At 47.9% G+C, this 71,636-nt stretch overlaps 1 protein-coding gene across 4 annotated transcripts; it reads right to left on the minus strand.

Annotated features, from left to right (window-relative positions):
• Window positions 1-8,773: 8,773 nt before the first annotated feature.
• Window positions 8,774-56,406, minus strand: ST6GAL1 (ST6 beta-galactoside alpha-2,6-sialyltransferase 1). Of its 4 annotated transcripts, none has more exons than XM_058031498.1 (8): window positions 56,303-56,406; window positions 41,170-41,315; window positions 24,844-24,969; window positions 23,128-23,793; window positions 19,224-19,321; window positions 14,360-14,461; window positions 13,014-13,188; window positions 8,774-10,210 (listed from the first exon to the last, which is right to left on the minus strand). In XM_058031498.1, the coding sequence occupies exons 4-8, from the start codon at window positions 23,750-23,752 to the stop codon at window positions 9,969-9,971; spliced, it is 1,242 nt and encodes a 413-aa protein (XP_057887481.1). In that variant the 5' UTR covers window positions 23,753-23,793; window positions 24,844-24,969; window positions 41,170-41,315; window positions 56,303-56,406; the 3' UTR covers window positions 8,774-9,968. The 4 variants fall into 4 exon arrangements, with proteins under 4 accessions (XP_057887481.1, XP_057887482.1, XP_057887485.1 ...); XM_058031499.1 differs by having other exon boundaries at window positions 56,254-56,406; XM_058031502.1 differs by lacking the exon at window positions 56,303-56,406 and adding an exon at window positions 55,984-56,037.
• Window positions 56,407-71,636: the final 15,230 nt, after the last annotated feature.

A 71,636-nucleotide genomic window follows, 5' to 3' on the forward strand; every position in this document is an offset into this window, starting at 1 on the left:
TTCAACATCCCATGGAAAGGCAGCAGGGTCCCAGGAGTGCACAAGGAGCTCAAATCCCATGGAATTTTGCAGAGCTCTGGCAAAGGGGGAAGGATTCCAGCACTGCAGCACCAAGGCTCCTCAAAAACCCAAAAACCCCAGGGAGATGCTCCAGTTCTGCACCAGGCCAGGACCTGGTCCCATCTGCAGATGCAAAGTTGGACCTGGTCACATCTGCAGGTGCAAAGTTGGACCTGGTCACATCTGCATGTGCAAAGTTGCTGGGGCTCTGCAGGATTTCTTACAGCCTATGAGTCGGTTCAGTAAAGGAGCTTAAAATATTTATAATGCAGCAAAATCCCACTGACTCAGGCCACTCGTGACTGCCAAGTGGGAAGGTGCCTGTCAAGTGCTTTGCCATATTTACCATATGCTGCTGGTAAGGTCACTCTGGGGCTTTTGTTTCGTTTATTAAATAGAATTTCCTGAAACTGATTGCACAACTTTTCCCATTCTCACCCAACATGCCATTTCCTAGTTACTTTCCCTGATGATTAGTAAGTTTTGTTATTGTTTGGCCATGAACAAATGTCAAGTGCTGCTCTTGGTAGAATAATCACCTTCTGACTTGAAAGGAAGAGCTGTTTTTAAGAGCTGTGTTCCTGGAAATACTGCACTCAGATCACTATCTTTATGAATCAAAGCAAAAGGTACATTAGCAAACAAACAGAGAGGAAATTTTTAACTTGACCAGGTCAGACAGATGTCACCAACTCTGAGTGTTTTCACAAGCACTGCAATTCTCAGGCTTGCACTGAGCAGTCACTGGAGGCTCATTCCTGCTTGAAAGGAAAATGGAAAGTGTTTCTGGCATTTGCTGATCCATGGAAGAGCTTTGAAGTGCAATTTCATCACAACCAAAAACCTCAAGCAAGATACCCAGGTGTTCCCAAGGGCATTGGGGAGTTGGGAGGGATTAAGCTAAGCTTTGCAGTCCAGGGATTTTGTAACAAAACACTTGGCACAAACCCAGCTGTATCTACCTCCATTTGTACCAGAGATGCAGAAACTCTGCCCTTGGGCTGTCCTTGTGCTGAAAGCAGCTCCCACACACACTTGGTACAATGCTGGTGTCTCCTGCTCAGCACTGTAAAATTCCTTCATGGCTGCATCCCCCTCCTCACCCTCCATGAGCTTCTTGCTGCATTGCACCCTCAGCTGCAGCAAAGCACAGGGCTGAACTTTGCTGTGTTTGTTGTTTTTTCTCCAAGCAGCTCCCCTGTAAGAATCTCCCCCTCACACACAGTGACAGCTGGGCACAGAGGGAATTTAAGCCTGCTGACAAATCTCACTTTGCAGAAAAACAAAGCATGACTTCAGGTGGTGGGATAGCTCAGCTGCTTTTAATCTGTGTATCAGCTTTTCCAAAGATGCCTTACTGCTTACACTGGCAGATTAATGAATAAAAGCACCCCTGTCATGCTGAGGCTATGGAAATATCAAGCACAGTCTACAGAAACCATCTGCTCCCAGGAAAGGATGGATAGAGAAGAGGGATGGGATCAGACCACAGGTACACAAGGCTTGCAGAAAGAAGCACAGAGGTTTCATAAAGGAGAAATCCACAGCCATCACTGTCCCTTTCCAGCCCTTGGAGACTTTCTGGGGCAGGGGAAGGGGCAGTGGGGGGACACAGCTGCTCCATGGAGCAGGAATCTGGGTGCCAGCATGGCCATTGCAACACAAGCTTTGTTTTAACATTAATAGTTATTCAGGAGAACTGAAAATTAACCAAGCTTAAAACTGTTTCCTGCACTGTTCATTTTATGGCAAACAGTGGTAAAAATAGCTGATTTCTTGACACACCACTTCCTTGTTCACACATACCACCAGGGCTACTCACTTGCTATTTTTTCCATTCTCTGCCATGTATGACAGTGCTGCATTATAGCACCATCATTATATTTCTTTATTAACTAAAAGTGTAACGTTTAGCTGGGGTAAATCAGAATTCCTTCAGGGCACAGGTTTGGGTGTCTAGAGGCAGGCAGGAAGGCATCAGACCAGGGACAGGGATGAAATTCCCACCATGTCTGGAGCAGCACAGCCTCACCAAGGCCCAGCTTCCAGCCAGGTGTCCCCCCAGAGCCACCTAAGACACTCACTTATTCTGCCTTGGTTTGCTTTACACATGTCAAGAGCTGAGATGTGCAGAGACCTCCCTCCTTCCTTGGAGGTCACAGGCAGGAGGAGATGGTTCCATTGCTCCGTCACCCAGGGCAAGTTTCTGAGTTCCATGCCAGTGACAAACACAGAGGCTGGCATTGCTGCAGGGCAGGTCTGCCCAGAGCTCCCCACCTCACCCCAGGGTCCCAGCAGTGACAAATCCATCCAGCAATGACTGTGTGGGCTCAGTTTATAGAAATGTACCCATTTTATGGCTCTTCTTTTGCATCCCTCAGCAGCAGGGCAGTCAGATGGCGGAGTGCAAAGCACCACTGCCAGCTACAGCTGTGTCACCTCCATCTGGGGGCAGAATGAGCAGGAGGCCCTGTGCCCACCCTGGGACACCTCAGACCTCCACACCTCCATCTGGGGGTGGAATAACCCAGAGCAGGAGGCCCCGTGCCCACCCTGGCACACCTCAGAGCTCCATCTGGGGATAGAATGACCCAGAGCAGGAGGCCCCGTGCCCACCCTGGGACACCTCAGAGCTGCACACCTCCATCTGGGGGTGGAATAACCCAGAGCAGGAGGCCCCGTGCCCACCCTGGGACACCTCAGAGCTGCACACCTCCATCTGGGGGTGGAATAACCCAGAGCAGGAGGCCCTGTGCCCACTCTGGCACACCTCAGAGATCCACACCTCCATCTGGGGGTGGAATGACCCAGAGCAGGAGGCCCTGTGCCCACCCTGGGACACCTCAGAGCTCCATGTGGGGATAGAATAACCCAGAGCAGGAGGCCCTGTGCCCACCCTGGCACACCTCAGAGCTCCATGTGGGGATAGAATGACCCAGAGCAGGAGGCCCTGTGACCATCCTGGCACACCTCAGAGCTCCACACCTCCATCTGGGGATAGAATGACCCAGAGCAGGAGGCCCTGTGCCCACCCTGGGACACCTCAGAGATCCACACCTCCATCTGGGGGTGGAAAAACCCAGAGCAGGAGGCCCTGTGCCCACCCTGGGACACCTCAGACCTCCACACCTCCATGTGGGGATAGAATGACCCAGAGCAGGACGCCCTGTGCCCACCCTGGGACACCTCACACCTCCATGTGGGAGTGGAATGACCCAGAGCAGGAGGCCCTGTGCCCACCCTGGCACACCTCAGAGCTCCACACCTCCATCTGGGGATAGAATGACCCAGAGCAGGAGGCCCTGTGCCCACCCTGGCACACCTCAGACCTCCACACCTCCATGTGGGGGTGGAATGACCCAGAGCAGGAGGCCCTGTGCCCACCCTGGCACACCTCAGAGCTCCACACGAGATCAGCAGAGAAGCTCAGAGGCAGCTCAGCTGTGAGGTGAGCTCAAAGACAGCTCAGGCTCTCTCAGAGAGCTCAGCCCTCAAAGCCAACTGAGCAAGGCTGGTTTTGACATGATGGGGCATTCACAGCACCTCCAGAACCCAGCTGGACACAGGAGCTCAGGCTGCTGCCAGGAAACATAACTTACCCACACAATTACCTCGTACCAAAGCCAAATCTGCATCTCCTTGTCCCAGTCACTCGCCAATCTCCCTACACAAACAAGGTCTAGAACTGGAAGCAGGAAAGAAAAACAAATAAGAGACTGCATATCTTATTTATGCAAATTATGACTCTTATTAAAAATAAGAAAAGAGTTTATCTAACCTATGGGTCACAACTAGCCTGGTCAGACTCAAGTTATCTGCCATGACAGTTCAACAAGATTAAGTTGCTCCTTGTCAAAACTGCTTTGAGCATCTCAGTTCTAACAAAACAATTTTTTTTTGTCGTTTCTCTTAAATTCTTTGGCTTCAGTCCTGGTTCACACATCCCATACAAACAGCCCTAAATTGGCACCTGGGACAAGACAGCATCTTCCAAATTCCCTATAAAACCCTGTTCCCTTAGCAAGAAACTGCTCTGCACTTTGTCCCAGGCACTGGAGGTGCAGCCTTAACATTTGCTCAGCCTTTTTGCTAAATTCCAGTGCAAATGCCCCCTCCCACATACTTACTTAAGGAATGTGTGCCTTTAATGTATCTTTGGTAAACCCAGAAAGAATCAAGTAGGATAATGTCTGTGAAGATACCCATGGATAAAACAGGCAGCTGGGAGGGGAGACAGATTCTCAGTGAATGAAAATTATTTATAGCTTCCTTGATGGGAGGACACTTCAGTGCCTTATGGCAGTTAAAGATCCGTTTCCATTTTTTGGGAGTATTTAATGTGGTAGTGCAGCCATTTGGCTTTTCTGAATGGGTGTGGAACACTCAGCTGAGCAGGAGAAAACTAAGGAAGTTCCCCCTCTGTATACTTGTTAAAATTAGTGTTTATATAATACTTCAGGCACCATAAATAACAGTGATTTTGTAATATACAAACTACACACTGAGCCTGCAATTCTGTTTTCCTATTTTTATGCTGCTGGATATACCTGAAACTGGCTTTTAATGAAATACAGCCTACTTTCACACATATTGGTCATTTTTATTTTCTTTTGGGAAATGAAATGAGTGCTACAAATGCTGGTACCACTTCCACCAAAATTCCACTTGCATTTCATTTGTCTTTAACTCCCAGAGAAAGACTCAGCTATTCCCCATTTTGACAAGTCACATTTATAGACCTGAGACAACCCAGGGCAATTCAGTGTGGCATTCACATTCTCTGATAAAATTTCTTCATCCAGGATTTCTCCTGGGAAGCCGAGAAGCCTCAGAGAAAAGGAAAACAATTCTGATCTCATTTGCTTCTCCTGTGTTGTGCTCATGTGGAATGTGTTTGGAGATTGTTCACCCACAGGTGATTGTTCCATTGCATTCTGCTGGGAGTTGTTTTCACTCTTTGGCCAATCAGGGCCAAGCTGTGTCAGGGCTCTGGAAAGAGTCAGGAGTTTTCATTATTATCTTTTTAGCCTTCTGTAAGTATCCTTTCTGTACTCTTTAGTATAGTTTAGTAATCTTTAATATAATAAAGTATAATAAAGTAATAAATTAGCCTTCTGAGCACATGGAGTCAGCTGCATCATTCCTGCCTTCACTGGACATTCCCTGCAAATACAATATTTCAGCAACACCAGAGTGGTACAAGGTAAGCACCCATGGAGGGCTCTGTGTGAACTGCTGGGGGTTGGAACAGGAGATAACACCCAGCAGAGCTGTCCTGGAGCAGGATTAGCAAAGTTTGGCTGCTTTAATCCCCTTGTTACAAGGACCCTTTGGTTTGTCACAGGTTAGAGCCAGTGCTGGCCATGGAAGCACCTCGCTGTTGTTTTTGTAAAGGATGCCAGGGTCAGGCAGGAAAAACACTGCAAGGTGATTTGCAGGAATGGAAATAAAGACATTCCAAGTTGGTTTTGTTCCCACAGGCACAGCTTTCCGTGCACACTGACATCCAAAACCAGCAGCACTCTCAGACATGGATGGAAACAGCAAGCCAAGCTCACTGGGGTTTGGGAAGTGTCTGTTTCTGCTCCAAGAGATCTAGCTTCTGCCAGAAGTCACTCACTCCAAACTACTTTCTGTCCACTCCCTCTGCTCCTGCCCTTCTCTGGCTTTAAGAGACTTATTTGGGACAAATTGCACTAAACAAACACTTTTTCAAGCTATCTCTCATGCCTGATTTTCCCTGCTCATCTTCCATTCTGCTTTTGCAAACACCCATGTACCTTCCTAAAACATATCTTGAACTGAGGAGTTTTTATTTTTTCAAATACTCATTGCTTAATTTTTCTCCCTAAATTAATCTTCTTCCTTGTATACTGAACACGAGTTAGGGGTAGAGAATTTCACATCCACCTGGCTGTCAAAAGATGAAATTCAAATGAACTGCTGCCTTTATCACACATGAAGCTACAAGCTAACTGTAACCAAATGAACACAGGGATGCAAACCCTTGCAAGACTAGGAGACACAGAACCCTGCAGAGGTGACATCCTGGAGGATGAGGAGCAGGAGGAGCCACCTACCTACAGAGGGAAGGATTTCCCTACAGAGGGAAGTGTTTCACAGGACTTTAGTGGAAGATGAGAGGTGCCAAGGCTGGCCCCTGGAAGGGCTCCTTCCCCTCTCAGTGCAGGCACTGCTATGTTTGCAACCCTCTAGAACAATCCCAGCACCTTCATCTGCACTTCCAAAACCAAGCTAGAAATAAGCACATCCTCTTCCTTTCAAGTTCTGTCGTCAAAAAGGATCTGTAGCTCCTTCTGGAGTGGGGCACAGTAATAGGAGCCTCCTCAAGCTAGGGCTCATAAGCTCTTGGAGGTCTATTAACTCACCCAAGATAGCTCAGCTACCTTTGGAGATATAAAATCAGCAGGATGGCTTCTGTTTCAGTGTTGGAAACAAAAAAGTTTTATAAAAGGAAAAATAACAAATTCTTTGCAGGGAAAAACCAATCCAGGTGCAGGAGGTTCTTGCTCCTAGTAATACACTTCATAAATGCCATTAGTTTCTTGATTCTCTTCTTTTTCCAGTAAATTGCTTAAGCAGGACTTTTTGGCTCCTGTCCAATTGGCTATCCTTAAGTTTGAGATGACGTCCCCCAGGTCCTATGAGGTGGCTTTTTACCATTGAGGAGAGAAACTTCTGGGCTTTTTTCTTTTTTAAGAGGACAAAGGATAGTTTTGTCACTCCCTCAACAGGGGGGCACATTCCTACAGGGCACAAACTCAGCTTGCTCCCAGCATTTCCCAGGAGCTCAGGAGCTGTAAGGGATGCCCTGCTGAACCAGGTAACCCCACAAACTCCAACTTCCACCTCTCCTATCAGTGGACATGGAGAGGAACTAAGGTGTGGATAGCCATGCACACCAATTATCTGCTCCAAAGTGAAGCCTGATGCTTCCATACCGTGCCTTGTGTCATCACCTGCTGCGAGTGCTGCAGTTTCCCTGCCAGGCTGGTACAATTCACAAGTGAAATCAGACACCCACAGCTCTGGGCAAGAGCGTCAGACTTCACAGAGAGGAGGAGGATGAGCCATCGTGCCTGTGCCCACACCTTCAGCTGCCTGCAGGCACAGAAACAAAGGCTGTTGCAGCTCCTGTTTCTTTTCAGGGAGTGCCACCGTGTATCTCTTTAACCATCACTGCTGATTTACTGTGGGTTGTCAGATCGAATTGTCACTCAGCCACTCCATTCTTCTCAGCGCACCCAGGATGGGTGTGTTGACTCAGGTGCATACACTTTGAATTTCTGGGACTTTTCTCCTCTTCAGTGAAAGCAAACCACAAAAAGCCACAGGCAGCTTTGTCAGACCAGCCAATGAAAAATCTTTAATGACAACAAAGTCCAGTGTTCCCCTGCCAGTAACATCCTGTCATTCCTTCCACATCACCCAAACACTTCCTTGTCCAGCCATGAACTGCTGACAGTGGCACTCACCTCCTCTGGCCAGATAATCTCTTCCCACCCATGTCCCTGGCTCTCTAAAAAAGCAAAGCCAAAGAGGAGTAAAAGCAGGTTCCAGCTGGAAATTTTCCATCTTTTCCATGTAATTACAGAGCATCCTTCCCAGTCCTTAGTCCTTCAGTGGCTCACTAGAAAGGGCAGTGTTGCCCTTTCCCCCTTTCTACATGGACAGAAAGCTGTTCACTCTGGAATGGTGAAGACTGCAGGAGAACAAGACTTTTGTTGCAATCTAGCTGTTACTGCCCACTAACCTACAACTGGCTCTTCTAAATACCAGATTTGTCATCACTTGAACTTTATACTAGATTTCACTCTAGACAAACAAAAAAAAGAAAAAAAAAGAGGGTTATCACTGGCTTATTTTAAGCTCTGTCATTATTCCTGTAAAACTCTGTTTAGACTGTAAATGAATCACATGTTGGATGGAGCTAAAACTGTTAGCATAACAGTTGAAATTCCATGCTCAGTGCAAGACTATTGCTCCTATGCACCCGAGGGTTCTGAGAGATGTGGGGAACGTGTTGGGCATTTTGTGTCCTTGTAGGAGCCCTGAGGGGAGCAGGGGGGTTTGGGAGCCCAGGTGAGCAGCAGGCAGACTGTGCTTCCATCCATCCATTACACAGCCCGAGCCAGGGAGGGTGCCTGGCTGGCTGCACAGTGGGGGAGCTGGGGGAAAATATTGTGAGAATTAACAGATTAAACAGCCCAGGAAAAAAGTCAGCAGCTATTTGAATCTCAACTAAACACACAGTAAGAAGGCAAATTGCTGTGGCAGATACCTCCTTGATCCAAGGAACAGAGGGCAGGGCTGTCAAAACCCAAGAGTGGAGATGGGAGAGGATTACTGTGGCTCTCTAAAGCAACCCATCATGGCTTTTCCTCTGTAAGCTCCCTCCTCTCCTGGTAGTGAGAAGGAATGGTTTCCAAGCTGCCTTCCTTGCACTCCATAGTGGAATGTGGTGCTCCTGAGCAGTGCTGCAAGGACCTGGCCCTTTCTATCTGTATGAAGCTTGTGAACACTGACAGATCCAATCCATGCCAAGAGATGGCTGTGCAGAAAGGCAGCCCTGAGCTGGAGGAGCAGCAGGGCTGAATGGGCAGGGAGCAGCTGTGCCTGCAGTGACACAAGGCTGCTACAAATCCCCAGGGCCATGGGACAAGACATTTAACACTCACCAAAAGCAGGCCAATGACTTCACAGGATTTATTCAAAACAGGAGAAAGCTTTCTTTACAGACCTGATGAAACACATGAGTACAGAAGACAGGGAAGGTGTTCTCACCAACACCTGAGATTGCAGAGCTGCCCCTTCCACCCTGCTCCACAGGAGTTCCTGGAGCAGAAGCAGCTGCCCTTCTCAGCTCTGCCTGTGTCTGAGCATGAGAAGCAGAGCATGCTCTCCCTCCCCACCACTCCTGAAGCATGGAAGTGGCAAACCTGCTCCCCACCTATGCAGAAAAGCACACAGCAGTCAAGAGATCCCCTCTGCTGGCCTGCAGAGGGCTGGAACTCATCTAGCAGCAGCTCTGTGGTGTTTGTGGTAATGGGTACAGCAAGTAATTCAACAATTGCAAAGGTAGAGCAGCAGAGAGCTGGAAAAAGGCAACAACTTCCAGTGCATTCTTGGAGCATCTTCCCAAAACCTTTCTGATCATAAGGGTTCTTCTGTACCAAGCCCAGCACTGTACTGGAAAAGTAAATGATTACTAAAATTTATTTTAAATTATTAAAAAAAAAAAAGTAAGAAGATTAAAAAGTCTTGCAAGATTCACTAATTATGAATTACTTTCCCCTTCCTTTGCCAAAAATGTCACCTGAGTGGTTTCAGAAGTCTTACAGTTTGGAAGGAAGTTCACAGATTGTTTATAAAATCAAATATTTTGGATTAGAAGTGTCACTTATCATTACACAGCTTGACAGCATTTCCATAAATCATCCCTAATCTGAAGAGCCCCTGACTATGGGAACAAATATGAAACAATTTTTCATGTTTCCCAATGGCCCAGGATTTTGGCTGTCACAGCCCCTTTGAAGCAAATCGACCCATGTTCATTGCATGATCCTGACTTGTGCAATCTCTGCTTAGAAAGCCTCTCCTGTGCCTCCCCTACCCTGTCATCAGCTGAGATGAAGCCAGAGGTGTCCACGTGCTGCAAGAGCCTGGCTCCACTGGGAGTCCATTTATTGCAGTGACTCCTGCAGCTCAGTGGCTGTACCACAGAGAGCCTTACAGCTCAGAGTCGCCCAACAAAGTCCTAAGAGCAAGCCTTGCTACGTGGAAGAGCTGTCAAAACACACCAGTGCTTAGACCTAACAAATCTGACAACCCTGATTTAAAAAGTGCTTCGAAAGTCAAGGAAAACTAAACCCAGTAAAACCAATCTGTCAGCACTGCACTTTGCGTAAGCCAGGCAGGGTGACTTTGCCATGAGTGTAGATGTCCTCATCTGTGCCCTGGTTCATGTGCTTCACCAGGTTCTTCTCAAACAGGAGGGGGTGGTAGGCTCCCATGGTGCAGGCGTGGTCGTGGAACTTCTGGTAGTAGTGGCAGATGTCTGTCTGCCTCTTGGAAGGGAGGAACTCGTACACATCCACCTGGTCACACAGTGTCATCATGAGCACAATGCCTGGGGGGACAGAGAGCAGCACCCAGTCACACCTGAGACAGCATGAAACACCCTACATGGACAGGCAGCTCGAGGGGAAGGGTTTCTGGTATTAACCCCAGTCACACCTGAGACAGCATGAAACACCCCACAGGGACAGGCAGCTCGAGGGGAAGGGTTTCTGTTATTAACCCCAGTCACACCACAGACAGCATTAAACACCCCACAGGGACAGGCAGCTCCAAGGGGAAAGGTTTCTGTTATTAACCCGAGTCACACCACAGACAGCATTAAACACCCCACAGGGACAGGCAGCTCCAAGGGGAAAGGTTTCTGGTATTAACCCCAGTCACACCACAGACAGCATGAAACACCCCACAGGGACAGGCAGCTCGAAGGGAAGGGTTTCTGGTATTAACCCCAGTCACACCAGAGACTGTGTTCAACACTCCAGGCAGCCAACAGGGAGCAGGCAGATCCCAGAGTGTCCTGGGTTGCCTAAATGATGCTTTTATCCCCAATTCTCTGTTCTGTTTATGCTGAACAGTAAGTTTTGCACCTTTAGGACTTGTACCAGAGAGTGAAGGGGGCAGAGAAGAAGCTCAGTTTGTTTTCAGACACTGCACTCACTCCTCCACACTCCTGCTTCTGCACTGTGCTGTCTGCGGATGGACAGACAGCGGGACAGAGCTCTCCTTTGCTTTTAGTTAGTTTTAGCTAGCTGAGGCAGAGAAGTTCCCTGACTGTGGGGTTTTTTCCCTTTTCTTTGGCCCTGTTTACCCTGCTCTGGATGAACACCCAGGGCAGCACCGGCAGCTGCACCTGAGGCCACCGGGCCGGGCCTGGCCTGGACACTTCCAGCACTGAGGGACTGACCAGAGCCTGAGTGAGCTGAGCTGCAACCCAGGGAGGGACTGTCTCAGTTTGTCATCTCTTTTGGAGCAGCAAGGGGTTTTAATATTGTTTAGGTTTTATTGTTTAATAAACAGGGTTTATCCACTTTTCTCCAAGCAGGTATTTTCTCCTGGACCGATTGGTGGCAGGGGCTGATTCAATCTGCTTTCCTAGAGGAGCCCTTCGGGGGTTCTCTCCAAAATTTGCTCTGACCCAGGACACAGGGGAAGGGTTTCCATTATTAACATTCAGAACACAGGGGCAGAGAACAAGTCTGGCCAGACAAGGCTCTTTTCTGAAGCCCTCCCTTGCCAAGTGTACGATCAACGTGATTTCAGCTGATTGTTTACACTGACAGCCATGCCAAAAGGACAATTTTTAAGAGTGCTACCATTATCTGTGACCTTCATGGAAACTTGGGTGTCTGCCAAGCATGCACTGCAATTAGCTGATGTGAACAGCCCATCTCAAACCTGCCTGGATAAGCAGAGATGAGACCTTCACATTTGTCCCAGCTGCCTCTTGTGAGTGCAGGGAAATGGAAGGGCCTGTGCTGGGAGATGCTCAGGGACTGAGCAGCCTCTGCTCCTCAGGCTCCTGGAGCAGAGCAGTGCTGCCCTCCTGTGTCTTGTCACCCAAGGACATCACACCAGGCAGTGCTGGGCACAGCCAGATCAGATGGAAGCCACAGTTAGCAGCTACTTTTCTTCTAAGTGCAAGAATATAGCAGAGAAACTGAATCAGTGTGTAACATCACAGAAAATTCATGCAGTATCTGAGACAGCAAGGACCATGAAGAACTGTAAGACATTAAAAGAACCTAAAGTATATTTTAAACATGTCTTCATTCACCTTTTCAAATGAAAAATTTCCATCACACTCAGGACTTCCAGGGAACACAGAGGTGGAAACTGGAACTCATCTGTGCCCTTGAATTTGGCAAGGTCATTTGCTTTACAAAGCAAAAAGCAAGAGGATTTGGCCCAAAGTTAAGCCCTGGAGGAGCTGCTGTTTGACGTGTGTGTCTTCAAGCCCATAACTCCAGTTAACAATTCTGCTGCTGAAGTAATTGTGCTGTTGCACAGCTGCTCTACACATATCCAAGCAATGATGCAATGATTTAATAGGTGCTGGGCTTGGCAAAATCATGAAGCAGCTCCGTTTACACAGAGACAGAAAGTGCCTCTGCTCCAGCAGTGATGAACAGAGGTGGGAGCAGACAAAGAGAAGAAGCACAGCAGTTGGACAGCCCATGGGAAACAAGACTTTACATCTCTGCTGTGATTTCAAATACATGGCAGCTTCCCCAGAGGTTCACTCCTTTTCATTCAGCTGGTCATGAGAGCTGCTCTGCACTAGGCAGGAAAATGTTTGCAACAGCAGAATGTAAAAAGGAGTTGCTTTGCTGAGAAGAGCATATCACTGACCTTTTCAGGGCAACTATTCAGCCTGACCTTCCACAGACCCCCAGTAAGTCTTTATGCACATACACACATATATTTATATATAAATAATATATGGAAAAGAAACAGGCACACCCTTAGAATTCATTTACAGTAATCAGATTTATTTGCCTGACCAGATCTGAGCCTGCAGGAGACACATCCTTCCTTTTGCACCCTGTGGGAAGTGCTCTGGCACTAGAAGCTACAAATCCTAGAGGCCATCCTAGTGTTGCAGCCTGCTCTCCTGTTTCCACCTGGAACTGGGCCATGTTTGTGACTGCTGTTTCAGAGGGGTGCTGCAAACCACTTACTTTAATACAACTAAGCTGCTGCTCTGAAGACAGGAAGCTTAAATTTTGGCACAGGACAAATACTGTAAAAACACTCTGATAAGCCCCATAAATTTGTAGTTGTCTTTGAAAGAAGGCATCTTGGAGAGTTCCTGCCTGCAAACTGAACCAGAAGTTTAGAGGGCAATATCTTACCAAGCATTCCTGATGATGGTGGATTAGGCTGAATATGCTCCAGGGAATTCTCCTGCAGAATGTCCCAGAGCTGCCACTGCATTTTGGGATTCAGGATATAGAAGGGTTGCTCTGGGTGTGCTCTGCGATACGCCTTATAGCTTTCAAAAAAGTTGTAATCTGGTTTTCTGTACCACTGCAAGACAGAATCAGGAGGTCAGATTATTTCTGGCCCACTCTACTGTAACCAGCAGGAAACAAAGATGAGTCAACCTGCTGCTGCTGGGGAAGAAGATCCTGCTGCACACCCTCACTCACTGTCCCCTTGGGTCACTGTGGTGAGCTGACTCAGTACACAGAGCAGGGAAACCCCAAATCTCAATTTTGTAATTTCATTTTGCACTCCCCAACAGCAGACAATGTTGAGAACTCTGCCTTAAATGTTCCAGACCCAGATCCTTCTCCACAAGCAGCATATTCTGCAGGGAAGTCTTCCCAGCTCAGCCTCCTGAACCAGGCTGAGCTGATTTACACCCTTAAATTTCCCCTTTCAGTAAAAACTAGGAATGGTTTACATTTTCCTAAAGTCATTTTGAGATTTTTTTTCTCAATGTTAGAAATAGCTCATCCTGGTGTTACTGACTCTTAAACATGCTGTCTATAGCCCTTTATGCCTCCTGGAGCTGTGGGACAAGGCACAGAAATAAATAGCAGTGAGGAAATAGGAAATGCAGGCCAAAGAAAGAATGCAAAGACCTCTCAGTTACAGCCAGAATTTAAAATAAAAGTAAAGAATGGACTATTCACTCCTACCTGCTTTCACTGTGAGCCTCCAGAGCTCATCATCACATATCAAACAATGTTTTTTTGTACTCAAAATCAAAAGTGAATTGCCAAGGGGATTGCACATCCACAGGTGAAAGCTGACACAGACCTTCAGAGGGTTTCCCAATCCATTCATAATGCATCAAGTATATGCCATGGCTGACTGCTGCTTGAAATATCCAAGCATCAACCACCAGCAAATCTTAGATTAACCATCAGAGAGGGGGAATCATCCTACAATGAGACACCTGCTGCAGCCAGCAGTGACCTCCTCCCTGTGCCATCAGCCCATGGGAAAGTAAAGGTGGTGACCCATCATCCTTGGCCTGAGGCCCTTCACAGGGATCAGAAGCAGGCAAGAGTTTTCTTAGGAGCACTCATGCATGGAATACTCACAGAAGTACACACAGATATATCCATAAAACAAAAAGGCAAACAAGAAAGGCCTTGGAATGAGTGATTGCACATTAGGAGGAAGTGGTTTAACAGAAGCACTTCAAAGCATGTGAATTTGATTTTATTTACTAAAAACTCAGCCTTACCTCATGAATTTCTGCATGATATGGTGCTGGATCCCAGACAATTAAGATTCCAGTGTTATATAATGGTTCCTTCAGGAACTGCTGCTCTTCAACAGTTACAAGCTTGGAAAACAACAACAGATACATTGATATGCAGTATACTATCAGAATTAGCAGGCAGCCAAGCAATAAAACACCTGAAAATGGCCAGAGCCACCCTACTGCTGGTTAGTGAGCATGGCATGTGCACAGCAAGGACACAGCCCCAGCAATGCCCTTCCAACTCCCAAGCCAGTCCTGCCAGGCAGCAAAGGACTTGGTGGAGAGTCCCAAGAGAAGCTGCCATGATGCTTCCCAAGGTTTCCCATCCATCCATCCATCCATCCATCCATCCATCCATCCATCCATCCATCCATCCATCCATCCATCCATCCATCCATCCCCAGGAACACACCAAGGACAGGAGCTGCAGAGTGACCCAGCCTGTGTGAGGATGCCAGCACTACAACACCAGCTGCTGCCAGTCCAGGCAGAGCCTAGTGCAAATACACTGTTGGATCTACCAAGAGCCTTCATTTTACCCAAAGAAAGGCCTGCAGGTGGGTGGTTCCCCCCAGCAACAGGAACCCTGGCAGCCTGCTGAGACCATCAGTGCAAGAGATGAGAGACTACAGCATCTCCAGCCAATCCTGCCTCATGCCAAGCCCCTCATATCCTCTGTAGAGCAGGGAGGGGATGGCTCAGGCAGGGGAGGCTGGAATCTGAGAGCAGCAACGAGAAGAAAAGCTTCAAATAGAGTTCTCTTTTTACACAGAGAGAGATAACCACCACTGCTTGGGACACCCAAGGGCAACCCAGGTTTGCAGCAGAAAGAAAACAATTTTAATCAAACTATTCATTTCCTGTCCTCCCCACCCACCCACAGCCATAACCTGTACAGGCACAGCTCGTAAACACTGAAATCATAAATCATACAAATCAGCTTCCATTTGTCCTGATTATCTCCACAGATCTAATTACGAGCTAGCCAATTAGTCCTTGAGCATCCTGGCTGCCTGCATGGCTGTCCCCAAAACCAGAGTACAAGGATGCTGCAGCCAGCCCAGATGGGAATTATTCCAAAAGTTTCCTCACATCTGTTCTTAACTCTGTGGGATTAGGCCTTGGCCTTGACCATGCACTGCCTGGTTTCATTTCCTTACAGTAGCTAAACTATCTAGGTCACTGACAGCTGGAGTGTGCAGTGCTGCAGGTGTGGACACCAGGGGCAAAAGGGGCCCAGCAGCTGGCACCAGCCATCCCCTCAGCTGGCACAGGTGGCATGGAGCACTGCACAGGGGCAGGGATATGGAGAGGAGCACGTGCACTTTATTTCCATCTCACTGTTTCCATAGCCATGCGTGTTGGCAGAGGCACACGAACCCTGAGAGAGCTGTGACAGGCACAAAAGCAAAGGGACAAGAAGCCAGGTGGGAAGCACCTCCACAGCCACTGCTGCCTGTGTCCTCCCACACACTGGAGCTGGCTCTGGGCACTGCCTGCTGGCCATCAGTCACTGAACCTGGCTGCTGAAGCAATCTAGCTCCCCATTTACCCTCAGCGTCCATTTGTTGTTTAATAGCAACAAATTCATTTAAATTACTACATGAATGACTTGTCTTGCCCAGATTTTTGATCCTAATTAGTCAAGTGATCTATTGGTCTTCTGGTTTCTTCTTTAGCCAGTTCACTGTGTAACAGTATCTTGTTCATACAGTCCCTATCCTCTTAGTATATTTATTGGCCACATCACAATGATTTCCTTCCTTCCTGCTACCAGCAGTGTCCTGCAATCCAAACATGCTCTACTTTCCCACCACAGCCTTCCTCCATTCCACTGATGTGCTATCTCCTTTCTCTTCCTCCCTGCAGACTGTGAGTGCCAATAACAGCAAAGGCAGCCAAAGCAGAGTGTGCTCTCTGTGACAGCCCAGTAGAACTGGAAACAAAGGCTGGGAAGAACAAGGTGCTGTGGCCCTTGGTCAGCTCTGCAGAAAGGAGCTGTGTCCTCCAGCATGACACTGGCAACCCCTCACATGTACCTATGCCCTTGTTTTTGCAAGATGTGACTGTTTCCCAGGGCAAATCAATGCCTTGTGTCAGACTGCAGGAAAACATGCCACTCAAAAAGCAGCAGTACTGATGAACCAATCAAGGCCTGAGAAAATAAATGAGGCAACATTAAATAAATTCTTTATTTAGAACAACTATGAAGCTTGTGGGCTTACAAGCATATTCTCAGATCTGGAGCTCCCAAATTTCTTGCCTTCTTGTCAGTACCAATCCATTAATCTTTCCCTATGCACACAGATGTACAAGATACTCCACTCTACTCTTAAAAACTTCTGCCCCCATGTATGTCCTAGAGACTGGCCAGAAAATTACAGAAAATTATCTTAAAATAATTATTAAGAAACTCAGGGCCACTGGCCATGTGTGCCAAAGGGATATTACTCAATACTGACCAGCTTTGACAGATCAGATTTAGGAGATCCCATTTCCTTCACTTTGGCAGCAGACTGAGGTTGATCAGCAGTGAGAGCCAAAATAAAAGCAGCCAAGGCCCAAACCCATTCCTTTTCCCAGTTATAACACAAGAAAAGCCAGCCCAGAACAAGAACAAATTACAGCTTGTCCAGTACCTGATGTCTGTAAGAGCTCTGGGCAAGGCAAGATAAGGCACAGCTCCTGCAGAAAGCTAAAAGGATAATGTGATCAGGCCACCCCACTAACAAGAAGGTTTAAATGATGTCACCAAGACTGAAAACAGCACTGAACCATTCAAAGTGCAAATAAAAACATGTAAGAAAATCAGGCTTCCAATCCAATGGTCTCTGCAGTTAACAAACTGCAGTCAGAGCTGCTCAGTTTAGAAACCCCAGATGAGACTCCTGCACTACACACATGGAAAACATCTTTTCCCTGGTCAGCAGCCAGATCAATGCTGCCTTTTGAGTCAACTTCAGCCTCTACAAACTGCAGCAATATTGTTCTCCCTGCAAGTGAAGTTTCCTGAGGGTTCTCCATTCAGAGGGAACATCACCCATGACTGCAGGCTGATCTCATGGAGAACAGAAGCACTGGAATGACATGGCTGTAATTCCACTTGGTCCAAAGTAGGAGGATCCACATGGAGAGTCCTATCACAGCTGTACAAGCACACAGTTACCCTCCTCCCTGAGCAGATAACACTGACAGCACAGAGGTCATGCACCTATTTTCATATCACTGTAAGCTTGGCCATGAGCACATCCTCCAGAGAAAGTTTGCTTAAGTGATAACACCTATCTGACATTAGAAAAATACACAGAGATAGGAAAGATAAAAAAAAAAAAAAAAAGAAAAATGTCAAACAGGGCACAGAAATCAGCAGCCAGATCTGTCTGCTCAAACCAGACTGGTTCAGAAAGGACAAACTGTCACCCTTCTGACTGGAGGTTTACTGCAGAGGAAGCAAGCAACAGCAAAGAGCACAGCAGCAAGTGAAGAGTGGCCCAAGAGCTGAAAGAGGTAGCAAAAACAGTCACACAAGAAACAAGAATATTTTAAAAGACACACAAAATGAAGGAGGCAAGCTGGTTACACATTAGCTCTGTCTTGCCTTTGAAGAGGATGGTCAACCTCCTGCTGCTGTTTTGAGAAACTTCAAACCTTGTTACACAGCAGCATCCATGCTCTCCTCACACAGAGGCAGGTGAGAAAACTGCAATCCTAAAAATCTTAGCTTTGGGGTAAGGAAAAGAAACTGCCTTTTTGGTTCAGGCTTACAAAAGCTACACTTCAGCCACTCATCTCTCCCTCACTCAGCTCCCTCAGCCTTCATGTGCCTACAACCTCCTCCTCCTCCTCTTGTGGGGTGAGGAGATGCTTGTACTCAGTGCTGCACCAGGTCCTTTAACCAAATGTCTCCTGGCCTGTTCAGTCCTGCTCCATTCTCTCACCAGCACATCCTACTGTGATTTCCTCTTTTGTCTTGCATATCTACACTTGAAGATTCCTCCCTCCAGAAAGGACAACCATGAAGGGTAAGAGGTCTGTGGAGGAGAGGTGCAAGCACTCTGAGATGTGCCTACAAGAGCAAGGGTCTCACTCAGCTCCTGGACAAGGGGCAGACTGACTCTGCTAATGCACTGTGGCACAGGGTGCTAACCCTGGACAGTCTGGCCAAAGGCAATCAGCAAAGGGACACCTTGGTGCCAACATGGAGCTCCCAGAGGCAGGGAAGATGTAACTCTGTGAGCAAGGCCTTGCATTAAAGGCACTTTTTGCCATGCTCTGCAATGAGGCCCTGGACCCACCAGAGCCCATCTCTCTCCTGGCTGTGCACAGGCTACAGATTTACAGGTGGGTCTTGTGTCAAGAGTCTTCAGCCATGTGGCAGCCCTGGTTAATGTGTTACCTACAGAGTCTGCAGCCTTGTTGGCAGTAAAGAAACACTGTTCTTTTATTCAAACCACATAAATGTTCTTCATACCCATCTGTGGGCAGGTACAACTCATCCCTTGGCACACCTCTCCTTGCTGACCTGCACTGGCTGAGCTGTTCCTGCCTCTCACTCCAAGGACACAGCAGCAGCATGGAGCTGGCCTTCACAGAGCCTTTGAGCAAAGACAAACACAGATTACCTTGGGCCTGCTGTAAATCACAAGCAGGCCACTGCAAGTTTGCAAGTGCATGCCAGTGCCACTGCAGCCACCTCAGATTTACCAACTGTCCCCATTCCAAGGAGAACAGCCATGTGCTAGGGACTGGAGAAATCAGATGGACAGCCCTCCCAGCTCCCAGACAGTGCAGCCACACAGCTGTGCCATGCTTGGCCTGCTTGGTGCCCCCTGCTCAGACCTACCTGGGAATTGACAAGGCGAATTGTTGTCTTCTGGCCCACGTCATCCTGGAAGCCCCTGACAGGAGCCCCGTTGAAGCGCAGGACGGCGTCGTGGCTGTCTGAAAGCCAAGAGAGGGAGAAGCTGTGAGCCAGCAGCTGGATTTGAGTGACACCACCACCAAGTGACATTATTCACCTGCACTTCTAATGCAGTCTGCTAAATCCCTGGCTTTCAACCCAACATCTAGAAGTAGCAAGTCAGATTCTTTAGAGGAAGATGTGGCTCAAAGTTTATGACCAATACTCTTTTAAAAATCTACTCTCTAAAACTACAACCAGCTGCCAGGTTGAGAGCACAGCCCCAGCATTTGCTCTCCCTCTGCCTCCTTCCAAACACTTTACCATGAGATAGACCAACACACAATTAATTTACCACATGGCTGACTGCAAACCAAGAAACTAGGAAGTAGTGGCAAGCCAGCATCCTCCCTTCCAGCCTGGAGGCTGACCAGCTCCAGAAACATGCACACCAAGCACAGTGCAAAGCCAAGCTGTCCTCAGCCTGCCAGCATGCCTCCCACTGCTGTGCCTCCCACAGACCCAGCTTCTTACATGCCTTGGGGTTCACTGCATTTTCCTCTGCTGGCATCATCTCTTAAGATAGCACAGCACTCCTCCAGCCCCCTCCTCTGCCTTGGCACAGCCAGCCAGGCCACTGTAACACCTGGAGTCAGGCTGCTGCTGTGACTCCAAGGGAGGCTGTGCTTGTCAGCCTGGCTCCTCCCTGCCCTGTGGCTGCATTTGGGTAGGAAACACTCCCTGTGATCAGAGGGGCTGAGTTAGGGAAGCAGGGTGATCCTTCCTGCATTCACACTGAGCCCACATGACTGCAACACACAGCACCTGCAGCAGGGCCTGTGGGAACTGCCAAGCTCCAGGGCAGAAGGACCCACCTGGTCTAGAACTGGCTCTTTTTGAGATAATTTTCTTGAAAATGGGAGTGTTCTAACAGGCAGTGCTGGAGGATCAGTAATCCATGACAGCAAAGAACTGATTTCTCAATTCTATTCTCCTGGACAAGTGGGACTTCTTAAGAGCCCTTCCAAAGCACCATCCAAAACCAAGGAAGGTGATGTTTCTGGAAAAAAGTATCTCCATGCTGAGCAGTGGCTTGCAGTTTCCACTACAGACCCTTAGCTCCACATCCTGCCTTGCACTAACACAATCCAGGGTTATGATTTCCCCATCTGTAACTTCAGCCAGACACCAAGCATTCCTATGCCCCAGGTTTGTACATTAAAAGGGTGTTTAGTGGCTGCTCAGGCACAGTAGCTGGCTCTGTGTACATTAAAAGGGTGTTTAGTGACTGCTCAGGCACAGTAGCTGGCTCTGTGTACATTAAAAGGGTGTTTAGTGGCTGCTCAGGCACAGTAGCTGGCTCTTTGTCCCCAGGTGCTTGTGCTATCCTTGGTATCTCTCACATCAGATTTTTCAGTGGCAATTTATAACCTTCAGTAATACCAAGAGTCCAGTAAAAGGTGGTTGTTTACAACCCTGTGCTGCTCTGCCAGCCTCCCTTGCTTTACCTAATTGCTCATTTGGTATCTTAACATGATTAGACAGAACAAATATTTCATGGAGTTATTACTCAGCAATCCATTGTGCTCATTTACACAAATACTTCATTTTAAGCTTCATTTAGTACCTTTTAAATAACTTCCTCCAACACCACCACAACATTTCCTACATGGAAAAAGTGGGGAAAACTGTACAGAAATACACTGAATGCTCCTGAATTCTTAATAGTCCCCCTGCCTAGCTCAAGGCTGCAAGTGCTCAAACTCTGCAGAAGCACTGCTTGAACAGAAGGGTGAAAGTTTGTGACCCAGGCACAAGAAACACAGGGCAGGGACAGCAGCAGGGGTTAATGGCATTTGCCAGTGACCTCCCCAGCATCCATCCCTTGTGATCTGCAACAAACCAATGCTTCAGTGTGGGGAGGGCTCAGAGAGTGGCTGTGGGAACAAGGACAGGGCTTTGCCTGTCTGACATGTGTGCCAAAGCACAGCCTGTCCCACTTGGCTGCTCCCAGACCCCTGCAGAGGTGCAGGGACTGCATTCCATCAGCTCCCACTCCTGTCAGGGTCTCCTTGCAGAGGAACAAGCACTGGCAGCAGTGCTGGAGCCTAACACAGCCAGCCCTGGGCACAAGGCAGCTGAGCTGGGGAGGCTGCTCAACAGGAGGGCACTTCTGGGCAAACCTTCAGCTCTGAGCTCCAAGAGGCACCCAAACAACCTGAGACAGGTGCTTGAAGGAAAAGGAAGAACTGCTTTCCCAAGTCTTGACTCATCTCACTTCAAACACTCCTAAGAGGCAGAAACAATTACACCAACCAACTCTCACCTGCAATTTGTACCAGGAGGCAATGCTGGTCTTCACTGCATATTTCACACCAACTGCTCAACCTCACTCTAGCTCCTGCTCACCTGCCTGTGGACACAGAGGAGTCTGGGGGAGAACTTCTGAGCAAGTACTCAACACTGTCTCCCACGAGGGATGTGATTCTGAAGGCCTTGCCAAAGTTGTTCATGAATGATGCATTAAAATCTATCCATCTAGCTGTTTCAGAAGATGAAGGCTACTTAGAGCTTAGTGCAGGCCAAAGGGATCTGAGCCAACAGACAGCTTATGAATACACCAAAGCCTGCAAACAATTTCCACTTGAGAGAAAACTCCCAGACCTTAAGAGTTCTCCTTCAGTGAAGCTACAGTTCAGCAAAGCATGAAACTTAACTGAGCTCCAAACACCAAAAAATGAAGCAAGCTGAGGGAGCTGCAGGCTCTGGAGAATTTTCTGCCTGGTACAAAATCCTGAGTTAACTGAAGAGTTGGTTTCCCCAGCAGGCTGCTTTTGTAAAGACACAAAACACTTTGGCATGAAAACATGCTTCTTTATAATTCACAGTAAATGACCAAAGCTTTGGCAGTTATTAATTAATGCATTAACTTCAGGTACATATGGTCAGATGAGACTGCAAATGGTCTTCTGGGCCACTCAAATTCAGCCAGCTGCCTTACGGCTCAGAATGAAGCAGAAGCACTTTTGGAAAGCCCTGAGCAAGAATTACAGAATAACTGAGGCTGGAAGGGACTCTGAAGATTGTCTGTGCCCAGCCCTCAGCTCAACACACACAGCTCAAGGCTGTGTCCAAAGGGTTTTTCCCCTTTACCATTTTCTTCAATTTCTTCCCTGAAAATATCTTGCAGTATGAATTTCTTTTGACTGTGCCATAAGCATTACACAACCCACCCCAAGCCCTCTCAAGAAACAAACACCTGAGAAACCAAGACTGCTCTCTGGTATCCAATATTCATGTGACCTTCCAGTGATGCCTGTCACCCTGGTTTTTTAAGATTTTCTAAGGCTTCTGATGTTGACATTCTTGCAGTGAACTTTCTCACACACTTTCTGTAAATAACTCATTGTTTTGCATTCCTTTATGGAGGAGGAGAGAGTTGATGGACTGCTGGTTTGACCAGTGTCATTGGAGAGGTGTCACTGTCACCTTTCAATCCGCTGTCACTTTTGTAAAACTATAAATATTGGAGTCAGAGAATAAACTTCCCTTTTTTTCCTTCACCTTGAGAACGGTGGTGAGCTTGTGTTCTTTCGTGTCCTATAGAGACAGGTGCCAACAGGATCACAAAAAATCAAAAGGACCTGCTAAAATAGAGCTCCCCATTACTCCCATCTCCAGCTAGGCTGAAATATTTACTGACTTTAGAAGTTTAACATTTCCACTTGTTTTAAACACCTTTTGACCACAAGAGATTTATCAGTAAGAGCATGACAGCAGGTCACTTCTACCCAACCCAAGTTATAAACAACAATATTTGACTTCATGCAAACTGAAAGATACCAACCTATCTCTTGTCCCAGGCGAGATGATTTCAGAGAGCCTGCTGAGGACACGACAGCACAGTGACCCAGCTGTCCCACTGCCTCACTGAAGCTCTTCCCTGGCAGGTACTGCTGCCACTCAGGGGTTCCAAAAGGCCCATCTGACCTCTGGATCATGGTCACATTGACTCTGTCCCGCAGCTGGCACAGCAGCTTCTCCGGGCTGAGCTTAGCATTCATCTTCCCATTGTAAGTCACATTGTACTTGTTCATGGCCAGGTAGTTTTTCCTGACCTTCTGCAGCCTGGGTATGAGATTTCTGGATGAGCTGTCCTTATCCCATACCTTCCCAATGGCTGCTTTCTTGGACTTTTCAGCTGTTTCAGAGGCGCTGCCTTTTACTTTGTTTTGGGTACCAAGCCATATTTTGGATACCTGCCCCAGTTCACTGGCTGCTTCATGGAAAAGGCCTTGTGATTTAACAGTGTTCCATTTCTCCAAGCTCCTGTGCCCCTGCAAATCATCATTCCTGGTCTTCAAAGGATCATAGTAGCTTCTTCTGGTTTCTCTCCACAGGCAAACTGTCAGTGCCACCAGGACCACCAGAAGGACACACATGAACTTTTTCAACACATTGATGTGAACCATAGTGCACGGTGCATCCCCAGCTGGGACACTGGAAGCTGGGCCTGGGAAAAGGAAACAGCTCAGCTAAAATCATGGAGATCTGTATGCAGTGGGAGGGGAGAGACAACATCAAGGTAATGCTAAAATTTCAGGCTGTTCAAAGATCTCATTTCAAAGTCTACCACATAAAACAGCAAAACAAAGACCTGAGCTGGCTATCAGCCATCACGTGCTATGTAATGGTGACCTCAGGCCACTGCCACTCAAACCTTTTTTCTACTCCCTTCCACAAGTGACAGGCAAATTTAACACTGCCAGTATCATACCAGCAAGCAGGGTAAGTCTCCTCATTGCTTTGCTTCATCTCCCATCCCTGACAACATCCAAATGCCAACAAATGCACTTCCAGAAGTGAGTTTTTACTTGACCACAGGCTTTGAAGAACTAATGAAGAACATGATAAAGCATAGAACTGGAAAGAAAAAAAAAAGCTCTGAGTTCATGAGCAGCAGGAGCTTCACCAGCCTCATACTTTGGTGACTTTGCAGGGAACTGCTGCAAGTCTGCAGTGGGCTGAGTGCACTGTCAACATCAAACCTCACTGACCACCTGCTGGAAGCCAATTAAACCCCAGTATTTCTGGGACATGTTTGGGCTCATAAATGCACTGGGATGAACATTACTCCAGGTAAGTTACCTCTGGAGAAAGCAAAGCCAGATGCTGTTGTACAGCACTGCCTCACACTAGCAGATACCTCCAGCTCCCAACATGTCAGAAAAGTGGGAATCCAACAGGATGACTGCCCAAAAAGCACCTCAGATTAGACTGATTTATGGGGGTTGGTGCATAAAATATACACTGATGCATAAACCCCTCCCAAGCAGCACACAGGACCACAGAAGCCAGGACAGGAGCTGCTCACTTCCCTACATGGCTGCTCCAGATGTGTCCAAAAGCATGGAGCAGTATGGAGGCTCCAGGTGTCCTCAGGAGACAAACACATTCAGGTCACAGCTGCTCCCAGAGAGGCACAAGCAGCAACTTCCTCCCTGAGTAACCTGCTGAAAGCAAACCCTGCAATGCTGAGAGGTTACTGAGCTGCAAACACTACCTGGGGATAAAGCAGCAGCTCTCCAACTCAAGTCATTTTTGGCTGTTGGCAGATTTTCCTCCAAGGGCTTAAGCAGGATATCCCAAAACAGCAGTTCTGTGATGTGCTGAAGAGTTCAAGAAATACCTGCAAAAAAAGAAGAGGAAAAAAGAAAAACATATTAAGGAAAAGCTCAAAGTTCTAGAGATGAGCAAGTATTGCCTCAGATAAACCCTGTGGAGCTGTTACCAAGGGCTGGAAGGACAGCAGCAAACACATTAAACACCACATAAGCATTTTAAATGTCTAAATGCCCACTCAAAATGGCCATCTTTCTTCTTTGTCTGAAATCTGCTCCCAGCTAGGGCAGACTCCCAGGCTGCCTGCTCTCTGGTCCCACCAGAGCAACCAGATCCACCCTGAGCACTGGATACACCCAAAATACAGGGAGAGAAATAACCTGATGGTGGTGGTTCACACAGTGAACAGGGGAAAAGAAAAAGCTGCTTTACTGCCTATCCTTGAGTAATTCAGGCACTCCTGCAGAAAAGACTCCTTGCTCGTTTGGAGCATGGAAAGCTGATTTAAAAAACATATCTTAATCCATAAGTCTTCACAAAACAGATAAATGGGGTTTAGACTTTACAGTTTCACTCTGCCAAGGAAATGCAGCAAGAGAAAGGGAGATCTGACAGCATTGGCTGAGAAATCAAGAAAGTAGCTTGCTTTTACAGGAAGTCTGAGTCAATACGATGACATATGAGCTAAATTACAAATGCTATTCTTTACGAGACTAAATACTAAATTATTAAAGCATCCTAATGCTGAAAACTTGTATTTTAACTTTATTAAGGAGCAAAATTATTTTTCATAGAGCACTCCACAATGAAAAAGCAAATATTGCTACGTTCCAGTTCTTAAACAACAGCAACAAAAATACCTAAGAAACACAAGTAGTTCCAGCTTTTATTGAAGTCACTTACTCTGCCTTGACAGAGTGTATAAATTTTCATTATTTTCATTTCCTTAAGTACAAATGCACTAGAAGGGCACACTGAAGTGTGAACCAGGGGAGGCACAGCAGTCTGGAGAGGTGGGGCAGCAGGAGGGGATGCAGGGCACCCCATGCTCTGTTCTGTCAGGAGTGAGGTTCCCCACGCTGTTCGTGGCTCCTGTCCTGCTGTGGGCTCTCAGCCTCCCCCTCTGCAGCTGGGACCCACAGGGACAACGCACCCGGGGCCTGTCACAGACAGCAAAAGGCACCATGTGGAGGCAAGCTGCCAGCAGAGCCATGTGCTGTGGGGAAAGCAGGGCTGAGTGCCCCCACACTGCCAGGCTCTGCTGGCAAAGCACACACCACAGCAGCCTCGGCCGGGTTTGGGACAAGAGGACACAGTCTCAAGTTGCGTCAAGCGAGATGTAAGTTAGAATTAAGAAGGAAATCTTTCACAGAAAGAGTGGTCAGATACTGGAATCATTTACCCAGTGAGGTGGTGGAGTCATCATCCCTTGAAGAGTTCAAAAAAAGACTGGATGTGGCACTTGCTGCCATGATCTAGTTGAACAGTTAGAACATTGGCTGGACTTGATGATCTTATAGGTCTTTTCCAGTCTTGAAATTCTGTGATTCTGTGATTCTGTATCCCCGGCTGGCTGCCTTCAGCCCGGATAGCAGAGTCCTGCTCGGCACAGCCTGCCCGCCTCCCAGCCGCAGGCAACCTTAGCAAGCTCAGCTCTGAGAGATTTCAGCTCTTAGCGATTAGCAGCTCATTAGGTGATTTCAGCTCTTGGCTTGCTAAGTGCCTTTGGCAGACGCAGGGAGAGAGAGGAGAAGGCCGTGTGAGGTTCCACAGAGGTGTCCTTTATTGGTCTTCTGCAAAGGTCTCAGGGACAGCATCTTCTAAACTGGGCAAAAGTAGCTCTTTATATAGGGCACAGGGGTTTTAGGGATTGTCCTATAGTAAGGGTCAAAAGGAAAGTGATCTATAGTCTTACAGGGAGATAAGCAAGGGTCCAAAGGCAGGGAGAGGGGCTTCTAGGGTCCAGTCATCATGGCCTGGCATTTCCTATCTTAGGATACACACAGCAAAGCTGTCCAAACCCAGAGAACACCAAAGCAGAGCTCTCCAGTGTCAGCTTCGTGCCAAACTGAGTCACCTCCCTGTGAGCTTCACACAGCCCCAGGCTGACTTTATCCACGCTGGATCCCTTTCCAAGAGGCAAGGATTTGCCTTCCAGAACACCCAACTAAGAACTTCTGTGCAGGGGGGACAGAGCCCCAGCAGCCTTCCACCCTGCAGAGCAGAGCTCCTTGCTCCAGGCCCTGAAGGACTCTGCCTTCCAAAACGTTTCCTGAGGGGTTTCCAGGTGGAGGTGGCAGCAGGCACATCTCAGCAACCATCAGCTTTTGCTTCTCACACTTGAATCATCCAGAAGGGGGGCAACAGGCTCATTACAGTGAAACAACTTCACAGCTCTCTGCAAGTTCCTGCTGAGACACTCCTTGTGGTGGTGCACAGCTCAGGATGCCCAGCAAGTCACAACAACTCCTCTCCTTTCCAGGCCACTCAAGGGCACCTGGAGGACTCATCTTCTGCACAAATTATCCCCACCTCTGACTGTACACGCCACTGCAATGTGAACAGTTAGCTTGCTTTGATTTTACAGCTGGCAAAGTAGGCTCTGCAAACATGTTTTAGCAGAACCACAACATTTCAAGATACTTTCTGTTCCCCATGGATACTTTGCAATTCAGCTTAATTATTACTATAACTTCACATAATTTTATTTTATTTGCACAAGCAGTGCCCTAAGAAGGGGTCCCCCTCAAGCATTCTGATACCAAACCTCTGTTGTGGAGAACAGAAGAATCTGCTTTTCCTGGCAAAGTAGGATAGCCCACAAGTGGCTGCTTGCATGCACTTCTGTCTGGCAGTGGTCAGTACAAAGGTACTTTTCTGAAGGTGTTGGAAGCTTGCCACTTATACAAAACACAAGGTGTCAGCTATGAGTATGAGGAAAGAAAGGACAAAAAAAAAAATCTCCCAAACCCGGAAAAATACAAATAAAAAAATTGAACAAATAGCTGTGACCCTGAAACAGAGAACCTTACACAGCTGAGACTTAAACAAATAGCTGTGGCCCTGAAACACAGAACCTTACAGAGCTGAGACTTAAACAAATAGCTGTCACCCTGAAATCAAGAACCAGACACAGCTGTAGGGTACAGCACTGGCTGGCATGTTAAGCCCGCACAGCAAGTCCTCTGAGGATAAATTAATCCTGTGCAGAGAACAAGTGAGGGATGTGACATCTTCAAGGCAGTCACATTCTGTCCACACACTTATTGTCCAATTATCTCACTGGTCTCAGGTCTTAAACCAGCCAAGTACACAAGAGTGTGAAAATCCTGCTTCTCTGGTGTCCCAGGAGCTGCAGCCAGCAATGCCACAGCAGAGAACATCCAGCAATCCTCATTCCCACATCCCACGGCAGATTTACACTAAAAATGCTAACAAGTATCCTCACCTCAAACAGCCCGTGCCTGTTTCCTATTGCGCCCAACAGCCGGTACACAGAGAAACCACACGAGTATGGACAAAGGTACGAATACATTTCTTCCAGGAAATGCACACAGCTTCCCCAAAGTTGTGTCATCAGCTGTACCGATGCCCATCCTCTGCACATTTGTTAAATTGGCTCTTGGCACCGCTCACATTTGCCTAGCAGCCCGCGGCACTGAACTCGGCGTGCAGCTGCAACAGGCACACACAACCCCGCCTTGTCCAGCCTCTGCCCCAGCTCCCCCCTGCACAGCACCTTTCCCACCCTGCCGATGCCTTGCTCAGCCTCCCAGCACCCAGCTCCCCCTGCACAGCACCTCTCCCACCCTGCCCATCCCCGGCTCAGCCTCCCAGCACCCAGCTCCCCCTGCACAGCACCTTTCCCACCCTGCCGATGCCTTGTTCAGCCTCCCAGCACCCAGCTCCCCCTGCACAGCACCTTTCCCACCCTGCCGATCCTCCCTGGCTCAGCCTCCCAGCACCCAGCTCCCCCAGCACAGCACCTTTCCCACCCTGCCCATCCCCGGCTCAGCCTCCCAGCACCCAGCTCCCCCAGCACAGCACCTTTCCCACCCTGCCGATGCCTGGCTCAGCCTCCCAGCACCCAGCTCCCCCTGCACAGCGCCTTTCCCACCCTGCCGATCCTCCCCGGCTCAGCCTCCCAGCACCATCCGCAGGGCGTGACCGTCCCTGGGGGCAGCAGCCCCGCCGAACACGCTCCGGCCACATGGTGCGGCAGCAGCACAACAACGGGGCTGATCTGTTCTCCTTGTGAAACTTCCTTCCTTTATTTCCCCTCCTGACCACTTCTGAGCCCCGATCTCTACGCCATCTGCAATGACCTCAGGTTATTTTGCAAGCTGCCCCTGGTGCAGGACTAAACCCACCTGAGAGAGCATTCTCTTCCCCTGCTAGCAGAAGCTTCCCTTGCCCCTGTGCTGCCCCAGGATCACCCTGTGCTTCCAGCAGCCCCTCTGGTGACAGAGACAGCCAAGCTCGCAACTCAGCCCTTCCTCCTCTCCTCTGCAGATCCCTTATCTGTATTCACCAGTGGGGACCCCAGAAAATGCCTGAGGGCCTTCTGATGTTATGAAACCTGACCTCTTGCTTTCCTACCTGCTAGGCAGCCACTAATCCAGGACAGGAACCCTCTCGTCCCACCACAGCTTAGGGTGGCCTTTTCTGAGGTTTGGTGAGCATTCTCACCAAAACCTTGAAAATTCAAGGTTTCTCTCTCTCCATGTTCACAACCTTCTGAAAATGAGAGAAGAGTGTAACCATGTTCACAGGGGTCCGAGGATGAGGGAAGAGACGAGGATCTGACTCCATTTCTCAGAAGGCTTGATTTATTATTTTATGATATATATTACATTAAAACTATACTAAAAGAATAAAGAAAGGATTTCATCAGGCTAGCTAAGAATAGCAAAAGAAGGAATGATAAAGGCTTGTGTCTGGGACAGAGAGTCTGAGCCAGCTGACTGTGACTGGCCATTAATTAGAAACAACCACACCAGACCAATCCCAGATGCACCTGTTGCATTCCACAGCAGCAGATAACCATTGTTTACATTTTGTTCCTGAGGCCTCCCAGCTTCTCAGGAGGAAAAATCCTAAGGAAAGGATTTTCCATAAAAGATGTCTGTGACAGAAGAGGAAATACATAGATGGATTTGAAATGTGACCCTTCTGCAAACACATGATGAGACTTCTTCATTAGGTCTTACATATTCTACAGGTGTCATTTTAATTACATTTACTGGTCTGAAGCAATGGATCCTACCACAGCCCCTCAAACATAACCATGGCAAGTAACACCTTTAATTTAATTTAATTCCCTTGGGGATTACAGGATATGCAGGACTCACATCCACCTGGTCTACCACGCTTCTCCTTGATCCTGCCATTCAGACATCACCATAATTCAGCTGCAGTTTTCCTCTCTCTGATGGATGCACAAAAGCTTTTTACTTTGGCAAGTTGTTCCTCAACCTTTTTTTTTTTTTAGATAATGTGATAAGTATTTCAAATTTAAACCCAGAGCATTTACATTTCTTTCCACATTTCCTTCATTTATGCATATCCATCTGCACCTACAATTATGCTGTGCCTGCCCACAAAGTAGGAAATCTTTGTTACCAACTTTTGCTGATGTATTCTTGAATGTTTTTATGCTGCCCTATATGAAGATTTTATATTTAACTACACCTTCCTATTCTTTTTTTGATAGATTCTCAGTGTTAACCCTTTCCTCCACCCAACAGCCACTGTAAAGCATCTCTGAAAAGAGCAGGCTGGTACCAGAGGGTGAATGAGTTCCCATGTGTGTAGAAAAGAAGTAAGATATTGAAATGTATGGCTTGAATTCTTCTGCTCAAAATAGCATCCTCAAGGAAACCTAAGATGAGAAAAAACGTGGATTCAAAAAGTAACCTCAAAACTGCATCTGCTCTTAAAATCCCCTATTTCTGTCCTGAGGAAAATAATATTTATCAAGACCCTAAATAGTAATAAACAAACTGTGCTCATGTCATTTGGCAAATGAAGAAGCTGCAGTTTCCACATGCAGGATACAGCAGGTGAAAGGTGATAAAACACTTTCCAAGCTCAAGGTCTGTCCCTCTGGAGCCAAGTTTAGCCCAGCCTGCTAATTCAACTGTGTGTATCATGATTTTGTAAATACATAAGCAGGGAAGGTTTGCTTCTAGCAATTCTTGGTTTCTTTCCAAAATATCACTGTGCTGTGAAAATAAAACATCTGTTGAGCCACACATTTAGGCATTTCCAATGCCACCAAACAGAACAAAACAGAAAGGGGGAAATGAGGAAATTTTACAAAGAGATTTAAAGGGGAAAAAAAGCATTTACACGAGAAACATGGTTAAATTTCAGGTGACACACTGAGGAGCTATACAGGTCACTTGTAATGAAATAAATCATTCAGTTAGCCCTGCCTGCATTAAAAACCTCTGCATGTGCCACTGAAAATATGCTGCTGTCACAGCTGGAAAAAAATCTTCCCAAGAGAACAGGAGAGGCAGATTCTGGGGGGAGGCATGGGGGTAAGTTTAAGCATGTGTTTCATTTCAGTTCTACATGTCAACAAACACTGGGATTTAATAAAAGTCAGAAGCCTTCATTTCTGACTGTGTCAGCCCTTTATTCTTGCTCTTTTCTACATGCCATGTTGGTTTTGGAGGGAGGCTGTACCTAGAACTCTGCCTCCCCTTCAGCCCTCATTAAAAGGAAGCAGCTTTTTAATATAATTATATACCAAGTATTTTATATGGATCTAGTACCTTAACCATGGTATACATATATTTGAGTTTTACCATGAAAATAAATAATAATGATAATAATGATAACAACAAGTTAAAATTGCTTTCTGAGCCACAGGACACCACATAAATCCAGGATATCAGATTTATCAGCACTTCATCTAATTAAAGGTTTATGTTTTAGTCCTGCTACAGAGGGTGCTTTTAGTGGCTGATCATATGGATTCCAGTTATGAAATATACTGATCCAAATAAAGAGTGAATGCAGTGGACCATGCTTAGCATCCTCTTTGCTGGGTTACTCACCCATGCCCATGGGGGTCTCACTCAGCAAGATACCTGGAGACCCCTCTTAGCAACAAAGCTTTTCCATTTCTAAAATTGCCAATTTCACCTTCAGTTGGAGAGAAAAGTACATGCGTGAACAGCACCAACTCCTGAAAATACTGCTTTTTCTTCTGCACCCAGAGTCCCAGTGTCAGGGCTTTACAAGTGAGGATTTCATCATTAGTCAGCTTTATCACAGCCACTCCCACACTGAAGGCAGCAAAAATCCCCCTACCCTGCCCAGCTTTAAAGAGCAGGATGCAATTGCTCATTTGTGGCTATTTACTTTACATGGAACATTACACCTTCAATCCTTCCCCCCCAAGCATGTGTTCCTCTGTGATGTTCATCCTTCAGAATGAATGGGGGATGCTCCTTTATCTGAAATTAACAGTGTGTGGCAGGTCAACACTTAACACCTCTGCAAAGATCAGGGCATGGCAAGCCATGAAACTGCTGTTCTGTGGCCCCAGGACAATGAATCCCCTGTGTGCCAGCTGCAGGCACCACCCCTGAGGATAACACATCTGACAGCAGCCCTTTGCAGAGTCTTTTATTAGTAAATTTGCTGATGACACTGAATTGGTAAAGAATGTAGATCTGCTAGAGGGGTGTAGGGCTCTGCAGAGAGATTTGGAACGGTTGGATGGATGGGCAGAATCAAACGGGATGAACTTCAATAAGTCCAAGTGCCGAGTCCTGCACTTTGGCCACAATAACCCCCTGCAACAATACAAGCTAGGGACAGTGTGGCTGGACAGTGCCCAGGTGGAAAGGGACCTGGGAGTGCTGGCTGACAGTCAATTGAACATGAGCCAGCAGTGTGCCCAGGTAGCCAAGAGGGCCAATGCCATCCTGGCCAGTATCAGGAATGGAGTGGCCAGCAGGAGCAGGGAGGTCATTCTTCCCCTGTACTCGGCACTGGTGAGGCCTCACCTGGAGTATTGTATCCAGTTCTGGGCCCCTCACTTTAGGAGGGACATCGAGTTACTTGAGCGTGTCCAGAGGAGAGCAACGAGACTGGTGAGGGGCTTGGAACACAAGCCATACGAAGAGCGACTGAGGGAGCTGGGGTTGTTCAGCCTGGAGAAAAGGAGACTCAGGGGTGACCTCATTGCTCTCTACAACTTCCTGAAGGGTGGCTGTGGTGAGCTGGGGTCGGCCTCTCCTGAAGGGTGCCTGTGGTGAGCTGGGGTCGGTCTCTTTCTCCGGGCAACAACAGATAGAACAAGAGGACACAGTCTCAAGCTGCGTCAAGCGAGATGTAAGTTAGAATTAAGAAGGAAATATTTCACAGAAAGAGTGGTCAGATACTGGAATCATTTACCCAGTGAGGTGGTGGAGTCATCATCCCTTGAAGAGTTCAAAAAAAGACTGGATGTGGCACTTGCTGCCATGATCTAATTGAACAGTTAGAACATGGGTTGGACTTGATGATCTTATAGGTCTCTTCCAGCCTTGAACTTCTGTGATTCTGTGACATCGTTATGGCTCAAGGACAATGCAGGAACTCTTTAGGACTTGCTCAAAGAAGACTAATTCAATTTAATTTCAGATCTAGTCTTTCACTAAGTGAAATAAACTTGCTCAAGTCTGGCTCTACCAATGCTGGTTTTCAGTCCAGTAGCACTGCCAAGATTTATTCTTCTCTACACAGCCAGAGTTCATCCCTGCTGGGGAAGGCAGGGCTGGCACTTGACAAACAGCAGTGTTCTACCACACCAACTTCACTGCAAGAAAGCAGCAGTGTCAGTTCTCACCACTGACTTCAGAAAGCCCTAGTCAAACTACTTTATGTTAAGCAAAACACTTTCTGTGTTACGCTTAAAATAAATTGGTTTTCACTAAGAAATCTGCATTTTATAATGCAAAGACATCCAAAGCTGTGAAGACTGTTTATCAAAAAGTATCAGGTGTTAAAAAAAAGGCAGGACCTGAGAGACAGGCAACTAGAGGCAATTAAAAGAGCATTAGAAAGGACACCTACTGGAACGTAGTAAAGGAAATAGCTACCAGAGAAATTGTAAAAACAAACATCTAATAAACAGTTCAATTATTTATCCAGCAAAAAATCAAAGAAGTTCCTTTCCATGCAAGGAACTTGAGGCATGGGGGACAAATGGAAGCTTCAAAACTAGAGTTAATTATTTTGTCTCTGACAAGAAAGGAGGCAGAAAAAACCCCCATGTTTTTCTACAAATCAAAACCAATTGGTTTTAGTCTCCATAACCACAGCAATTGGAAAGCTTAATTGATAGCACTTCTGCCTCACATCAGCATTTCCACTGGGTAAAGTGGGACTGAAACAAGCAGAGGAGAGCCAGGTATAACTCAATTGTTGAGAAAGCCAGGTCCAAGCTCAGTGTCAGGCTGCAGCAGAGCAGCCAAGGCAGCAGACACACAGAATCAGTGTACCCCATGATCCTGGGGGCCATTTGTTATTGAAGCAGCAGCCAGGCTCTCAAAAGTCAGAGTACCTGCAGTAGAGATGTCAAATATCTCCTGCCAAAGCACATCAAGTCACCTCCTCACACAGGGAGCTCTTGGTGTGGCTGAACTTCAGCAACAGCAGCAGACATTTGTCTGGGAACACTGTGCCCCTGTATCAGCATTTCAAATATATCTACTGTCATTAAGCCCACAAAAATATTGCCAGGGAAGCAACCTTGCCTAAACACAATGTAATTTTATAAACTATAGGCTATACAAATGCATAGCACTAAACTAGGTGCCTAGACATATTCAAAGACACTTAAAGAGTTTAAGACACTCCTCCACCCTAAAAGTTTTGTGTACCTATTTAGAAGAACAGGAAACTTTAATGCAACCTTGCTGAGAAAGGCTGCATTAAACCTTCCTGCATTTGAAACCTCCTTGCTCTTTTCTTTCCTCAGCATCCTCCCAGATGCTGAGGAAAGAAAAGCAGGCTCAGCAGCACCTCCTACCCAAACCCAAGATTGTGGCCTCCACTTAAGGATGACCCAGCATGGAGAACACTTAGCAGGAACAAGCAGGTGCCTCTCTGATGTGCAATCCCCACTCTTTGGTGGGATGGAGGACTGGCAAAGCCTAGCACCACCTCCAGCTGTGAGCACCCAAAAAGAGCATGCCACCCATCTGGCAGCTCCGTGGTGCACATACATCACAGCCAGAGAATGCCCTTTTTTCTTCCCTACTTACACACCCTGCCAGCATCCCACTGATAGATCAGAGTTGCTATGGGCATGGCATGAATTGGTCTGACACATAACAAGTCTACATAGTTATTGGAGGGAGGGAAACACCATGCTTGAAACACATGTGAAGCTACTGGGGTTCTGAGAGGCCAGGAAGGCAATAAAGGCCACTGCAAAGTCTTTTATCACCTCCTCCCAGTGTTTTTAGCCTGCTTTCTTCACCACCAGAAAACCAGGTGTGAAGCCTGGAAAGCACTACCCAGCTCCCAAACACATCACTCACTCCCTACAGTCAGCACTCCAGAACCAAGTCTGGCAGCAGAGCTTGCAGATGACAAGTGGATGGATCATCATGGATCTGAACTACACTCCCACTCCCTGAGGCAGGCAGCTTTCTGCCCTCTGGTATTTAGGACACTTTATGTATGTGAGATTTTGAGATAGACAGATAACTCCAACAAAAACAGAAGTTACTCCCTAAAGGAGTAAAGGAGGCACCAGACTTTTTTTTATCTTCTCCATTCAATACTGGCTCTCAGATTGCCTTTAGTACAACACATTTCTGCAGCCTCAAAAATAGGCTGCAAGACTTAAAAAAGCTCTCTGAGCAATGAAAGGTCCTCATCTTCTCCTACAACCAGGCAGCCCTTTGCTGGAAGGATGGATGGGATATGTGAGGAAGGATGGATGCAATATTTGAGGATGATACATGGAGGAATGGCAGGGGGATGTTACTGCTGGACTCCTGCCCACAAGCCAGTTCCTTCTGGCCACCCAGAGCCACCTGGCCACAGAGACACCAGACTTCCTCCTTCAGAAAGGGAACTCTCCCCAGACACAGAAAGCAGGCATGTGTCATGCCTGCAATGGATGCACCCCAGTGCAGAGCAGGAGGCTGCAGAAACCCAGCAGAGATCTTGCACAGGCTGGGGTGACTCCCAGGACACCCTGGGGGGACAGCATGCCCAACAGCTGCTGGGTGTTTCCAACAGCAGTGATCTCACTCAGTGCCACAGCATCCCACAGAGTTCCGGACCAGGAGAGGATCTGATGCCATCTCTTGCACAAGGACATTTCTCATTGCTGCTGAACATCCAATCCAAGCAAAAACTGGAAAAGTACTGGGCTTAAAGTTCACTGAACATTAAACAATTTGATCTGACTCAACCAAGTTTCAGGTTAAAAGTTACTCATTAATTTTATTTAAACAAATCTATGTACCTGCTAAGAGACAAGTTTTTAGGCACTTCAGATGGGAAGTTCACATGGGAGCTGATCTCAGGTGACCCTTAATCTTCCTTTTCCTGCCAAAAGGATCCTCAACAGCAAAGTACCTCACTCTCCTCTCCACAACCTCCCCCCCAGGTTAACAGGATGGGAACTTGCCTGCTACCATACTGTGGTTTAAGCTTGCACAGGTATCTGCAGTCTTGGATGAAAAAGTCCTGGATATCTCCTGACAAGTGGCACACAGTTTTTTTCCCCTCCTCATGCTGTATCCGAGGCTAAACTGACAGAGAATCCTCAAGCCCTGGATATGCTGTTAGAATAACTCCTCATATAAGAAGAACCACAGCACTTTAATATTAAAGCAAAGAAAAACAGCAGAGCAGCCTAGCAAAGTTGTCATAAACTATTTTAGGATTTTTAATTTGCATTCACTGGTCTATTTGTGTAGAGTTTTTTTTTAGTTTGGGGCTTTTTTCTAATTATTTTTTAATAACCTGGCCAGTTCAGCTGAAGTGGTTCTGTTCCACTGAAACATATACTCTCTCTTGGATTTGTAATGAATACACGTACTTACATATTTACATACATACCCTCCTCTATTTCTGAGTTAAAGAATATTGCATTCATAATACAGTGACATTTCAGAAATAAAAGCTTTTTCATAAGCTGTCCAACACACATATAGGCCAGAGTTGTGTGTTGTCAAGGGAAATTACTTTCACATGGCATTAGCTCTGAATTTTTCTTCCTCACTCCAAAGTAGTAAATATAGAAACCACTAGTTAAAATGCATCAGCCTGATTAATATTTTCTGAAGTCTGCTAGAACAGCAATTTAAGGGTATCTTCCCCAAAGTACAAGGCTGAAAATAGTAAGCCAGCCCTAGTTCATAGGTTCTTTATCTTGTCTGGATCTCTGTACAACATTATCTGGAGGCATCTCAAACAGGGGAAGCACCAGTTCTCGCAGCAAACCTCCCATGCCATTTTTGGGAGGTCTTTAAAAGCTGCCTGAACATCAGAGCACTTTCAGAGATCTCCGCAGATTACGGCCCTAAGAGGTGAGAAATCTGCGTGAGAGCGGGGGAGCAGGGCAGAAATTCCCCACACACTCATCTGGAGGCGCCGGCTCCTCCCGAGCCTTGGACGTGGCCACGGCGCTGCTGCTGCTGCTGCTGCTGTCAGGGCAGACGAAAGCGCCGGGCTCTGCCCTGCCCGGCCCCGGGCTCTGCTCTGCCCGGCCCCTCCGAGCAGCGGCCCCGGGCTCTGCTCCCATCCCGGCCCCTCCGAGCAGCGGCCCCGGGCTCTGCTCCCATCCCGGCCACACCGAGCAGCGGCCCCGGGCTCTGCTCCCTGCCCGGCCCCTCCGAGCAGCGGCCCCGGGCTCTGCTCCCTGCCCGGCCCCACCGAACACCCGTGGCCAAGCACGACGTTCGTGAAGAGCAGCGTTCAGAGTCCAGGGATGCACAGGGAGCAGGGAAGGGAGGCAGGAGGTGCTAGCCACGGGAAATTGAGTGTTTTCCTACTGTCTGCATCTCCAGGACTCTCTTGTTCCTCCTGGGAAATCTTCCCCTAAGACTCTCACGTCCCTTCCAGCATCCACACAGCACAAGGGGATGCCCTGATTTCTGTGGCCTTTCCCCACAGTGCAGCCAGAAGCTGCCTTCCTGCCTTGGTGAGATCCTACCTCCACCCTCCACTAACCTTCCTTCTTGGAAGTCCTTCCCTTTTCTTGAGTTTTGGTCAGCTTTTCCCCCACCTCTCCCAGAGCCACTGCATGCAGTGCCTCTTCTGGGCTCATGGCCTCTGCTCACCGATGCATTTCAGAGCTCGTGCACAAGTCCCACAAAAGCCTTCAAGTGCAAAGCAGGGTCTGAGATGAGTGTCACCCGCCACAGCACTGACCTCAGAGAGAGGACAGGCCATGGGTACACAGAAAGAGAGTGGGCACCAGTGTGGAGAGAGGTCACAGAGCCACATAGACCAACACCCAGCTCCTGACAGAGCTGCCCAACACTGACAGCACTGCTGGGACTCCTCTAAAGCACACATGAAACTGCAGTCAAGCCAAGCAGACGGGTTCACACTGCACTTCAGCACAAGTGGAATTAACTGTGCTGTTAATCCTACACAATACCATTGCATGTGCATCATCCCATTATCCTGAAGGGAAACTATTTCAGTGCATGGTCAAAGGCTTTGTTGCTGGTGTTCACTTGCCTGGACACCCACCTTGGAAAGCCACTCCTAAAGCTGGACACAACACACCAAAGTGTCGCAGACATTTTTCCACAGAAATCCTTTCTTTCAGATTTCTGTGTCTTCTGGAAGGCAGAGGCCTCAGAAGGGAAGGTAAACAATTGTTATCAGCTGCTGTGGAATGCAATAGGATTCACCTTGATTGGCTCATTTTCTATGTTTATAATTAAGGGCCAATCACCAGTGCAAGCTAGGGGACTGAGTCCCTGGACACAACTTTGTTTGGGATTCTTTCTTTCTACTCTTAGCCTAGCCTAGCTGCTCTGCAGACCTCTCTCTATATTCTATTTAGTATAGTAATAATGTATTATATATAATATCTTAATAAATCCAGCCTTCTGATCAAGATACAAGATTCACCGTCTCTCTCTCTCACCAGCTGCGACCCACACAGGCGCGGTAATACCAAAGCACATCCCATCCTCTCCTCTGCCCACCTGTGTCCAACACACCACAAACCCTCTGCTCCAACAGGCAGGCTCTGCCCCTTTCTAAAGCAGGAGGGGGTAGAGGCTCCCACACAGCCCCAGGAGCACTGGGGCATGAAGGGGGCTGTGTGCCTATTTTTGGTTTTACTTCCCTATTTCAAAGGAAAGTCCCTCTTCCACTTCAGATATTAACATATAGAACAATGTAACTGCTGGGAAGGGGCTGGACAGAGATACAGATATTACAGACCAAATATATCCCTTTGCTGGTTTTCAAACAGCCATCTCCTCCATCTTGCACGCCAGACTTAACCAGGCCTCCCTAGTCTGAAACCAGACTTAGTAACTGAGGGTTGGGTTTGACTGTTTGACAAGGAAGCCTTCTGAGCATTTCAAATGGGGCTCAGGATTTAGTTCTGGCCCAAACAGAAGGTGACTCTTGAGTGCTACCAGTGCTTATTAAGAGAAGGAATATCTCCACACAAAAACTGTATCTGAGCTTGAAAAGTCAGCTTGGCCTTGGGTTTCAGCTGTCCCAGCAGCAGGCACTCAATCAAGACCAGCAGTCCCAGTCCCCTATCTGTGCTTGCACACCCACATGGACGTGCCCTGTGCTGCCACAGGCTCAGAGAGGATTGCTGCCATGGCCCCATGAGACCCAACCACCTCACAGCTCACCTGGCACCACATCTCAAGTCGTATCTTTCCAGCGAGCAGACTTCCACAGAGGAACAAGGAACAAAACCAGAACTAAAGAACTCTTTGTTTCTGTACAACAACCAAAACAAGAAGTTTTGCAGTGGAGGATTGGCTGACCTGCTTCCTTAATCCTGTATTGTCCACCCAAATCTCACCTAACCAGAAAGAAATCAAGCTGTCTCCAGCTCAGTTTTCTTCTTTCCCCATGAAAAAACACAGCTGCCAGAGATACCCAAGGCAATGGGCTATGCTTTTTCTTTTCTTTCTTTTCTACTCACCTACCTCCAGCAGAGCATTCCCACTCCTGCCAATGCTCCCTAGGCTCCACACTGCTCTGTCTTAACCTCTGTGCAGATTTTGGCTGCTCTCTGCCCTCTTTGGGATGAGAAGTCCAGCAGGCCCTAGGCAAGCAGCCTGCTGGAACTCCACCACCCTTGCCCAAGTGTTACAGTTTGCAATGCTAAAGGTAACACAACACTGGCACAGGGAAATGTTGCTCAGCCAGAAAGTAAGAAAGGGTGGTGCAGTTTCCATATTGAAGATCAGGTTTTAAGTGGAGAAGAGGACATTAGCATGTTTCCAGCAGAAGAGGAGGTAAGGAGCAACACTGGGCACTCTTGATACCAGCAAGTTAAATATTTAGAGAAGCAGCTATACAATGAGGTTCTCCCAAAGCTTCTTCACACATGAAACAAGCCATAAACCCAAAACTTACATTTGCAGTTATTCTGAAAGCGTTTCCTATCAAATTAGCTTTTCCATGCACGAGAGAAAGAGGGATCAGCATCAGCAACAGTCACTGCAGTGGCTCACATGATGCTCATCATCCTCCAGGGCACAGCCCAAGGACTGCAGTGCTGTGATAAGGGGCAGGCCAGTGGGGAAGAGTGATAAAAGTATTGGCACCAGCAGCAGCAGCACTTCAGGCATGATCAGCAGAGGTCAGCTGTGTAAGCAGGCAGCTAATCACTCCAACCTAGAGCCAAAGGCAACGTCCCCAAAGGGCTTCTAGGGAAAGCTTTACCAAAATGAGCCCCAGGACACATCTCATTCATGTTATGCAAGTCAGAATAAACACTGGGTATCAGACTCTTATCTCTCTGGTGCACAACCAATACATGGCAGCTTCTACAAGGGCTCCCACAAGAAGCAGAATAAATGTCTTATTTTGCTTTAAAAGAGAAATATAGGATATTTGCTAAGGGAGTATCAGGGAACCCTCCCTGTTTTCTTTATCTATCTTTTACTATCCCTCCAGATGGTAACACTTTGCCCCAGTGCAAATAGCCATGCCCTCAATGTATGTGGCATTGTCACGCTGACAGCAGCCCTGGGGAAGTGATAAAAGGGACAGGGAACAAAAAAAGACTAAGAGCCATGGTCATCACCTTCATCTCCAGGTTCCCGTCAGTCCCTTCCAGGCAGCAGCAGATTGCCAGGTGAGAGCTGTAGGAGATGCCACCACAGGCAGCACATCTGTGCTCTCCATGCAATTCTTCATGCTCACATGTCCCTTTTCATTGAGCTCTCCAGCCTAGGAAAGAAATTAGGGTGAAGATGTTAGACAGCCACATCAGACTAATCAGAAACCAGTGGACAGGAGGCTACAACTACCAGCCAAGACCATACAGCAAATCAGCAGTGGCACAGAAACACCCAGAGCATGCAGATAGTGCTGTGTCCACACTGTGTGTCCTGGATAAGGCCAGCAGTCGAGCTGCTGACACCTTGAAACATTACTTGAGTAAAACACCCCACAGAGCCTTGTTCTGAAGGCAAAATCTGCTGGTGAACACCTGCTGGCTGCAGAACTCACCAGAATCTAATGGCAGGAGCCAGGGTGAGCTGGTAATGCTGACATCAGGGCAGAAGAACTCACCCTTAGTGCTGGAGCTACAGGTCCCTAAGGAGGATCTCAAGAATGCAGCCTGTACAAAAACATGTGCAAAGCTCTTCAAAGATCCCATTGAACCACTCATAATAAAAGCTACTGCCCACTCTGACACAGCAGAGCAGGGATGCACTGCAATCACCTGGTGACCCTTGCTGAAAACACAAAAGAGCCTTTACAGAGTTTATATTCCTAACCTCTCCCCTACTTCTGAAAGAAACTCTGTGTAACTGCAGCACATGTCCTAAAATCCTCTTAACTGAGATATAAATCACAAGACTGTTTAGCAAGCAGGAGCACACGGTCCACTTGATGAAACACTGCCTCCCACAATTATCCTGCCCTGGGCATGTTTCCAGGGCATGGGCATGGCCTGGCATATGCTCCACCTCGAGTCCAGCAGCTCAGCTCTCTGCTCTCAGTAGGGACCCCAAGCACTCACAGCTTTGTGAGAGGTCCCAATGTGTCCATAGCCCAAATTCCTGCCAGCTGGAAGCATCCAAGGGACCCTAACCCACAGCAGCACACCACGGCAGGGCGAGCAAAGCAGTGGGGAAAAGGGAAGCTTAGGCTTGACACGTTTTGTGTGGTGAAGAAAAGGAGGAAGATAGGGGAAAAGAGAGGTTAAAAAGCAAGAAAGGAGGAATATATTAAAAAGAGGAGTGCTGCCCATGCAAGGAGACATTGGCACACAATGCCCCACCTCAAGCACTAAGGTTGGTGAAGTTTCCTGCCAGGTGAGAGAGAGTGAAGCTGGAATGATACTTGAGGGTCAGGTCAAAAGGGAAAAAACCAGAAACAGCTACCTGCTAGACTGAAAAATAACATTCTTGGTGTCTGCCAGCCTGCAGCAGTACCTCAGCATGGCTGCATCTTGGAGAAGCACTCTACTGAGCAAGAAGTGAGGGAATGAGCACAGGCAGACCCCCAGGAGAGCTGTAAGGCAGCCCAGGAAGGCTGGTGAGTAATGGTGAGCCCCAGCCCCAGCACTTTCACGTGGCAGACTAGGAAGTCCCCAGCCTGCAAGCTCAGCAGGATCCCTTTGCTGCAGGCTGTGCTCACACCAGCCTTTGTGGCCTGCAGAAAGGGTGCATTTAAGTGAGAAAAATGATGCAAAGGGGAGATAAAAGGGATGGAGAGAAGCACAGACAACTGAACAAGGCCAGCACACTGGTTATCCAGCCAGGCAGCAGCTCTTCAGGGGCAGCAGCTTTCAAAACATCCAACAATCCAGCCCTGGCTACCTGCTCCCTGCTGAAGCTTTGCCTTTATAGATGAATGCAAAGTGAGCCCAGAGATGCCACCAGAGGCAATGCAATCTCTGCTGTGGCAGAGCCTGGGCAGCCACAGAGCTGTAAGAGGAAGCACAGCAGCCAGGCTGGGGCCACGGGAGCTTCCCAGCCATCCACCCACTCCTTCCTGCTAACAGGGCTCAAAAATATTCACCAGCACCTCTGGGACATGTGTCCCTGAACAAAGCAGGACAGCAGGAGTGCCAGCTCAGAGCACCCCTGTGAGCCCAGCACCAGCCAGATGTGCACAGAGCCTGTGCTGGGTGCTGAGAGCCACAGCTGCAGGGCACCTCTGGGAGCCCAGCACCTGCCAGATGTGCACAGAGCCTGTGCTGGGTGCTGAGAGCCACAGCTGCAGGGTGGGCAGTGTCCCTTGGCAGAGCTTGAGCTCTCAGCACCAGTTCTGAAAGCCGTGAGCACGAGAAGGATCAGATCTCCTTGCCTTCTGGTCAAATCAGAATCTGAGGAATTCATCAACACAACATTTCTATGTGGCAAGTTTAACCATCAGGAATACAAGCAGATAATTTTCTAAAAGAGGCAAAACCTTGAAAAATGGACAAGGTAAAGCAAGGGCCTAAAATTACCCCCAGATTCACAACAATGTAAAAGACTTCATTAATTAATCATTAATTCTTCTTCCCTCCTAAGACAGAGGATCTATATGGAACGATCCTGGAGAGTGCTGTAAATTAAGTACCAGCCCAGAGTTTGTCTGCCTGAAGGCATTTAATACACTCTAGTAACATCCAGGCTCCAATGTGACAGGGCTGTGCACTACCAGCCAGTAATCACCAGACTGTGGGACCATGAGGAGGAGGAGGCACCAGCTTCCTCAATCATTCAGCATCCCTCCCACTGGCACTCAGAGACTTATGACTTATCTTTTTTCTATGAGTGAGGAATTATTTCTCCTTCCCACCTTCCCAACTACAGCTTAACCAACAGCCTGATGGATGCTTTGGCAGAGGAAAACATCCTGCTGTCTGTCGTCTTGTAAAATAAATTGTATTTGTTTACTGCTTCCTTGTTAATGCTGATTCATCCTAAAGCTAGAGAAAAAAAAAGAGTTGCCACCACAACTCTTCCTGAATGCAATAAGCAAAGCCCTGCCTGTCAGGTTAATCACAGCCAAATGGAAAATCATTAAAGCTCTGCAGAGCAGAGCACCAGCCAGGAATGCCCCAGGCCCCAGAGCAGAGAGGCTCAGATGGGGACCAGCATGGCTGGGGGCAGGGACACGAACAATGCCACCCACCCCTGGCAGGGACAGCAGTAACCCCTGGTCACATTGGCCAGAGGAGAAAATGTGAGGAACAAGGAAGCCAGGAGAGAGCAGGTCTGTCAGACACAGGGGAGCAGGATGTGAAACCCAGACAACATCACAGAGCAGAGGTGGGATGGGATGCTGAGGAGCTTCACACCAGGATGGTCCATGAAGACCACCAAGGCAAGGACTGGAAGGCAGGCTGGGAACAAGCCTGTGTTGTGGTGTGCTGTCATGTCCCATTTTGGCCTTCCAGGTCACTTCCCCAGGTGTGCCTGTGCCTCTCTCCCTTCCCCCTTGCCCCCATGCTGAGTGAGTCCTGTCAATCAGGCTGAACATTCCAGCAAGGCCTCGTGTGGTTGGTCAAGTTCAAAGGATGCCCCTATGCCCAGGGGTCATTGGCCTGTCTGGGTGTCATCTTCCCCTGAGACCCTGCCCCTCTCACCTGGTTGGTGCTCACCTGTACCTCCCCTCCCCCTGTCCCTGAGCTTAAAAGGTGATCAGACCATGCGGCCGGGTTCTGTTGGAGCAGTTGCTCACGTTCAGGCCTCTGTAACCATGGAATAAACCTCTGGACATTAAACCCTCCAGCAGAATCCTCTCCCTTTTCTCTTCACCATCGCCTGAAGCCATTCCTCCTGAGGTAACGGGGTTCCTTACAAGCCTGGACTTGTTCAGTGCCCGGCTGCAACCTCCAGCAAGCCAAGGTATCTCTGGGGTGATACACCGCAGTTGCTGCCTTTGGCCCGGCAGCGAGGGTCAGACTGGCCCAGGCACAATCTAACTGGGAATATTGGGAGCCTTTTTCCAATAGCCTGAAGAGAAGCAGTGACTGGAGCAAATAAATACCTGCTCTCAGGTCACTGCCAGAGCCCATGGCTCCCTTCCCCTGGTTGCTGGTGTCACCCAGCCAACAAATCCTGTCTGCAATCCCTCCACCAGGAGGACAATGCTTCATTGTCCATGTTTCATCCCCATGCCTGGGGATGATTCAGGTAGGATAAGCCTGTGTGGTGGACAGCCCAGCTCCCTCCTCTCTCCATAAAATACACAAAAAAAACCTAATCCTGCCTCTCATTTTGTCACAGCATACTCCTCTCACTCAGCAGAAGCACTCAATGCACAACAGCACTGAAATAATGTTTTCCTGGATGGGGTTTTTCCAGCAGATTTTTTTAAAAATTTGTAGTAAATAAGGTACAAAAGCCAGATAAAGTCTCAGGAAAGGCAACCCAAAGCTGACAAAAAGTGATTCCTGCTTTGATTCTTTTAGAGCTGCTATGAAACCAAACGAACCTTAAAATAAACTTCTCACATCCTTAGTTGCCAGTGGCAGGAGGACAGACCCACGATCAGTTCTGCACATGGGCTGAGCTCTCAGCCACAGAACTGCACTGCATGGACATCAGAAATGGAGAGAATTCCTGGCAGCTTCCCCAAGGAGCACCCAGGACTGGCTGAGTGCCCTGTGGGAGCCTCAGCTGCCCATCTGCAGAGCTGCTTTCCCACAGCTCCCCATGAACTGCAGCTGCTCACACGTTTGAGCAGCACCACGGAGGAGCCATTGGGCAGCTCGGGTTTCTGCTCTCGGGGCAGGGCTGAAGCACACGAGCAAAGCACAACTCACAGCTGCAAAAAGGAAAATGAAACCCCACCTAACAAGTGCAAATAGAGATCAATGATGCACACTGAGCAAGGCAGCATCAAGCCAAGCAGCAGCTGTGGAACCAAGCAATCAGAACCTGCAGTGCACAGAGGTCAGATTTGGGCTCCATAACTTAAAAACTCTCCTGTCTTCTGAGAGCCTGGCTTTGCAGCCCCTTCAGTATTTCCAGAGAAAACACAGAAGTCCTTCCACTTGCATTAAAAACCTATTCTCTTTTATTAAAGCAAGTTCTAGGGCAAGTCAAGGGCTACTGCAGACCACTGGCAGTTAATTCTGTAAATTGGCAGCTTGTGCTTAAACAGAAGAATTATTATCATCTCAGAGGAATTGGCTCTGTGCAAATACTGAACACTTCAGCAGCACCACAGAAGAGCAAGAAACCCCAAACCATCCCTTCTGCAGAGGAGAGGCTTGGGAAGCAAGAGCACAGAGAGCAGCAAAGGACCTTGGCAGTGCCTCGGTCAGGGATCCAAGATGTGATCTTAGATGTGAGACTGATGGGATCACTGCAGCCAGACCTCAGCCTCTGCTACCCAGAGCAGGGCAGGAACTGAAAATGCAGTTCCTGATTGCTGGGCTGGCCACAGGCCTGGGGAAACACAGGCCCAGTTACCAGGACATTGCTGGGATACCCTAGGGAGGAAATCCCTCACTGCTGTTCTTTGCTCCCAGGAACAGAGAACCTCACCTGCTGCAAGGCAGGCTGAAGCAGGACTCGGTGTCCCCTGTGTCTCAGGACAAAGGCAGCACAAGGGACACTGCCAAGCCCCACAGCCCCAGCAGCAGCCATGGCCATGGGGAAAGGTGACCTGTGCCAGTTATGGCTGAGCCAGCCTCTCACCCAGCACAGCCTCAGCCCAGCAATGCCCCAGCAGGATCCTGTTCCCACACCTACCAGCTCTCTCACTGCTTTCCCCAAGCACTGCAAATACCAATATTTCCATTTCCAACCCATCTTGCTCAAGATGAACTGAACTTCCTTGAGCCTCCACCCCAAAGCAGAGACAGAGAATCTCTTTCTCCAGTAGGCAACACCAACTTGGCTTCTCCACAGGCCTTTTTTAAGGGGGTAGTTTTTGCAGCTCATCTGCTCTGGACCATTACACCTACTTTTTGACACAAACACACAGCTAGTAGTCTCCTGGTAACTGGCTATAAAAAAAAAAATTCATTAGAGCTACTGGTAACACCAACAGCTAAATTCAGTTTTGTGAAAAATAATACATGCAACTACAGGGAAAAAAGGCAGAATGTATTTGGACATTTGGAGAGTGGGTAGGGGTTTTCACTGGTATTTTTGGGTTTGGTTTTGGATTTTTTTTTAACAAGAGTTTGTTTTCATGAAAACTAAGAGAAAAAGCCAAGGATGTGGGAGGGATAAAAGATGCTCAAGAACCAGAGAGACTGAAAGCTGTCTAAGAGATGGCTGCTTAGGAATCTGGCTGGAGCTGAAGGAGGCTCCAAGGAGCAATACCAGAAGGATGAGAAGGCTTCTAGGAGCATGTGCTTAGCCAGGAATTTGGCCACAGGAAATGCTCCAAAACAACTTCAAGACTGTAAGACACTGCATTAAAACACTCCTCTGGGGCAATCTCAGAGGAGGGGAAGCAGGATATGATCACTGTCTCACACAGCCCGAGTTCTTCACTTCAGAAAAAACAGTGCTGGAAAAAGGCAGCCACAAACAGCCTGTGGTTACTGAAACCCTGGCAGGTGGGCTTAGGGCAGCCACGGTGGCCCACACTCTCCAGAAGTCACCAGCACCATCCTGCAGCCTCCAGCAGCAGCTGGCCAAGGACAGCACAAGCACTCAGGGGAATGTGGGAGGCTGGCAACACACACACAGCTGCTCCCTCCACCTATGGGGAGCCCTGTAGTAGGAGTCCTTGTAAAATGTATGTATTGTGTAAGTGGCTGTGCCCCAATCCTAGTTGTTCTAAGTGAGCTCCAGCTGTGATGGCCTTAATTGGGCTGCAGCTGTAGCTAATGAAGATAACTGGGATAAAAGGGGCTGGGCTTTCTGGTCAGGGAGAGCCTGGAAGGAGCCCTGATGAAGCAGCAGGAACAACACTGCTGAGAAGAACTGCTTGTGAGGTATGGGACTCTAGAAAGAATGTAACAGCAATAGGAATGCAATAGAGCCCTGCCTGGCGTTTAACCACACCCCACGTTTGGGAGGGAGCTGCAGCAACCAGGGGAAATCCACGTGGGCAGAATGTGGGAAGGAAGAGCAGAGCTGTCCTGACAGCAGCGAGGTTGGGTGAGCTCAGCCCGGACCCGCTGACACTGGGACAGGCCGGGACACAGAGCGGGGACAGAGCCGCCCCTTCCTGCCCCCAGGAGGCACACACCCCACCCAGGAGGGTGTTTCTGCCCTTGGTTCCACCCCACGGGCGGCAGGACCCGACCTTCACGCCTGAGAGCACCTCACAGATGTTTACGTGCACAATTAGGCATCTGCAGCATCACCTGCAGGGTTTGACTCGCCGTCCTCACCCAGCGTGAAACCTCAGCTCAGAGGTCACAAAGGAACAGCAGGGGGGGGAAAGGCATTTCTGCAATACCTCAGTAAGTGAGGCTTCCACAGTGTTGTCTGCATGAAGACAGATGGGAAAAATCAAGCCAAATTAGTGCCAGAAATTAATTTTAAAAGTATGAGTTAATATGCATTGCTGACCTTGGTACGGTCCCACATCTGTAGGCATGGTAAGGTTAAATTTCCTTCATTTCCATTCACTTCCAGCATGAATTTAACTAATTTTAATTAAGAGGGCCCAGGCTGAAACTTAGCACCATTTCTGACATCAAATTTTCTAACCATTCCTTAATTACCCTCTCTGAATTTTTTCTCCTTAGATTGCAAGCATATGATTACCTGTCTAATTAAACAATTCATCCATGACTAGCTAATAAATAGTTACCCAACTGCACTCCCCTAATAACAAGGCAAACTTCTTAACCATGGAACATGTAGTTCATTTGAAAGAGATGGGTCTTTTGCAAAGTGATTTACAGAGTGGTAAGAAGTTTTCAAAATTGAGAGTGGAAGGGGAGAGGGGAGTGATATCACACTTGAAAATTAATTTGACTGTTACCCCAGGTGCAGACTTTAAGGAGTTCACCTCAATTTTAAAAAACGCACCTCTAACCACATTTAAAATTGCTGAGCCACATCCACAGAACCTAAAATAATTGCCACTCCACCCCCACACCATGTTATAAAAATAATAAAACAGAAGATACAAGTAACAACTGCTCTGAAAATGGGCAGGTAAATGTGCAGAAAGTTCCACGGCACCCGCAGGGCTCCCCCAGGGCTGTGCTGTGCGGCAGAGCAGCAGCCTGGCCGCAGTCCCTGCTCTCAGCACCAGGAGCGCTGCCAGCTCCGAGGCTCCATCACCTTTTCATACACTCAGTCCACAGCAGCCAGGACAGCTGCTCTCTAAACAACTATTTAATTAAATCTGAAGAGCCAAAAACTGCCAGTGATCCCTCACTTTGTCCCATCAGCAGACTGAGCCATCACACAAGGCATTCCAGCCACTGCTCTTCCTTCCTGTCTGCCTGGGGACTCCCATGGCTCTAAAAATACCCTTTCATGTCACAGGCACAAGCAACGCTTCTTTCTACCAATTCCATTTTGGCCTTTGGGAATCCCCCTGTCCAACTGAAACCTGCCCCTGCAGCATCTGTTGGAAGGAAGTCATAACACATCCCTTCCTGGGGAGGAGGTTTCCCTGTTCAGAAAGGTGCAAGGCAGCTCCCCAGGCAGCCACAGCCTTCACAAAATAAACATTATCAGCACTGAAACAAATCTGTTAATCAGCCTTGCTGATGATCTTCCCAAGAAAGCAACACTCTCATGGACAGAAGCATTTGTGAAAAATGGATTGCAAGAATGGCTGTCAATAAGAAACAAGCTCCATATTCACAGACACCATCATCTGGATGACAGCTAAACCCATCCAGCACCTTCCAGACTCTCATATAACATATATTCATCAGACCTGCCCATGAAATACCAGCCCAGAGGAGCCAGAACACAACTTTTCCATCTTTGCTACATTTCTGCTAATGGACCTCACTCACAAACTGTCCAACTCCCTGACAATTATTTACATTGAAGCTCTGCTGGAGAAGGACAAATATAAATGTATATAAAAATGTAAGCAACCCAAATATATAAAGTAACTCAGAATCATCATAGAAGGTTTTGGTTGGAAGAGACATTAAAGATCATCTTTTTCCAGCCCCCTGCCATGGGCAGGGACACCCTGCACTATCCCAGGTTGCCTCAAGCCCCGTCCAGCCTGGCCTGGGACACTTCCAGGGATGGGGCAGCCACAGCTTCTCTGGGCACCCTGTGCCAGGGCTCACCACCCTCACAGGGAGGAAATTTTCCTAATACCTAATCTGAAGTTACTCTCTGCCAGTTTGAAGCCATTCCTCCCTGTCCTGTCCCTCCAGGCTCTTGTAAAACGTCCCTGTCCCCCTTTCCTGCAGGAAGGGCACAATGAGCTCACCCTGATCCCTTCTCCAGGCTCAACAATCCCAATTCTCTCAGCCTTCCCTCACAAGAGAGGTGTCCATCCCTCTAACAACCCTGGTGGCCTCTCCTGGACTTGCTCCAAGAGGCCAATGTCCTTCCTGGGCTGGGGACCCCACACCAGCTGGGTGCAGCCCTCCAGATGGGGTCTCATGACACCAACAGGGAGATTTTATCCAAACAATTACAATCTTGTACATCGAAATTTTCAATTTCTTTAAGACCCCTTGCAGGCACAGAGAATAGCAGGAACACAGGTCACAGATAACCAAGAAATAACACAGTGGTAATCTGTCCCTGGACAAAAGTAAAATCTTGTGTTTAGGCAGAACTAAACTGTGAACAAAGGAGATAAGAACAAAATCCAACCAAATAAATAAACTTTAACCCAACTTAGTTAACAAAGGATCACACCCAAATTTTCATGTAAGGCAATGCAGCTCACAGCATTTTCTCTGAGAAGTTTTTTATTAATTTATTCATTTAAGATATAAACTAATTGCTTCTGGGATGCTCTGTGCCTCCAGAAGAGAGCAGCTCAGACAACAGAGCTCTGCTTGCAGCCTTTCCTAAAGATTCTGCCTTACAAACAAACTTAGAACAAAAAAGTCATTACTCTGATGCTGCACATCAAATGTTACTTCGAGGTAAAAGCAGGTCCTTGAGATAACCAGGGGGAAACCAGGACCAGATGTCTTTTAGCCCACAGGAGATCCATTTGAGAAAGCTGTCATTGCTGCACAACTGCCACAGCATTTTCTATTGTCATTCCATCCCAGTGAGGGTTATCACACTGTCCCCACACATTTGGGACTCTGCTGGCACACAGGCTATTTGCAGAAAATCCAGTGAACACAGTCAGGTTGACTGGAACCCCTCTGATTTCCTAATCAGCAAACACTGTACCACAAAGACACAAAGGGCAAGCTGCAATGCACATTAAAAAAATTCATCACTGCTTCTTTTTCTGCAAAACGTTCCAGCTGAAAATCCAAACTGCTGCAGCCACTGGAAGCAGAGTGGATGCAACATGAAAGAAGGGAGCATTAGCTTGTTCCCAGAAACAGGCACAAGCTGGGCTGTGTGACAGACATGCCCACCAGTGCCCAGGGATCAGTGTGGGATGGACAGACAGACAGATAGACAGGCATCCTGTGCTGGGGGCATTGGGGCTCTCCTCAGCAGCACTGAGGTACAGGAGCAGCTTTGCTCAGCTCATTCTCAGGAGGTGCCAGCTCCCAGAGCTAACACACATCAGGAGCACACAGAAACAGCACAGAGCTCCCTTCTGCCTGCACAGACAGACCATCCCCAGGCACAGGCAGAAAAGCAGAGGCCTCCCTGATCGTCAGAACACTGCTGTTAGAAGGTGAGCTACTATGTGCAATGTTTCCAATCTCACAAACAGAGCTTTTTATTTTAGCTATTTATAGAAAAAGAAACCACAAGATGCTGTGCTGCAGCTTTCCACACCAACCTCTGCTTGAGAACAGAGGCTGTGGGAACCTGTGAGCAACACACCACAAGCAAACCTGGAGACCACCAGATGACTCGGTGGCAGAGCTCTTCATTTCAGAGACGCTCCAAGCCAAGCACCCCAGGGAAATGCATCACCTTGCAAATGCTGCAGAGGGACCAGCAAACCCCAGCTGAGCAAAGGCACCTCCTGCAACCTGCTGAGACAAAAAACTACAAGGCAGGCTTTCTCTGTTCTGGTTTCACAGAAGAGCTCCTGGACACCCAGAGAGCCAAATATGCTCCATAGCCAAGATGAGCATGTGAAAATGCTGCTGTACACACACTCACCCAGAAGGACCTTCACCATGGTCCTGGTACATGCTGGGAAGCACACACACACACACCAGTACGTGGATTTCTCATTGCTTCCCAGCATCCTTCAAACCAAAGACTCTACCAGAGTCTGGAGATGAGCTGGAATCACAGTGACAGAAATGGGCTTAAGTGCTGCCTTAAATCAGCCAAGTCATTGCTCTGGACTCTCCTTTTCATCATCCTTCACCTCGCTGCTCTGGGAATCAGCAGGAAAACTCATCTGCAAGTGGAGCCAGCAGATGTGCATTCATATTCAGTGCCATCAGTGACCCACAGGGAGGGACTTTACAGAAGCTTTGGGTTCACAGCTCACCAAAGGCTGAGCCACAGCACACATTCAGAAAGGTAATAAACCTTCATTTTTACTTCCAACATGGAAGGTTTTTAATCACACAAGTGATTAGAGGATCTGATAACAATGATCCCTGCTGGCTCGACATCTAAGAGCGCTTTACACAGAAAGCATCTCATTTCATCTTCTAGCTTTTTTAATCAGCACAATTATAATTAAAAGAACATTCAAAGGAACCACTTGTATTTCATACTTCATTGACAAGTTATCCAGTCAAGCAGCACAGACATCAAGCAGATCTGAAGCCACCAGGAATGTCCCTCAAACACAGACATGTCCAGCCACTGGGCCACCTCACACTGGGAAGGAAGCAAAGCCTGTCCTTGGTGAAGCAGTCACAGTGAAAGCTGTAATATGTAGGTCAGCGTTCTAAGAAGGGCTGTGACTAAGACAAAGTATCAGATTGATTCATAATGCTCTGTGATTGCTAATCCTGTGCAGGATTGTGATTTACATCCCTCTTCCAAAATCTGAGGGCTACAGAAAGGTCTGGATACTTTGAACAAGATCATCAAAACAATTCTGTCGGACCTATTACAGTGATCCTTACAAACGTTGAGTAGAGCACAGGAAAATGCCATTTTCACTGGTGGCTGTGCACAGCACTGAAGCTCTCCTGTGGAGAGGGCTGAGCATCACAACTGCAGCAGCACTTCTGCCCCTCCACACACTGCCAGTGCAGCAGGGTGAGGGTGTGAGGAGAAGCCCTGGTGGTCAAAGAACTTGAGTTCAATCATGTTCTCCACACCAGCCAGCCTGAAAGGGCAACCCAGCCTGGCCCGGAGCAGGACAGGAGCTGGGTGTGCTGTGTCTGAGGTGGGTGTGGGGACACACCCCTGGGGGCAGGGCGTGACAGAGGACAGGAACTCTGAATGCACAGCAATCAGCACCTCTGCAGCGCTGGCTCAAGGACAGCCGAGACACAGAACATCACTGGCTGCATCTGCTCTGCCCTTTGTTAGGCCACCCCTGCACCTCTAACTCCTCTCATGCATCCCTGCAGGAGAGCACTCTGCCAGCAGTCACTGCAAAACAAGCTCTAAGTACTCACCTATTTTGTCCCTAGGAAACTAGGTCTCCATGAACAACAATGCACTGCATTTCCACTCTCTGGTTTTAACCAAGTTACAGAGCACACAAAGAGTGGGCAGCCTGCTCAAAACCACATCAACCAATATTTTTGTGTCCAGGAATTCAGTAGATATGATCAGATATCCCTCTTTTCTGAAACCTAACCACACATTTGCTGCCAGCAGGAGACACATGCACACCCAGCTGAGGCTGCAGCTCCAGTGACAATGGGGCAGCTCACTGAAGTGAGCACCTCCATTTCCAGGCCATGCACCACTTTGGCCAGAGGACCCCACAGTGTTCCCACTACACCCACAAAACACAGCTCCTTCCACTGTATTTAGCTTACCTAAGAGAAGCGCCCATTCAATGAGAGCAGAAAAGCAGAGGACAGATTTCTCTGGAGCCAAGCTGCAGCCTTGCATGGCTGTCCTGTCCCCAGCACCGACAGGGCACAACCTTGGCACTACAGACTGCTCATCCCTGCTGCACCATCACCCAACCAATTTATCTGCTGAAGCAGAAGAAAACAGATGATTTGTTTGACTCAGCAGCTGCATCACCTCCAGAGCAGTGGGTGATGAGGTGCCCAGAGCAGAGGATGGGCTGCCTGCCCCCTGACATCCATCCCCACATGGGCTCACTCCAAGCCCCAGGCCCTCACCCTCCCACAAGAACTACAGCTAACAGGAAAAGTCTGCCTCATTAGACACTCTTGGCCTCAGTCCCAGGGGCCTTTTGGGGAAGATTTTTCCTGCTAATATTATTTCTCCTGGGGAAGATTTAGCATCACTCATATCTATAATGAGTGCCTCAGGCATTTGGAGCTCCACCTAAACCTTCCCTGATGCAGTGACCCAGGGCACTGTGATGAAACAGGAGGGATGAGCGTTTGAATATTTATATTTTGGACACCAGGAGATGAGGGGGACGTTCCAAGATGCACTACCAAGGTCAGTGCAATACTCAGTTTTTGCAGCAAAAGCTGAGGACAGAAAGCTGTCCCTCTCCCCCTCAGTAACCCACCTTATGCACACTTACCCCATTCTGCTGGGGTCTCCTTCCACTCTCCCCTCTGATAGCAGGAGGATGCAAGGAGCAGCCTTGCACCATAGCATTCCCATTTATTTAAAGTTATCCCAGCTCAGAAAAAGTATTCCAGGTTAGCTACCAGTGTTTAGGCAAGTGCAGTCCTGCGAGTGTGCCACTAAAGGAGGAGTCACACAGAGAGAGTTAGACTCATTCTTCACACATTAATAGGCAGCTCTGGTTTCTCACTCCCTCACAGCCAAGAAAATCTCCTGCTACATCCAGCTGCTCTGCCATGGCACCTTTCCCCTTGCAGATATTTCTGCTTTGACACTGTCAGTGATTAGATCCAGTTGCAGCAAGCAGATATGGAAACAGCATAAAACAGCAGCAGCTCCCACTCCTTCAGCCCCAGGTCCCCATTCACTGCCCTGATTTACCAAGGGCTCATAAATGCAGGAACAGAGATTTGCCCTGAAAGACTAGTACACGGCAGCACAAAAAACACGCTACACATTATTTATTCTCTCTGCAGCCTGACCTGCTGTGCGCTAGTAGAGATGAATGCAGCTACTTCTAAAATTACTCACAGATTAAATCCCTTGCTAGGACTGGCGGGTCCCTGCGGGCTGACCCAGGCCAGCAGGGATCTGTCAAATTCAGGCAAGGGCGAGCACAAGCCGGAGGCCGGCAGGGGCCGGGGTCTGTCCGCCTCATCCCCGGCCCACCCTCTCTGCTCGGAGCCGCCGCCGGGCGGGCTCCGCAGCCACCGGGGATTTCTGTGCTGCCAAAGCGCCGGCGAGCGGGGAGAGCAGGGGGGACAGGCAGCCCGGGCAGCTGCCGCCATACACATCTGCTGCTCTTGGAAGTTTATACTGATGGGTTATAAACATAAATTATAAGAAATAACAAAAGTTACTCCTCAGCGGAGCTGGCGCTCGTCCGCCCCACGCTGCACGCCGGAGCCCACCTCACGGCACAGCCGAGACTCGCCAGGGCGGCGGGACCGGGCACGGCGGGGCACGGCCCCTGCCGCCCTCCGCGGCACCTGCGACCCCGCGGCGCCTCAGCCGCGCCCACCGCCGACCCTCGGTGGCTCCTTCACCGCCAGCCCGCTCCCGCTGCCCCTCAGGCACTCACCGCTAGCCCAGCCCGGTCCCGCTGCCCCTCAGGCACTCACCGCTACCCCAGCCCCGTCCCGCTGCCCCTCAGGCACTCACCGCCAGCCCGGTCCCGCTGCCCCTCAGGCACTCACCGCTAGCCCAGCCCGGTCCCGCTGCCCCTCAGTCGCTCACCGCTAGCCCAGCCCAGTCCCGCTGCCCCTCAGTCGCTCACCGCTACCCCAGCCCGGTTCCGCTGCCCCTCAGTCGCTCACCGCTAGCCCAGCCCAGTCTCAGGCACTCACCGCTAGCCCAGCCCCGTCCCGCTGCCTCTCAGGCACTCACCGCTAGCCCAGCCCGGTCCCGCTGCCCCTCAGGCGCTCACCGCTACCCCAGCCCGGTTCCGCTGCCCCCTAGTCGCTCACCGCTAGCCCAGCCCGGCCCTGCAGGCACCATGGACCCTCAGTCACTCACCGCCAGCCCCGCCTCGCCGACCCTCGGCCGGCCCCTCACTCACGGCCGCCGCCCGCCTTTGTTGCCGCCGCGGCCGAGGCATTTAAGGCGCTGAGGCGAGGGGAGGCGGGGGCCGCCGCGCGGGGGAGGCGCCGCCGCCAGCCCGGCGGGCACGGGGCATCCTCCTCGCCCTCCTCATCCTCCGCCCCTCACGGCACAGCTGCGGGGAGGAGGAGGAGCGGCTGCCCGGGAGCGACAGCCCCGAGCCCAGCCCCGGCCCGGGGAAGGGCGGATGGCAGCCCCAGCTCCATCCGCGGGGCTGGCTCGGTGGCGCACACCCTGCAGCACCCTCGGTGCGAGCCCCGGCCCTGCCCTGCCCGACTGTCCCGGGGAGCTGTGTGGGGAAAGAAAACGATCGTGCCCCGTCACGGACACGGCATGGCCCCGCGCTGGCAGAGCTGCCATCTAACTCCACTGTGGGCTCGTTTCGAGTTTGCACTGCAGATACATCAATAGTTCATTAGCGAGCCGCAGGCAGCTGCCCCAGCACCCATTTCAGTGCTGCCCAGGAGAGCCCTCGGGGCCATGGCTCCTTCAGCACACTCCTGCACACCCAGGGATGCCCAAAGCGTGGAAAATGGGGCGCATGGCTACTGCCTGCCTGCCTGCAGCTGGCTACTGCCTGAAACTGCTTCTGGCCGCTTCTCTGCCAAGCAAAAGCACAAGCAGGGAACAGTGCGTGCAATAGGTTTTGCCAAGCTATGAACTAATCAGGGTGCAGGCAAGGCAACCTGATTATTGTGATCATAAAAGCTCAGACTTTGAACCATGCAAGCCAGAACAAATGCCCTGCTTAAATGAGTGCCAGTCCCCACTGGGGCTGCAGGACATGGTACCACTGTGCCTATCCTGGCTGCTGTGCTTCCAATGCTAACTGGAAAGAGCAAATAAACTGTTTCTGGGGTTCATCCATGTTTTTCCAATTTGAAAGGAGTCAGCATCTGGTGTGGGGTTATATCCTAAAAGTTTGTGTCCAAAATCAGCATCTCACTGCGCATTACTCCCACCTTGGCTGCAGATGATGTTCCCTCTCACAGTATACCTCTCTCTGCTCCGACGGGACAGAGCAAGGTCTTCACAGGGGCTTTTCAACATCGGAGAACATGAAACACCTGCAAGGATACATAAAGAATTACAAAATAAACCTTCAGAAAATAAACAGCCCCCAGAGCTGTTGAAGCATTGAGGTTCACATTGCAACCCCATGCACTCCCCAGGTACTCCCCTTACGGCTGGTACCTGTCTGAGCCAGGTGCTGGAGGGAGAGCTGTGCCTTGAGAATTGTGGCTTTCATGCCTCCTGGTGCCTCTCCCTGGCTGCAGAGGGGCTGGATGGGATGTTCCCTGCAAGCTGTTTGATGCACTGCCCGGGAGAATCAGGGAGGCAGAGCCTGCTTGCCTGGACAAGGAGCAGGACTGGGTCTTGGGTGGGTTTACACACCCTGTGCCCTTCAGAGCCCTTGGCTGAGAGTGCTGCTCTTGGAGCGTGAGCACTGAGGCTGGGGGTTCACAGCAGGCAGACACTTTCCTGGACAGGCAAAGTGGTTTAGGGCATTTCCTGGCCTTTAAAAGCTAGTTAAGCCTTACATATGTGCTGAACCCGAAGGCAGATGAGTTCCTGTGGCTCTCTTGAGTAGGGACGTAAGTGAGATGGGCAGCTGGCCAGCCCACACTTACCACTAATTGGGGTATGTTTATGTGGATGTTTACTCAGAAAGGTCTTAGCCTGGGCTGAGATCCTTCACTCAGCATCTTCTCAGTTCTTTTGTACTTAAATTGTGTGGCGGTAGGTACTTGCTGTCAGTGCAAGGGGCTGCACAAAAGCCCCCTGCTCTCCCCTTCAGGTCAGGAACACACAGGGCCTGCCTTCTGTCTCTTCCCTCTACCCACTCTCCTCTTGCAGAAGTCCCCTTCTCACAGTTCCTTGACTCCATCTCAGATTCCCCTTGTGCTGTGCCGCTTGCAGGAAGAAGCACAATTTAACAATTTCACCTGCCTGGATGGTACAGAAATCCCCAAACCACTGTAACACTTCCCCAACACACACACACACACACACACACACACACACACACACACACACACACACACACACACGCACACACGCACACACACACAGTGCTCACCCCCTCCCTTCTTGCTGTAATGGGGTTTCAGACCATGAGGGTACGTGAACAGGGACCACCCATGGTGCAGACAGCCCTTCCTGTACCTTTGGAAACTCTTGGAAAATCTGCAGAGAGTCGAAAGCAACGTGCTGGAGCCCAGGAGCCTCTGGGGGTGAACCTCACCCACTCACCTTGCCATGCCCCCGGGCAAGCAACAGCAGGGGACCACAGGGGGAGCGAGGGAGAGCATCCAAATTCCAGAGGGCTGTGCTGAGCTGTGCTGGCTTTTTCAGGCTTATGACTCCTACCTTCCAGCAGAGCTTCTTTCTGGAGAACAAAGCTGGCATCAGCATCTTCGTCCAAGTCATTTTTTCCTATGCTGCAGAACGAGCAGTTCAGGGAAAAGTGCTGGGAGTCATAGTCACCCCTGTGGATTTGTCACCCTAAAGAGATGGGCAGAGTGAGAAGAACAGCATATAAAGGTGGCCCTTGTCCTGTCCCAGCCACATCCCAGGCCAGCTCAGGGATTCCTGTACCACCCCCAGCATTGGCAGCTGCTGCTGTGTGCCAGCACTACTGATTTTCTGGGCTATATTTGTGTGACTTCCAGTCATGACTGAATCATTGGGGAAGGAGCACACTTACCTGTGCAGTGCTGGAAACATCACAGCTCAATGAAGTGATTAATATTTATGCTCTGGGCCTGCTAATATTAGAAGCTCGAGAACAATAGATAATGTTTTTATGGGGTTTTTAAATGAAATCTTTCTCAAAGACTCCTTCTTTTACTGAGAGGCCCCTGAAGGTGGGTTTGAGTGGCTTTTACATGAAAAAATATTTTGCTGCATCTTCAATTTCTTAGCTCTTTGCTTAAAGCTCTAATAGCTTTATGATAAAAAGGTGCCGCCTCCCTGACTGCCTGACCTGACTGTCCTTGAACTTCAGGGAAAGCACACATGCTGGGCAGAGCAGTTCCAGGGAAGACCCACCCTGTTCAGGATATGCAGGAATACTTTCACCCTATGCCATGGCAGAAATTTTCTCCAGAAGCTTGTGGCTTCTGCACAGTGAAATCAGCTAACAAAAATTACTGAAATTAATCTTAACACCCCACATTGTCCTTCCTTGCTGCCAAAACCTGCATCCTTGACAGAGGTTTGTCTAACCTGGTCTTAAAAACATCTGTTGGTGGAGATATGCCAACCTGTATCTTTTCCAGTCCTTATTTATCCTGCAGTTGGAAAGTCTCTCTCAATGTCTTTTCCAAAATATTATTGTAATTTTCCCTTATCCCCAGTGGGAGGCCGATTTATTGCCTTACTCTGTGGTAGTCTTTGATACACTTAAAGGCTTAACTCATCTCCCTCATCCTTCTTCCTCAGGATTAACCAATGCCACTTCATTCCCCCTGCCCTCACAGATCATGTTTCCAAGTCCTCCACTCGTCCTTGCTGCCCGTCTCTGGTCCTTCCCCAGTCAGGCTTTATCTTTTGACATCTATCCTGAAGCCTGCCCTGCCCTGAGCAGAGTTTGGAAAGTCTTGCATGTTGTGCACTGTAGCATTCACATTCTCTGATAAAATCCCTTCAGCCAGGATTTTCTCCTGGGAAGCTGAGAAAAGGAAAGAGAAAGCAATCCTGATCTCATTTGCTTCTCCTGTGTTGTGCTCATGTGCAATGTGTTTGGAGATTGTTCACCCACAGGTGATTGTTCCATTGGATTCTGCTGGGAGTTGTTTTCACTCTTTGGCCAATCAGGGTAGGAAAGAGTCAGGAGTTCTCATTATTATCTTTTTAGCCTTCTGTTACTATCCTTTCTGTATTCTTTAATATAATATAGTATTATTTAATATCATATGGTATAATAAAATAATAAATTACCCTTCTGAGAACATGGAGTCAGATGTATCATTTCTACCTTTGTTGGTGCATTCCCAGCAAATACAACTGTGCACAAGTGCACTTCTGTTTGAATTCTTCATTTCATTTACTCTTTTCTGAGTGGGAGTGTTGTTAGAGGCTCATGTTCAGCCTGACCAAGGATTTTTGGTAAGATCAGTGCCCTCCAGCCGTGGCTAGGCTCCCCAGGCAGCAGCAGCAGCCAGTCCTCCTCAGGGAGGGATATTGTGCAGAGAGGAGCACTGTGCCACTTGGCCCTCTTGCCTCCTGCACATGCTTTTCCTCCTGGCCCGTTTAGGATCCTTGGATTCTTGTACAAGCAGGATGAGTATTGTTTTGTGAATTCCCTGGGGTGCACTTTGCAGGCAAAAGTGAAGAAAACAAGAGCTGGCCCACGGTGTTTCATCCCTTGGCCTGCTCCAGCCTCCTGGGGCTGAGTGAGGCCACAGAGCCCATGATTCATTATGCCTGTGTTGTATTTCTCTCTTTGGTTGGGACGTTGCTATTCAATAAAAATATGACACATTTCAGTGTGGCAGAAACAGCACACCCCAGGCAGCAGGAGGAAGGGGAAGGGAGGCTGGATAATCCATGCTGGCACACACACACTGCAACAATTAGGCAGGTTCAATTGTCTCAGATCTCACTTGCAGACGTTACACATGCAAGTCTACACACAGCCCAAGCTAAAACAGGCAGATCCCATCTTTTGAGCTGGAAAATTCTGTGTCACTGAGTTGCCTCCTATGGAAGAAAGCAATATCTCCCTCTGAGCTAGGATCCTGCCTGCAAATGAACGGGTCACCACAACTCCCAGCAGCCTGTGGGCCACGGGTTCTTCTCCAGTTCTACCAGCACAAGCACAGAGGTTGGATGGCACAGCAGCTCATCCTCCCTTCATCAGGCAGAGGAGGGAGAGGGGGCCAGACCCCGAGCTGGGATGTGGCTCAGCAGGGATGCCCTTGTGCTCAGCTCCCTGTCAGCACAGCCCAGGTTTGCCTCTGTGCACAGCAGCAGGGCAGGGCAGGGGGCAAGGTGTGAGGCTGAGTACACAGCACACATCAAACACAGCAGTCACTCTTTGCCCTGCCCAGGCACTGCACTCACCAGGCCCTGCCAGGGGGCTGGGTTCTTTGCACAGTCCAAGGCCTGGCAGGATGTGGGAATCTTTGCAGAATGAGTGAAACCCGCTGTGGCAAGTCATGGCAGCTGGGGCTTTCTCAGGTGTGGTTTTTGGTCACAGGGACTGACCACACTGCTCCTCTGCCTCTGGGGCCCCACGCCCTGCTTTGGGCACAGCACAACCCCATGTATGCTGCTTTATAACCTCCCAGGGCTGTGATTGTTATGTTACAGCAGTGAGGCAGAACAGCAAATGCAGACACAGGTAACCCAGCCCCACTCACCTCCCACCTCCTCCCACGCTGGCACTGGAGGAGGTTGCTCTGAAGCCAGATGATGATGCACAGCAACATGCCAATGAGAAAAATCACACCACTCCCTCTACTGTTATATTCCAGTCAAGCTAAAAATAAACTGCAGGTAGAATTTTCTTTGTTTTCTTCACACGGTAGAGATGATTGAAGTCTCAACAATGAAGACCTAGAATGATTCCTGCAACCAACACTCATGATTATGTACATTGCTGATGTCTTCAGCCCTTTGAGACTGTGAAGTGGGGAAGAAAATGGCGCTGGGAGTTACTTAGGCAAGAAAGGAACTCATATACTTTTAAGCTTAGCAAAATCAGATTACAAGTGACATTTTTTTCCTCAGCCCTGCACATTATCTTGATCACGGTCAGGAAAAAAAGGGAGGCAGCTTAGGTTAGCCTTCCTACAAAGAAAATAAGGAAATCCTTTTCTGCAGATCATGGAGGTTACACAACATCAGCAGCTGAACTTGAGGCTCTTCTTATTATGTGGTGGTTTTTCTTGGGAATCATTTACAGAAGTGATACAAAGCTTCCAGCCACTGGAAAGCTGTAGACACTTCTGTGAAAAACACATGTTAAAGACATAAGAAACCCAGGAACTTCCCTTTGGGGCAGTGACAGGTGACCATCTGCAGGCCCCAGGTGAGATATTAACTCCTTCAGTGCTTCCATCCTCCCTCGACTGAGAGAAGGAACAAGAATGCAAACAATGTAGAGGAGCAACATGAAGACACTGAGGACAGTGAAGGAGAAGTCAGGTCCCAGATGGGAGGGATGAGGAGATGTCTTGATCTTGGGCTGAAATCCTCTTGTAAATCTATGGAGAAAGATGTAATATATCAGACTCTGTTTCTCTGTAACACATGAAACCCCGGAGAGATGAAGGAGTCAAACTGACATCAAGTAAATGCCTCTATGCCAAAATAAACAGATATTAAAGTAGCTGTGATGCTATGGAAAGTTTGAACAGAGAAGGAAAGAAGAGTGATGAAAATCCTGTGCCCCCAGGAAGAAGATGATTTCAGAAACAGATAATGAGAACCTTTTCCTTTGAACAGCTCATCTTTAAAACACTACCCCATAAGTTGACATGGCCCATAAACACACCTGTTGGAAAAGCTTGTGGAAAATGGGAGGGATTTCACAATTGCAGATTTCCCTAAGTGGCTGCTATTCATGAAGAGAGCCATGAGACAACTGTTTTCTTGTGGAGAAGTCTCCATAGCATTTACAAGAGGGACTTCTCTCCCTAAGTGAACTGAAGAAATACTATTCTAGAGGTGATAAACTGACTGAAAGTTTAGATTTTTTTTTTACATTGTCTTTGGGAAAGAAAAGATTGTAAGGAGAGGAGTAGTGTCCTGAAGGTTTTGTTCTGATGCTTATTACTTTTTCTTTTAGTTACTGTTAATAAACTTTTGTTTTTACCCTTTTAAAATTTTGAGCCTGCTCTGCCTTTTTCCTGGTCCTGCCTCACAGCAGGAAATGGGTGAGTGCATCCTGGTCAGTGCACTGGTGATTGGCCAGCACTGAACCCACCACATATTGCCACAGAACCCTCCAAAGACCAGTCTGCAGACTGGTTAAGTTCAGAATGTGTCACCATGATATTTTCTGAAAAATCCTCTTTGCCCAGGATTTTCTCCTGGGAAGCTGAGAAGCCTCAGAGATGAATGAAAACAATAATGATCTGATTGCTGCTGCTGTGTTTGCTGCTTTGGAATGTGGTTTGGACATTGTTTGCCAACAGGTGAATGTTTGATTGGTTCCATGTGAATTGTTTTTAATTAATGGCCAATCACAGTCAGGATGTGTCAGACTCTGAGTCTGTCATGGGTTTTTATTATTCATCCTTGTTAAGCCTCCTTTCTCTTTCTTAGTATAGTTTTAGTATAGTATTCATAATATAATAATGTAATGTAATGTAATGTAATGTAATATAATATAATAATAAATCAGCCTTCTGAGAATATGGAGTCAGATTCTCATCTCTCACCTCGTCCTGGGGACCCTCACAAACACCCCAAGAATGTAACTGAGACATCTTTAAATTCCTGCCTGCACATGTAAGGCAATGTGGAAGTCCAGTGTCACCTGCCCTGTGAGCCATAACCTGCTGAGGCAGCAGCAGGAGGCAGCTGGCATTCCCCAGGTGAAGCTGGTACAGGCAGAAGGGGATAGGGAGCACTGGGAATTTTGCACTAACACATTTCCTGGAAGGCAGGCTGCTGCAGCCCCAGCAGTGCTCTGGAAGAGGAGGAGGAGGATGTCTTCTTTGGAGCACAGCCAACATTCTGGGAGGTCAAGAGATGAGCAAGGGAAATTTCCTTGCACAAGAACAGAGTTCCCCAGCCCAGGCTCTTGGGCAAGAGGAGCCCTTGTGCAGAGTCTCATTTCTTTCTCTGGATGTTTGGTTTTTTGGGCTGGCAGGAAGAGTGCAGTTGACTGCAGCCAGTCCATGGTCAGTTTTACATTCCTGGGGGTCAGCAGAGGCCAGTGCCCATCCTTGAAAGATTTCCTGCCTGCAGAAGAGCTGCCCTTCCCCCTGCAGATGCAGGGTGCAGCTGTCGCAGCCAAGACACCACCATCAGCTGCCCCCAGTCAGAATTTGGTTGAAGGCAGTCCCAAAATTTTGCTGTCTTCGTGGCAATCCAGACTCTGAGTAGCTCTGGATTATCCCCCTTGCCCAGCTCTGAGAGTGGCAGTTTGCTTCTCTGCAAAGTCAATCCAAATCTGCCTGACTTGGCATTTAAGTGAAGAGCTTCCACAGGCTCTGGTCTCTCACTCTCTGGGGTCTCTGAAGTGTTTGGGTTTGTGTTTTGGCACTTCTGTTTTAATTTTTTTGGGGGTTGTACGGGTGGGGAAAGGAGTGAGTGGGGAGGCAACTGCTTTCCCCATGAAGGTGAACTGCACAGTCCTGAAATAGTAACGCACCAAACCCCTCTCCCTCTCCCTCTCCCTCTCCCTCTCCCTCTCCCTCTCCCTCTCCCTCTCCCTCTCCTCTCTTGCTGTAATCCATCACAGGTCACAGCGCCCTGAAGTTGGGCAGGCTCTTTCTTTTGTTGTCCAGAGGAATATTCTGAGCCAGAAGTTGCTTTTACAGGAATATTATAATTTTGTCCCCTGTGACATGCAGACAATCCACATGGCTCAAAACTCCAATGAGCTTGGTCTGGGGCTGGCTGAGTCATCCTGTTTGATTGTCAGCCTATAGTAATTAGGCTGTGCACAAAAAACAAACATTTCATTACAAGGCAGTCCAGAGTCAGACCCTGAAAAAAAATTCAGCCACTCTGGTCAGCACCTGCCATTAGTGGTAACAGAACATTTTAATGAAAACCAGAAACTCCAACATGAAAACCACTCAATTCAAAGTGCTTTTGTTGATGGAATTTAATAAAAAAATATTTTTCTTACATTTGTTAGGAAAAAAACCTCCACCCTAAACAACCAGCAAAAGGTTAGTTAATTGGAAAAATAAATTCAAGAAAACATTTTAAAGTCAACTCCTCAGAATCCTGGACAGATAAAACATCTCCTACAGAGGTGTTCCAGTCCAGGCCAGAATTAAGAAACAGCATGTCCAGACTCCCTGTTTCATACCCTATCTGTTGTATGTTTGTGTGGAGCTGCAGAATTAGGATTATCTGAGCTGAACTCAGCCCAGTAATTCAAATAAACCTTTAAAGATGCACCAAAACTCAGCACACACGGAACAGAGAAAGGTGGCCTCAGCAGAAACTGCCATTTTCAGTGTCCTCTGGTCCATGGAGTGTTTTTGTACCCACTCTGTGACCCCAGCTTGTGCAGGGAGTGCTTTGGGCCAGGCCAGAGGTTTTGGGCTGTGCTGACCAGAGGGTGACACTTGTGACAGCTCCTGCCTGGCCCTGGCAAACACACAGAGGTGGGGGCCTTGCACAGGCTGCATGCTCACTTCTGCAGGGTGCTCCCATCTGGCCGGCTCACCACAGCAGGGCTGAAATTACAGCTTCTCTTAGGCAAAACCTGAGAAATTATTGCTTACCTTCCCTTTTTGTGAACTCGTGATAAGCCAGCTCATGTCCAAGTACACACTTCCCCACCTGCTTCTACAAACACTTCACTATCCCTTCCTCCTGTAAATCAGAACTGTGCTTTGAACTGATGCAAAGGTGGCATTTCTTCCTGCAGTCATCAGCTACCTGATGTTGAGCAACCCTGTGCAGGGTAAAGGTAAGGGTAAGGGTAAAAGTAAGGGTAAGGGTAAGGGTAAGGGTAAGGTTAAGGGTAAGGGTAAGGGTAAGGGTAAAGGCTTTCCACCACCCCTCTCAGAGAGGCAGCAGGATATTTTTGCCATGTGTCACTCACATTAAAAGTCTGCAATTTCCCCTTGGTTCCCCTGGGTACAGTTTTATTCTCATATATGTACCTGCTCCTTAATACACTCTACACCTTCGGATGCTGAATTCCTCGTCCTGAGGTATGCAAAATAAATAACTGCACTTTCAGGTCACAAAGGTGCAAGTTCAGGGACACATTTTAAAGCCCTTACCCTGTTGATCCACACTCCTGTGGGCAAGAAGCTCCACCCCACAGTCCCAGCAAGATGTTGCTTAACAAAACAAAGTGCAAATTCTGCACTTTTAAGATTTCCAGAGAATTGTCTGGGGTGGTGAGAGGTATTTGGTTTCTCATTTTATGGCATTTCTTAGGAAATTCAAGTGTACTTCCTCCAAATTCTGGAGCCTCCCATTCAGGGAATTTTAAGATCAGCAAATAAAATTATTTCATGTTCAGTCTTGATGTTGGTTTCCTCCAGAAGTGCAGGAGGAAGTTATTGTAAGGGTGCTGTAAATACTGATTACAGCATGTCCTGTGCCCATGCTTTGAATTCTTGTTTGAGAAAAGACAATAGGGGAGGTATCCAACAGGATGCAGCTCTCTGCTGTGCTGACTTTTTCAACTGTGTCCAAAATAGGCCCAAAAAGCGCTCACACAGCACCCACTTCAGCAGTGCCTGAAAAAGCACTTTCCAGGAATGACAATGCTTGTCAAGCTTGCTTGCATTGGCAGGACTACAGCAAAATTTACTCCACACGGGCCCTGATGTGACAAACTGGGGACTGGGACCATGCTCACCCTGAGCCCCACAGCTTCATGATTTAATAAAATATCTAGAATTTCTTCTGCTAGAGGCATACCATGGAGGTTGGTATTCAGGAAAGCTTGTCAGTCTATTACTATAATTTAATATCAAGATGCACTTTTTGGGGGATGATTTCCAAAATACTTTCAGGGGGAAAGTCTGTCACTGCTGTCTGTCACTGCACAGTCTGTCACTGTTTTCTGTCTTTAAAATTCACAGCATGATGCTTGTTTTAGAGAAATTGCTATATTGCTTCACTATGCTTCTGGTGGACTCACCCAGCAGCACCAGTACAGGTGACTTCTGATTTCTCATTTCAAAAACAGGAAAGAAAAGGTTGGTAAAAATGACCAGATAATATTTGCTTTAGCATTTATGTATTGTCATTCACCATAAGTATTTAGATATGGTAAAATTATAACTTTTTTTAGCTGCTTAATAATAATATGATATGATATTATGTGATGTGATATGATATGATATATAATATAATATAATATAATATAATATAATATAATATAATATAATATAATATAATATAATATAATATAATATAATATAATATAATATAATATAATATAATATAATATAATCCATCAGCTTAAGTATGCCCTGTATTGCTCATAGAAATAGTAGTGTAATGAATATGATATCTATGTATCACTTATAGAAATAGTGGTGTGATGAACAAACTGTACTATAGACCTTAGCAAAACATTAGTGTCACCATGATATTTCTGAAAAATCCCTTCACCAGGATTTTTCTCCTGAGAAGCCTCAGAAAAGAAATGTAAACAATAATTATCTGATTGCTTGGAATGTGGTCTGGAGGTTGCTCACCAACAGGTGCATCTTTAATTGGTTCCATGTGAATTGTTTTTAATTAATGACCAATTCCAGTCCAGCTGTGTTGGGACTCTGGTCTCTCACAGGTTTTTATTTAAAATTTTTTAATTTTAGTAAAATTCTTGTTAAGCCTTCTGGTGTATCCTTTCTCTTTCTTTCATATAGTTTTAGTATATAATTTATTTTAATATAATATCATATCATAATACATCAGCCTTCTGAGAACATGCAGTCAAATTCTCATCTCTCACCTCGTTCTGGGGACCCAACACCACCACAATACATAAGGTGTGAAAAGGATTTTGTGTAATTAAGAGAAGAGTGTAAATCCAGCCATGGACTGACCTCTCCAAGTGATAACAGTGACCTGAGACCAGAGAAGACTCAGAGAAGAGCTCATTAACTCCTCTTTATCAGAAAAGTGTGAAACAATGGGGATGAAACCACGGGAAGGAATAAAATTTATTGACTTGATCTCAGGATGTCATGCAGATGAGTCACATGGGAAACCTAAACACAAGGAATCCTAGTAACATCAAAAGCTCTCAGGAATGTTTAAATAATGTATAAGCTAATGAATATGCATGTAACCCCAGCAATGTAACTGTATATAGAGAACATGATTTAAAGTTTTTGGTGTGCTCTTTGGCCATTCATCAAAAGCACCCCAGGGCTGGAAATATTGTCCTTTTTTTATTCTATTATTAAACTTCTAGAAATTCTAAGGAGTGAACTCTGTTTTTCACAAAGTGCATTAACAGAATGAAAAGCAGCACACCCAGATAGATTTTTAGCCCTGCTGTTGGAAGTGTGGCTCCCCTCATGCTGTGCACATGGTGCAAGACAGAGCCAGCACTTCCTTGTGAAACTTCAGCAGTGTGACTTGTCAGAGTTGATGCCTTGAGTTTGAGCTTTCATATTTTCCACATTCTGTACTGCATTGGTGTGTGACTCTGAACTTCATATGAAGTGTCAGCAGTTCTCCTCACAGCTCAGTCACACAGAACAATCCTTTTCCAGCCCAGAACCAAGGACACCATTGCAGCTCCAGGCCCAAAAAGTGTAAAAAACCAGCAAATTGAGGAGAGCAAATTGGGAGGATGGGACTGTGTGATGATGGTCACAGGGGTTTTCGGATTGGGGAAGAGATGAGGATCTGACTCCATGTTTCAGAAGGCTTGATTTATTATTTTATGATATATATTACATTAAAACTATACAAAAAGAATAGGAGAAAGTGTTTCATCTGAAGGCTGGCTAAGAATAGAATAGCAAAGAATGATAACAGAGGTTTGTGGCTTGGCTTTCTGTCTGAGCCAGCTGACTGTGATTGGCCATTAATTACAAACATCTAAGCCTAATCAAAGATCTACCTGTTGCATTCCACAGCAGCAGATAATCATTGTTTACATTTTGTTCCTGAGGCTTCTCAGCTTCTCAGGAGGAAAAATCCTAAAGAAAGGATTTTTCATAAAAGATGTCTGCGACAGGACTGCATAACCTGCAGCTGTAATTGGACAATTAACCCCAACAAGGAAATGGACCAAAACTTATTGAAAGTGTGAAAACTCTTGACCCTGGATCCACCTTGGGTGGAGCCCTGGCCAGGCTCTTGTGCTGCCCAAGGTGTGTCCTTTGAAGGCCTTTAAATAAACCCCTACTTTATTCCTTTAACACCGTCTAACCTCTGTTCCAGGCAGCCTCTCCAGGCATCAAAGTAACCAAAATAAAACATTTGAACTCTAGGTTCTACAGGTTACACCTGTGGGCCAGGATCCACAAAACCCTTCCCTTTTCCCACTGTCCTGCACAGTGCAGGCTCTGCTGGTCAGATTATACCTGTGCCCTGGTGCTGCCACATCCTCTGTGCTGCCGGGCACCAGGAGGGACTGCTCCCTGTGCTGGACAGGATTCAAGGGGCACAGCAGAGCTCTGGCTGCAGGGGGGTGCTGTGGAAAGCTGCTGGTGGCAAACCCTGCCCTGCAGGATGCCCACGAGCACCAGGGCATTTTCTAGTACCCCAGAAAGCACCAGAATTACCCTGGGGACCACTGGGAAGCATGTAGCTGAGGGAGGAGAGAAGGGGTTTTATACTGCTGAAGGAAAACATGCAGGATTCTTCTCTGACCTTGGGATTTCTGATAAATAAGGAGTCAGGGTAAATAAAGATGTCACTGGTTGATAAGGCATGTACAGGAATTTCAGACAGTGATTTACACTGACTGCTACATTGAACTGCAAGACTAGAGTCACAAGCTGAGCCTTTGGGAGGCAGCACTCCTTCCTCCTAAGGCCACCCTGCCCATGCCATTCACTCTGGTTTGCTTTAGAAGTGGTTAAGTGAGGATGTGGGGGTGCCTCCCAAGCATCCACACAGAACCACTTTAACACCACTCAGAATACTCAAGGAGCTCAGTTGTGACCGTGTTCACAGGGGTACAAGGATGAGGGAAGACACGAGGATCTGACTCCATGTTTCAGAAGGCTTGATGTATTATTTTATGATATATATTACATAAAACTATACTAAAAGAATAGAAGGAAAGGTTTCATCTCAGAAGGCTGGCTAAGCTAAGAATAGAAAGGACTGAATAACAAAGGCAGCTGTCCCAGACTCTCTGTCTGAGCCAGCTGACTGTGATTGGCCATTAATTAGCAACAACCACATGAGACCAATCCCAGATGCACCTGTTGCATTCCACAGCAGCAGATAACCATTGTTTACATTTTGTTCCTGAGGCCTCCCAGCTTCTCAGGAGGAAAAATCCTAAGGAAAGGATTTTCATAAAAGATGTCTGCAACAATCTTCCTGTGGGTACCTGTTCAAAGTGCCTGATCCAAAGAGGGGTCCAGTCCCCAGCCCTGACTGTCCCTGGGCACAGAGGGTTGTGCTCAGAGCACACCCTGGGTCCCCCCAGCTGCCCTGCCTTGGAAAGCATCACCCCTCTGCTCCTGTGCCCTCACTGTGCCAGCTCAGCTCTGCCAGATGTGCCCTGTGTGCCCCTCAGCAGCTGTCACACCTCTTCAGACAGAGCAGCCATGGCCTGGTGCACGAGGTTTAAATGCAGTGTGGAAAATAAAAAAAAAAAAAAAAAAAAAACCAAACAGTCTCCTCTTGGCACTGACTTAAAACTGTCACCTCCTTCCCAGACTGATGAGGAATACAGAAATCTCCCACCCTGCACACGTCTGGGAGATTGCTGCTGCTTTCACTGTGATTTCACTGCTTTCCTTCCTCACAAAACTAAGAGGGAACTTCCTAAAGTTGAGCTAACTGGCAAACATTTTCCATTCCCCGCTCACTTCCTACCCTGTTTCATTTTCCAGCTGCTGAAGCGCAAATATCAGAGGAACTTCAGCCTGTTCCTAAAACAGTCTCTGTCTCACTCACTGCTTTCTGCAAGACTGACCCCAGTTACTTTGATTTTTTTATAGTGCCAACAATAACCCCACTCCTCTACCATCATTTGGGTGTGTAGGATCATATTTTTTTCACAGCTGTTATAACTATTTTCTTTCACACGTTTTAAGTGCTGCCTGCTTGGCCTGTGCTTTCCTGATATATTTTATTTTTAATGCCATTACAATTTTGTTTTTCATGCATTTAGCACCTTGTTCCTACAGGTATTACAACAGCCTTCTCCTCTTTCTCTTCCCATATTCTCACTTCTAACAAGAAACACTTCAGCCCCCATGCCCACACTGTCTTGTAGGGTGCCTTTCTCATATCTCCAACACTTGGGCTCTTTTGCTCCCATTAGATTCTGAACTCTTGTGACTTGATCCTGTCTCCATGCCACATAACCTTTCCACATGTTATTTTTATGCCTGCCTGGCTGGGATCATGGCTTTCTGAAGCATTTCTGGAGCTGCAGGCTCCTCAG

This window comes from Melospiza georgiana, chromosome 10 (genome assembly GCF_028018845.1).
Source record: "Melospiza georgiana isolate bMelGeo1 chromosome 10, bMelGeo1.pri, whole genome shotgun sequence".
NCBI lineage: Eukaryota > Metazoa > Chordata > Aves > Passeriformes > Passerellidae > Melospiza > Melospiza georgiana.

Coding starts and splice junctions, on each gene's coding strand:
- ST6GAL1 (XM_058031498.1), bottom strand. CDS start 23,752: ATGGTTCACATCAATGTGTTGAAAAAGTTCATGTGTGTCCTTCTGGTG. Junction 14,462..19,223: donor TTCGCCTTGTCAATTCCCAG/GTAGGTCTGAGC, acceptor TTGTTTTCCAAG/CTTGTAACTGTTGAAGAGCA. Junction 10,211..13,013: donor ACCATCATCAGGAATGCTTG/GTAAGATATTGC, acceptor CTGTCCCCCCAG/GCATTGTGCTCATGATGACA.